At 38.5% G+C, this 60,948-nt stretch overlaps 4 protein-coding genes across 5 annotated transcripts; all 4 read left to right on the forward strand.

Moving 5' to 3' along the window:
• Positions 1-4,007: 4,007 nt before the first annotated feature.
• gapdhs (glyceraldehyde-3-phosphate dehydrogenase, spermatogenic) lies at positions 4,008-21,234 on the forward strand. Its single transcript, XM_084726196.1, has 11 exons — positions 4,008-4,135; positions 14,849-14,909; positions 15,352-15,448; positions 15,951-16,057; positions 17,298-17,388; positions 17,496-17,614; positions 18,246-18,327; positions 18,512-18,663; positions 19,358-19,520; positions 20,524-20,621; positions 20,740-21,234. Exons 2-11 carry the CDS (start codon positions 14,881-14,883, stop codon positions 20,807-20,809), a joined length of 1,008 nt encoding a protein of 335 aa, XP_084582322.1. The 5' UTR covers positions 4,008-4,135; positions 14,849-14,880; the 3' UTR covers positions 20,810-21,234.
• A 3,147-nt stretch (positions 21,235-24,381) lies between these two features.
• LOC146321158 (macrophage mannose receptor 1-like) lies at positions 24,382-28,802 on the forward strand. The gene is made up of 3 exons (XM_084725631.1): positions 24,382-25,379; positions 25,488-26,118; positions 27,946-28,802. The coding sequence occupies exons 1-3, from the start codon at positions 25,054-25,056 to the stop codon at positions 28,240-28,242; spliced, it is 1,254 nt and encodes a 417-aa protein (XP_084581757.1). The 5' UTR covers positions 24,382-25,053; the 3' UTR covers positions 28,243-28,802.
• A 978-nt stretch (positions 28,803-29,780) lies between these two features.
• tmem147 (transmembrane protein 147) lies at positions 29,781-34,485 on the forward strand. Its single transcript, XM_084726197.1, has 8 exons — positions 29,781-29,913; positions 30,985-31,086; positions 31,578-31,647; positions 31,817-31,882; positions 33,128-33,264; positions 33,375-33,459; positions 33,802-33,923; positions 34,290-34,485. Exons 2-8 carry the CDS (start codon positions 31,010-31,012, stop codon positions 34,408-34,410), a joined length of 678 nt encoding a protein of 225 aa, XP_084582323.1. The 5' UTR covers positions 29,781-29,913; positions 30,985-31,009; the 3' UTR covers positions 34,411-34,485.
• A 5,322-nt stretch (positions 34,486-39,807) lies between these two features.
• sult2st3 (sulfotransferase family 2, cytosolic sulfotransferase 3) lies at positions 39,808-45,264 on the forward strand. 2 transcript variants are annotated; one of them, XM_084726199.1, is made up of 6 exons: positions 39,808-40,213; positions 42,856-43,064; positions 43,234-43,360; positions 43,538-43,632; positions 44,438-44,618; positions 44,814-45,264. In XM_084726199.1, exons 1-6 carry the CDS (start codon positions 40,078-40,080, stop codon positions 44,927-44,929), a joined length of 864 nt encoding a protein of 287 aa, XP_084582325.1. In that variant the 5' UTR covers positions 39,808-40,077; the 3' UTR covers positions 44,930-45,264. The 2 variants fall into 2 exon arrangements, with proteins under 2 accessions (XP_084582325.1, XP_084582324.1); XM_084726198.1 differs by lacking the exon at positions 39,808-40,213 and adding an exon at positions 40,983-41,187.
• Positions 45,265-60,948: the final 15,684 nt, after the last annotated feature.

Here is a 60,948-nt window from a genome sequence, read left to right on the forward strand (position 1 = left end):
TAAAGTTTGTGTGAATTCATTTATTTATCAAAGTGTCATGACAAGCTGTTGACCCAGTTATTTAAGTCTGATGCAGTCGACGGGAGATGTAATCCACCTTAAAACACTTACTGTAAAAAAAAAAATCAAAATTACACACAATTACACAAAATTGTCACAGGGCAGAAAATCTACGTGCTCCTGTGCCTGTTGCAGCAGTCTGCTCTGCTCCACTCTGCAGCACTGCACATGTCACTTGCTAAATTAAAAAATTTATGCAGTTTCCATCCAGTGTACATGCAAAGATTTCCTATATTTTATACAATGACTCGAAATGATGAACCATGAATTTTACATTATTTTTAGATTATTACTTACTTTTATTCTCACTTTGTGCCTCTTACATGTAATAATAGTTTCAGAAATGAATCAGCTTTATACGGCTACAAGAAATGAAACTATCTGCGCTGTGTGTGTTTTGAATAATTCCACCACACATCACCTGTAACTCTACCAACACTAAGTAATTGCAGGCACTTTGCTGAAATGTAACTTTTGCAAGCTGGGACATTGCTGGAATGTGGCCTATATCATAGAAGCGACCTACCAAGCGAAATTCCAGACTGTCGTTGTCAGCACGTTATTTTAAACGTTACTGGTATGTTGTCCCAGCATCTCGATGACTTTTGGAAATGTTGTAACAATGTCACTTTATATAACTGGGATGTCAAATGCAATGACCCTACTAACACAGAGACATTGCAGGAATGTAGTTGCAACATAACATTTGAAGTGTAATGTTGCAGGTACATCACTGCAGCATGAAGTTTTAAATGTAATGTTGCAATAACATTGCTACATCGTAAATGAACAAATGTCACAATAACAACATTACAGCAACATACCATGTTGATAGGGAAGCCTTTGAATCACATCTTAACGTTAGGGGAACAATTTTAGATTTCTGGTAACACTGTATTTCCATAGAGTGTCACTGTAAGTGCATGAGTACCTGTTTTAGATCTTGATTTAAATTGAAATGTGCACAGACTGTACACAGACTGTCTATGAATAAAGTTTTACATTATGATTTTTGTGTATGTGTAATCTATCCCAGCCCATGTCTGCCACACTGTCTTTACCCTGGTCTCTGGCTTTATATGTTGTGGAGGTTTGGCTGCTAAAGACTGAATGGAGTCTGCAGAAACAGTGATGGTGTTTGGCTGCCATCTACTGGTTAAATCGAATATATTTCAAGTAAAAAAGTGATTTGCTGCACCATATGCTTTCTTTGCGTTTTTCTAGAGTGTGTTTACTCATTTTGGTTTAGCCGTTATTGTTTCACAGTGTTTAGTTTTACTTTAGTTTGCATTAGTTTCAGCACAAGATTGTTTTTTTTTTAATGCTATGAGGAATATTTTTCAGGGGCAGATTTAAGATGTTCAGAATAGGTATTCCAATGCAAGCACAACACTTTATGAAGGCGGCTGACTCACAGTCATGTAGACCACTGGCTCTCAAACTTTTTACAGTCCACACCACCTCATAAAATGTTGAGTTCTCAACCTTACTGTTTTGTGCTGTTTGGTGCCAGCAAGTGCTGTGGACACTTCACTGGCACTTCTTAAGTAACCACTAATACCATCAGTCAGTTATCTCCACTTACTACTTATGTCCACTTACTTTGCACTTTTTGTTTGTTTATAAATTAGTACATATTCAACAATGTTCCTTGGCTGTTACTTGGGAAGTTTAATGTTATCCTACATGCAATGAAAGAGCTTTAATATGCTTTTCGCCCTGTTCCTGATCATTAATCATAAATCAAACATTTGAGTGATTCCATCACCAAAGAGGTTCCAGCTATGTTTAATGTTATTAGTATGAGACAGATTTATCAGTTGGCCTGATATTGGCTTTGGACTCAAAAAAAAAAAAAAAAAAAAAACAGCACGCACATCCAAAACTGATGAGTACCGGGTGCTGGACAGGAGAACAGGTACAAAAATCAAAAAATGTGTGTCAATTTTCCTGACAATATTATCAACCAATTTGTGCCCTCAGGTGGATGAATTCCTTGATTTGCTGAGTAACCAAGACTAAAAGCTAACTTCTATGTAAATATCCCTTAAAGAGAACATTTTAAGAAAAAAAACAGATTACCATGTAGACTTTGATTATCTTTTAGTATATATTTAAAGGGATAGTTCAGATCATTTGAAGTGGGGTTGTACAAGGTACTTGTCCACATTCAGTGTATTACCTACAGTAGATGGCGATGAGCATGTCCCCCGTTTGGAGAAACAGAGACGAGTACCTGCACAGAAGCTGAGTAATGTTCAGTTTTGGACAGAGACAGCAGCCCTAGGGTAAAGCAGTGAAAATATTGTTAATATAGCCTACACTTAAACTGGTATTGATTTTTTTAGACTGGCTTTTTTTTTTTTGTGGCTAACACACCTCTTGCTGCTAGGTAAGTACCTCATACAGCCCCACCTCAAAAAGTGTGAACTGTCCCTTTAAACAGCAAAGCAAGCATGCAACAAGTAATGCAACTGAAATATTAACGGGATGTATATCAACTTTGTTCAGTAATAGTAGATCAAAAATTTAAATACAACAATAATAATACAAATTTTAATCACTCAATAAAAACATGAACAGATTGTTAAAATACAGCAATAGTCTAGTAACAGTTAAGAGTAACATACAGTAAACATACATTAAAACAACTGAATCAATATGTAAACTGAGTGGATATGTAAAATACCAAGATAGCTTAATAAAAGTTTTTTAAAAAATTTAAAACCCCTTTAGACCTATGACTAATATTAAAAACACAAGTAACAGAGAATTTTGCATCATATTCCTACATGCTTGATATTCCTTTATTTTATTTCTACAGCTCTTTTCTTCTCTGTCTTTGTTCTAATCTATTTTTGCTTCACAATGCGGAAATCAAACGATAGTCTGAAATGACGAAATGTAGGAGGGGATGCGCAGTATGTGTGTGTGCAAACCGCGTTGGTCAACGAGCGCTCCTTCCTTCTTGCACTGCAGGGATTTCCCATGTTACACCGCTGTACGCATCCTTCCTCACGTAGCCTTATTCTCAGTCTGACACGTGCCGTGACATGAGGAGAGGAGAGGAGTAGAGAAAAAGAGGGCAAAAAAGAGGGCAGGAGAGGAATAGAATGTGATAGAAAATAACAGACTAGAACAAATAAACTTAGATGTACTTTATATATGTTCTCATTTTTATTTATATGTACTTATTTATTTTGATTTGATTTAATTTTTTTTTCACATTGTGGCACATGCAAGCATCCAGTTCATTCAATCAGTTTTGCTGCAGAAAAGCTTATGCACATGGAAACGTGACATGTTTGTTTCATGACTTCTTACATAACAGTGCTGCATCTATCCTATAGGTGCACACAAACGCATACACACACACACACACACACACACACACACACACACACACACACACACACAGTACATCCATAGGCGATGCAGTCTGCAGTCCCTTACAGATCAATGCGCAGCGGAGGCCTTGTTATAAAACATTTGCCTGTCCAGAACATGCAGTCCAGCAAGACCCTGCCACATGCAGAGTGACCAGCCTGCCCAGTACATTGATAATGAGTTGTTTTGTCCAGCCAATTTCCTGTCTGCGGTCATTACATGTATCAAGCTACATCCCCATAGTATTATATTACATGCACGTGAGCACCTCTGTACATAGTGGTGGGCATGAAATAAAATGCTTCATCATTCCCCCATCATCCTCTCTACGCTGGTGGCTTGCTGCCAGTCTCCTTCTCTGTACCTCTTCTGTCTCACCTGTCTGTACCTGTCTTTCTCTCTGGTAAATATTATCTTTCGTCATCGACACAGCCTGAAAGCTTATGATATTCATTTAAAAAAAAGTGTGAAGAAGACATAAAACAGACCAGTGTTTCATCCATGTGGTTACTATGGCAGCCAAGGAGAGACCGTGACCAGCCCCTCGTTCCGAATGGATCCTAGCAGCAAAGGATGACGTGACGTCACGTCGCCAGGCGACCAGGCTCCCCGAGGCACATGTCTGGTATAAAAGCGGAAGGCGGCACTGTGGTGTGCGCACACAGACTCAAGAAGCATCAGCCGTGAGGTAAGCTGCCAGACACACTTACCCTACACCGTGTAGAGGCCTGTGTAACTGCTAGAGTACAATAGTTTGTCTGAATTATCTAAATTAAAAGCATTTCACACGGTTCAGCCTTCACCACAGATTCAAATGTTAGCTTATCTGTCGGTGCACGAATGCTTGCCATTCTCCAACGTGGTTAAATAGCCAACTTACTGCCGTTTTAAATGACAGTTTTTATTCTTTGCTGTCAAATTCATCGCATGTTTTCCTAAAACTGATAATACTAAAAGCCCTAAATGACTTGCGTATGCCAGTGGCCACTCTATAAGTTAGTATGTATGCTGATTTTATTACACCAGCTTTATTTTTACTCAGCTACATATCCGTTTAACGTGGCCCAAGTACAGAAGAGACAGACAAGAGGATGAAAGGGTGGAGGAGCTCAAAGCTCATTTAGTGGTAGCATGTTTAAAGCAGCCTCACTGTAAATGATCACCTACAGGAGTAAAGCGAGGCTTGGAGGGGATGCGGCTATGGCCTTGCAGTATGGAGAGAGAGAGAGGGAGGAAGGCTGATCTTAGGTTGTGTAATGGATTCTCCTCGAGTCGTTTCATTGCATCAGATAGCTTCTAACAAAATCTGCTGACGCAGGAAAGCACTAAAGTGAGAAGAAATCGTGCCTTAATGTGAAGAAAATCTGCATATATCAAGTATGGTCCGTTCATAATGTATAATCCATTCATCTGAAGCTCACTTAGCGGGTAACGTGACATTGGCAGCTCCCATTGCTGCATCTTTGCGGAAGTGGATTAGTCTCCATGTTATGTAACCTTTTACAAAAAAATAAATTACCGCGTTTATCACCACAGAAGACTTAGCAATAGCCTGTATCGTTAAATGACGGAATGAGAATGTGCTTACTGTAAAACCTGGCTGTAAAAATGCCGTTGCGCCAGTGCACTGAGCTGCAATGAAGTTGGGGTGAACGAGCGTACGTGAACGGAGGTGAAGCTACGTGCTTCCTCTGGTCCTCATGATGAAGGCTGCGGTCGTGGCGCAATTTCACAGATGAATTGTACTCTCGCAGTGACGGAAAGCAGAGGCCAGTGATGTAAGAACCGAAACGGGACAAATGAACAACCATCGCTTTATTTCACATCGAAAGCTGAGGGAGTCGTACTTAAAGCCTTCCCATGATGCTTCTGAAGGGCAGAGAGGCAGGAAGGTGTCGCATGATTCTGCCGCAGTTTGACTCCTCACTCGACAGACCTGTTGATGCAGTTTGTAAAGAGGCCTGCGTCTTTTAAAGCTACAGCATGACGTAGTTTAAGTTCAGCTCCATAATCAGTCATACATGTACAAGCGCAGCAAGGGTTTAATTATAAAACTTAAAATAGAATTTGTCGAGCTGGTACAGCAAAAAAGCAAAAGCAATATTATATTAAAGCCTCATAGCCCCATTGTGCAAAATGCTGTGCAGTGCTAACAACAGTAATAATGCAATAAGTATTCCTGTGTTGTTAACTGTAGCAGGCACTAGTTTCTTGCATTTATTATTATCCATCTCAGGAAGGTGTGGTACATGCAGATGCAGCCATGTCTGGCCTAGTCTCACTGTTGAAGGTCATCACTCCAGCTGAGGAAGGTCACAGCATACCCAGGGCTGCTGGAGTGATGCTGGCCTGCTGATAAATCCTTACTTTCAGGCTCCTTGTCAATTTGACAATGGTTGTTCACTCTGTGCTTGCGGATGGGGAGCCACACCTCTTAGCTCAGGCTTTGGTTGACTGAAGGTCACTAATAACAGGCCCAGTGCTGCCAGGGAGATGATAAGTAAAGTATGTGTGCACAGGTGTAATTGTTACCAAACTGCAGAGCATATGATGAGAAATTCCATGCATCAGCAGATACTAGTTTTGCAGTATTTTTAATTACCATGCCTTATGATTATAATATCCCTTTAGACATATTTCTTCAACAGAAATTTAAAACACATATATAACCTTCTTTACAGTAGACTTTTAAGACATTAGCCTGTTTTTAATATTATTGCTCTTTATTAGAAACACAAGGAGATTCTTTGCATATGAGGCACATAATTGACTTCATGTAGCTCATAATTACTTTGACATTATGTCTGCTCTTGTAGGCAGTGCAGATCAAGGTGTCAGCTGAGTGACTCAAATGGAAATGTCATGTTGCTCATGTGTGGCCAACATGTTGCCACTCTGCTAAGCCAGGAGTAAACTAGCCAATGAGATTAGTGAGAGCACACTATGCCTATATGACATGTTATTTCAGTCTAACCAGGACTACAGCCATGTTATTGTGAGATGAGATTTATTTTTGTGAAGATGTATTCAGTAAATTACCTTATTTTTCTCTGTTCGTTATTGAGTCTACATAATTTAATTAATGGTAAGAGCCTACAAAAGCTACTTGTGGTGTATGTAAGTGGGCCATACGGTGGGGCCTCTATGACCTAGGTCATAGATGTAGACTAGATTCTCAGGTACTTGCTGTACAGAGCATATAGGCTATTTTTCTTCATCAGATTAGCATCTGCATGCTACTCTGGTCACACTTTAGGGCAGGCTGCCTGGTTTCAAAATCAACACAGATTAGTTTGACTGTGTCCTGCTGTTAGTGAATAATCACTTATACTAAAAGTCAGTCTTGCCATGAGACTAATTTGAACCATTTGTTCTTAGTGAGTTGGTTATGACTTGTTCTTTCTACATTAACACAAGTTTTCCACACAAAGGTAGTGTGGTTGTTAATAGACTCGGGTTAGCTTGAGCATGCCCCTCAATCATGATCTGCAGCTGACTTATCAACCAGCCATCTTGTCCAGGATGTGTGTGAGCAAGAAGGAACTCCGGAGTGACTCAGCAGTCTGCACATAACCGTCACCAATTTAAGGAAATCAACCCCACAGCTGGGTGGGACATACACAGTTGCATCATAAAAGGTCCCTTTTTGGACAACAAAGCAGTTTGTCTTTTTTATATAGTCTATATACACTGCAGTTATTCAAAGGTGTGGTTGTTTGTTTAGTTAGCAGGGCATCAGAAAAGTAGCAAACGCAGTATAAAACTGTACTATTGTACTGTAGCTTGACAGAGCAGAGGAGGCAAATGCCTTAGGAAGGATGTCTGTCATCTACCTGCTGACACCAGTTCATACAGTAAGGCTATAGGAAGTGTGTGTGTGTCCCCATTACTTCTGCAGAGTAGTCACATGTCTCCCTGCTATTGAATCCCCTGCAGTTTGATACAGCACTCCCTTTACTAATTCATGATAGTTGCTGTGTGTGTGTGCACATTTGTGCTTGCGTGCATGAAGTGCACATAGCAGTATTGAGCTGCAAGATTAAGTTATTTATTTATTTTATTATTTATAAAACCACCATCTTTGTCTTCATGTCTGACAGAAACAGTGAACTTCTAATGTGCCTGTCCCTGTCAGCAGGACACCATGCCTGCTGAGTAGGACACACAGTCTAGAGTTGTTATTTGTGCATGACATGTGTCTGACAGGTGATGTGATGGTGTTGGACATTTAACTGACTAGTTTACAACAGCAAAGTGATGTTGCCTCTGTGATGAGCCTATAAAAAGCAGACATACTGCTGAAGAAAAGATGAGCGCAAGAAAAATGCACCAAGTTGAAGACAGCACAAAAAAATTGACTCCAGTTAGCTAGAGTGTGTGATAGAGCCCAACCAATACTGGATTTTTTGGGCCAACACCAATATTAGGGCGTAATGAAATTCTAATATCAATGTATATCGGCTGATATTTTTTATCTACATATATAAAATCCAAAATTATGTCAGGAAACTGAAAAAACTAAAGTAAACTTTCTCTGGTATTTTTAATAATTATATATTATAATTATAAATTTAAAAAACACAAGTAGAACAATCTGCGTAATTCTTTGCACATTCGGACAACATATGCATCGATACTGATATAGCTGTGCTAGGACAATATCGGGTCAGCAGTATTAGCTAACAGATTTACTTCTGGCTACTGTGTGCATGGGCCATGGTATGCCTAACTGACATTTATTGTTCAATCTCTGATGTATATGATTTATTTGATTCACAGACAGGCAGGCTTGAAGAGAAAACATTACCTAATTGGACAGTCTGCCTGGCTTCCAGCCAATCAGCGCACTGCAGTGGAAAAATACTGGGGAGAAAGAGGGTGTGTCAGGGGTTTAGAAAGCTGGAGGAGGGTTTGAACAGGCAAGAGACACTGGAAGAAGGACGGCTGAAGGAGGAAGCCTGGGGGGCGGTGGCATAGTGGGCAGGAACAGTAAGCGCAGAGTCAGTGAGTTCATTCACTCACTGACAAATTTTCAATGAAAGCAACCCAAAGACTGACTGGAAAAGCTTTTAGTCTAAACTTAGTATCTCCCTGCATGAATATAGGTAGTTTTTCAAGTTGTAGTTTTACACTTTAACTCTAACAGCTTTAGAAAACAGACACTTTATACCAAATAAGTAACTCAGTCATCACCTATCATAGAGAATTATGTAAATGGTTTATGTGTCCTCCTGTCTGTATGTGAACTGTGATCCTGTTGGGGAGATTTAAAGCAGTCTATCTTCGCTCCTCAAAACTCCATATAAGGGTTAGGAGCAAGTGACTGCACTCCACACACTGTTAAATGCTCAAAGTGTTGACATATTACAGAGAAAACAAGGATCAGTGTTTGCTTGGTGATGGGTTGGTGCTTGACATTAGAGGAATTGTGTTGGCAGAAGTGAAATGCTGTGTCATACCCTCTCCTCTCCATCGCTTTCCTATTCATGCAACGGATTTTGTCTCCGTTTTGAGATTTTATCACCTGATGCGGCCCGTTGTCTTTGTTCTTTTCTGGTCGACTGGTTATGAGTCATCTTTCGCCCAGCGGTCCCTCCGGTGCACATGCACACACGCTGGCATGGGGACGCTGTCTTGCACCTCCCCACTGCACACCCCCCAATTAAAATCTGTGCTTGTGTGGGGAAAATGGGTCGCAGCTCAGAGGGAGGGTAGGCTTGTGCTAAATGAGGGGAACCAGACAGACAAAGAGTGGTGAGGACAGACAAATGGGGAGACGAGGGGAGGGTGTTGAATTTTAATGATTAGTTTGGGTGGCTGGGAAAAGGGGAGAGGAGGTATGATGCCCCTGGAGCCAAAAAAAGTGAGGCAACTGAGAATGAACCAGGGGAGGAATTAAAGGGCAAAGAGAGCAAGTAAGCATGTTAATGACAAAAGAAGTCAAATAAGCAAAACAAACAAAAAAAAGTATCAGTATGGACAGACAGATGGATGACAAGACAGAAAGAGAAGCAAAAGAGAGTGATTGGTTGTACTAGTTCCTTTCGGCTAACCAATCATAAGAGGAGATGGTGGCACCACCCTTGGCGAGTGATTGGCTCATTACGATTCGGTCTGCTCTGTGGCTGGTGATAAAAGAGATGTGAAATTTATGGAGCAGGGAGGTGACACAGAAGTGAGGATGAAGGGAGGGAGGGTAAATGGAGAGATGGAAAAACTGGATGGATGCATTTCCCTTCTCTCTGATTGGTCTCAGCTTTCTGGCCAGCCAATCAGAAGAGGAGGTGGCTGCACTGCAGAAATGTGAATCATGTATTGGATTGTGCTCATGTCAGTGCAGATAGTACAGATAAATCAATTCTGATGCAGGTGCCAAAATAATATTCATAATGGTGGTCAGCTGGATGAGTTTTGGAAAGCCTCTGCCCAGTTGCTTTCCCAACAATAATCATGATAACAAGCTTATTATGGTTTTTCAGCTCTTGACTTTACAAGTTAGTCCTTTTCAGATGTTAATAGAACTCTTCCTTCTTAAACTAGTGAAACCTCAATATAGTAAATCTATAAGGGGTAATAAATAGTCAGAGAAACGTTGAACGAAACTTGCTGCACTTCACTTGTGTGGCTGCCTTGCTGCCGCCTCTTCTTTCTGCGTGTTGTTAATGAGTGTCAGCAGATTGCAGGCTGCATTTAACAACATGTAACTTCTTTGCTTTGCTCTACACAATACTGCCTCTGTGAGCTGGGACCAGAAGCGCTGAATACCAGATCAGGGCTGACTGGTCTACAGTCAAAAGAGGCAGGACTATGGACTAAGAAGAGCTGCTGCCTTTTTTCCAGTTGTGACATGGCAGTAGAAAACTTACCACGCATGGAAACCTTGATGTTAGTCGACATAGAATCAATGGATAATTTTACTGTACTAAAGCACAGATCTAACCAAAATGCCTTGTTATAAATGTTGCTATCAATTTATAATAGTATATAAGTATATATACTAAGTATATTACAACATGTTTTGCATATTTTCTGCTAAAATAGCATGGGAATGCATATATTACACTAAACCTGCAAGCAAAACAGTGGTGCTAGTAGATGGTGCAACATTAGCATGAGCAATGTCTTACGAAGTTTTGTTGCTGTAAAATAAGACCTTAAAAGAGGCGCTCATCATGAACAGCATGGGCCTCAGGATTAAACACTACACACTTTTACTGTACGTGACTTGCCACAGCAGGACAACGGCTCCACACAAGCACTGTGAGTTACCTGTCCTCATGCAGCAGGAGCAGAAGTATTGCCCCGTTTACTTTCTGTCAGCACCCAAACACGATATATTGTCAACACGTGGAACATTGATTCAATTAGTAGAAGTCACGTAGGGTCAGTGAGGGGTTTACAGTGATTAGTTATTAAATTAACATGCATCATAGCTCTTTTAGATCCAGTATTTTTCTGATCAGGTATTTGACATGGAGTCTATTAAATTAATTATACAAATGTAATTTATGCGTCTATTTTTCAGGATTATGATTTAATAAAATAATGTTTTGATATGTATTTTAGATAAATTGTTGTTGTTATATAATTGAATAATAAAAAATAATTGTTAGAATATTTAAGAAATTAATTGATAGATTAATATTTTAAAAAGTAATGGTTAGGTGCAGCCCTAGGTGAGAGTTCATGTCCATATGGATTGACTGCCCTGTGTAATCCCTCCCTCTTGTCTCATTGACTGGCCAAACCCATGAACAGTTACTAGGCAACCGTAATGGACATGGCAGGGGAGAGTGTCACCAAGTGCATACCGGTAGACTTGCACACACACACACGCACACACAATATATTTAAGTCTCTAATACTTGCCTAAGTAATTAAAATTTTCTATGCTCAGCAAAGTAGTCAACTTGGTAAATTCTCAACATATAGAGCCACATTGCTGGTAAGTGGCTCCACTGGTCTTTGTCCACTTTCAGTCAGCTTTAGTGAAGCATAATAATATTTTCTGTTTAAAAAGTGGTATCATTTGTCAGTAGAGCAGCCATTTTAAGTTGAAAACCCAGGGCAGCTGCTCTGTTTAGAGAAAATGGGGAGGTCACTATAGAGAGAGCTAAAGCCAACAAGTGAGACAAATTGTTAAAAAGCGCACGGGCAACGGGGGAAGGAAAGTTCAAAAGAGAGGAAAGACTTATGAATGCACAATGGGTAATGGTGAGAACCAGGTACAAAGGATAGGAACAACAAAGAAATGTGAGAACAGCAGCATGTCATACTGTATGTACCCTCTCCTCCTTTTCTCTTTACCTCTGCCTGTCCTTTGGTGACCTTGAATCATAAATGCTGGCAGCAGCAACACAAAATGGTTGCTCTGCCTGGATGACAGGTACCACAAGAAGAAAAAATGCCCCACATGAGTTTAAATCTGACAGTTGAAACTGTGGCAGATTGTTCAATAAATTGATTTTCACTGGCATCACAGAGGGTAAATTTCCACTGAGACAGAACATTGATTCTTATTTCATAACAAGTGAATGATTCTGGATTAAAACAGTTTCGAGTCGATCTACCATTGTTCATCTTCCATTGTGTGTGTGTGTGTGTGTGTGTGTGTGTGTGTGTGTGTGTGTGTGTGTGTGTGGGAGAGTGAGAACAGATCATTTATCCTAATCTGGTCGCTCCTTTAGTCTATTTAAAGTGCTCCCACAATGCATTTCACCAGATCAACCGCCTGTCCCACATGCTCCCCACTGAGACCCATAGACTCACATAGACAGAGACACACACACACACACACACACACACACACACACACACAAAACAGATTAGGAGATTACAGTAGTCTAAAATGACAACCAACCAGTTTCAAGGACAATCTGCATTGCCCTTACTCTACCTGCGCCTGTCACACACAGACACACACGTTAGCTGCTGGTCAGGGTAGCAACTGTGTATGTTGTCACAGACAGAAATCTTTAACGAATCCTGAATTAATTCAGGTTTCAGATTCTGAGACATCTCTTCAACCAGCTAATGGGTCTTCCATAATGATTAATTGCCAAAACAGAGCTCATTTTAAATCCTAAATGAACATATAAGCAACTTAGTCCACACACGCTTTCTTGGATAGTTTTTTGTGCCAAAAAGTAGACAACAATTATTAAATGTGCAAATTCTCTTGATTACAACTGCAAATGTGAATATTTTCAGGTTTCAATAATTCTCTATGACAGTAAATTCTTTGGGTTGTGGACAAAACAACATTTGAGGACATTTTATAGACCAAAAAACTAATCAATTAATCGAGAAAAAACTTGCAAGATTAATCAATAATGAAAATGATTATTATTTGCAGCCCAAGTCTAAAAACGAGGCACATGACTTGGTAGATAATGATACCGGAGTATGTATCCCTTCTGGCATAGACAAACTAAGGACAGCAAAGGAGAGGAAGAGGTGGAGTTAGTGAGAAGATGAAGGAGTGGATGCAATTGGTAGAAAAGATGTGGGTAGGAAAAGTAGGAGGAGAGAACAGAGGAGGTGTGTAGAGGCAGATGAGTGTACAGTGTGAAAAAGACAGGAAAGCAGAGGGGGAAGGAGGTCACATAGTTGAGTCAAGGCCAGGCTTCCTCTCTGTTCAATTGGCAGACAAGTCTCTGTTTGTTGCGTTACATACCTACTTACCACTTTCTCTCTCCCCTCTTATCCCATTGTATTTTACACAAGTCCTAGTATGATGCAGCACCTCCCTGCTCCTGCAGCAGATTCATGTCAAGACCTGCTATTTGACAGCCTGCATTTTTCTGCCACCGTCAACAAACAGAATCACGCCCTTGCACAGCTGCAGACTGTTATTCTAATATCAGCCCAAGTACCCAACTTGTCATACTATCTTCCCAAACACACCAACGTACTGTACCACCTTGGTGTTTTTTTCACCCTTTGGTACTAATGCGTCACACCGCCTGTCTACTGTGACCAGTCTCTCTCCCTGTTGTTTTAGCATTCCTGCACAGACCTTACAGCTGATACCACAAAAGAAAATAACATACAAAGCAGATGTTAAATGTTGTCCACAGAGCTTTTGCAAATGCATAATTTTACCTGAGAAGCTACATGAAGGCAGATGCTCTCTTGCTAGCAGATTACTGAACTTAAATATTAGTATTTAAAATAAAAGACGGTGAGAGAAGCTAGGCAGTGGAGGAGACACACAGGAGAGGATGGTGTAACAGCCAGTAATAGGGTTGAATAGTTTTAAAAGAGATATCTAGTTGATGATTATTTCGACTGATAATGCAATTGGGACATGTTGCCATATTTGAGGAAATGATCAGTTTTTCACCATTATTCTCATTTTCATTGAAAAACATTAAAATGTTTGTAGAATATAATGCGTGGGCCAGGACATTTCTGCAGCACACAGTATTTAATTTAAAATGGTGTTTTGAAAAACATTTCACCTTTAACAAACATTGTGCCTCCTGCAATCTGAAAACTGCAACAGAGACCTGCAGCTAAGGATTAATTTAATTGTTGGTTAATCTGTTGGTTATTTTCTCAATTAACCAATTAGTTGTTTAGTCTATATAATGTCAGAAAATTGTGAAAAATCAATCCAAAGATGACATCCTCAAATGTGTAGTTTTGTCCACAACCCAAAGATATTCAGTTTACTGTCGTACAGGAGTAAAGAAACCAGAAAATATTTAATTTTAACATTTTTAATTTAATTTTCTTTTTAAAAAATTACTCAAACCAATTTATCGATTATAAAAATAGTTGGTGATTCATTTAGTAGTCGATTCATTATCCATTAATTGTTGCAGCTCCAAATTTCCATAAATGTTGATTACTTGTTCAGCCTTATCCTCAGCAGGCTGTAACTCTAACAGGGTGAGGAACAAAGAAGGAGCTGACACAAGTATAAAAAAGTGAATTGTTATGTCACATACAAATAGATTTTTCAGTGGTTTGTGGAGCCTGAAGAACAGAGGGATTAAACTGGTGGACTGGACATGGTCACGCTACAGAAACACACACTCCTCGCCAACAACTTAACTAACCTGATTAAAGCCACCTCCCGCTGCCAGGGCAACAGTTTGTCTCAGTCCAAGCACTTGTGTATACTCGTGGTTATTGTGGTCAAGGCTACCACTGTCTGTTTGAACTCAGTGACAAAGAAGGGAGGGCATTTGCTGGCACATTGTTCAGATGCAGTGATTTCTGGCATTGATAAGAACAGAAGCATTATTGTCTAAGTCATCTGACTTCGCCAGCTAGAGGACATTACATGTGATTGGATAGCCTGTATTTTGTCATCTTTAAGAGCTGTAGTCCTCTTACTTATTAAGTACTTCTTACTAATGTCATTGTTTTCTCTGTTTGTCCCCCCCCCCAGGTAACTCAGTACCCCCCTAAGCAGCAGCAACCATGTCAGATCTCTGTGTTGGAATTAATGGGTGAGTCTGAAGCACAACAACACATTTTCTTGCATTTTCGGGATCATTCAGGATGTCAGTGAAGCATATTTTGGGGATGGCTGTTCGCTATTTCCTCAACTATTTCTTGTGCTTAGTAAATTGTTGTGAAGAGGGATGGTCATAGAAAAGCTTTTAATGTAAACTAGTAAGGAGAGTGTTTAGCTTACATTAATCATAGCTTGACAGCAGTTAGTGTTGGAGTGGAAGATCTCATGATTTAACTGAATTTCTGGGGGTCTTCTCTATGGTAATATACCACTGGGAGTTATGTTGGAATCTGTAATGACGTGATGTCACAGTTTGAGACTTTGTTGGAAGATTCATGTGAGGTCCCAGGAGTAGTTTGACATCCTGAGGAAGTTTCCCACCATTTTCCCAAAAGAACTATTATTAATCTTTCTCTCCCTCTTCCTCCTCACAGCTTTGGCCGTATTGGCCGTCTGGTCTTGAGGGCCTGCCTTCAGAAAGGCATCAAGGTTGTGGCCATCAATGACCCCTTCATTGACCTGCAGTACATGGTGAGAAAACGTACATGTGCTTACAATTTATCACCCGTTGTGTTAGATTTACAATTTCATAATTACTCAATTAAAATATGGGACAGATAAACAAGATTTAAGCCTCCATTGTATATTGTTGAAATGCAGGTTTGCAAAATAATAAAACACAACAAAACAAACGATTTGATGCATAGTTTATGCATTTTATCAACACCCAAACTGGACATGAAGGTTTTTTTTTTGTTGTTTGTTTGTTTGTTTGTTTGCTTGTTTGTTTTAAATTAATGATTATTTGTCATTGGTTGTAATTCTTAGCCAGACTTAGAGTCAAAGATCAACAGCGACTCCCAAAATCTCCCAGGAAATGAAAAGATTGTTGAGGCATTTCTGTTAAGAGTGCATGAAATAAAATAATAAAGTATTATAATGGAATTTTATGTGATGAAACAACCAGACACCACATGCAAGCCTCTTCAAACTTCTGGCCTTATAACCCTGTTATTTTCCTCCTGCCTCCTAGGTCTACATGTTCAAGTATGACTCCACCCACGGCCGTTACCGCGGTGAGGTCTCCCACTCGGACGGCAAGCTCATGGTCGATGGCCATGCCATCTCTGTCCACCAGTGGTAAATTGTGATGATGATTTTTAGTGGTTAGCTGCTGTTGGTGTACAGATATCAGCAGTGTTGATGAAGATGTTAACTGGTGGCAACAAGCTTAAGTCAGGCCAGCTGAGATGCCACTTCAGTACAATTAAAATTGTTTAATTGCATCAGAAAACTTTCTGATATAGAAGTAGTGTTCAGTTGGAATCACTACTTATTTTATTTTTCATTTAAGGTGAGGTATTTTATGCTAGTTTGCTAGAGTGAATTCCAGGCATTGGAATGAGGCTTTATGCTGCCCAGGGCCTCACACATATAGCTGCCCCTCCACACAGCTGTTGTTTTAGTCTATTGAGTAATGGGCCACACCACTCCAAATGGCAAAACCAACAAAAAGGAGGGTTAGACATTCCAGTTCTTCTTTGAACACTGAGTGTAAATTTGAGTCAGCCCTTCATTACTACATTATCTACTTTTTTGGCAAGGGTAACAACCTTTACATCCCAAAAAATGATCTTCGATTCATTACAAGCATGACATTATCCAAAGATGCTTGGTGCACTAATTTAGAAAGCAAAGGACGAACGGTTCTACTTGATTACTCCTCCATTTTCTTTCACTGAATCTAACTTGTTCATGTTCCCTTTTTTTTGTTACTACTTTCATAGTATTTTGGTGTTTATTGTGTTCAAGTTTAACATCACTAAACAATTGTGATTATGTTTTACATTAGCTGGCATACAGTATGTTTGCTTTTTTGTGTTATATCGTGTAGCTGTCCGGCAGATAAAAATATCAACAACCAAAATGTCCAGTGGAAAACATGTCAAATATATTATATAAAATGAAAAAAAAGATCAGACAGAGCACAGTTTTGCAGTAAGGGTTTGTTTTGATGATACATTGAGAGAGCATGTGCTCATATGGACACGTAATATTCTCAACATGATGGAACTATTCATAAAGTCTAAGTCTAATATCTGATCGTGTGGTCAGTTATAGTTGATTAAGGTATGTAAACTTGCTACTGGAGGAACAGTGGTTAAATTACCTGAAACAAGCCACAATTTAAGCGTGTGTGTGTGGATCCATACAGGTGTCATAGGTGTGCTCCTGTACTACTGCTATCATATGGCTGTTTATGGCTGTCCAGTAGTTGTTCCAGAATTCTGGCCATATTGGCCATAAAAAAGTCTATTTTAAGTTCTAGTACTGATAATCATTTCTTCTTCAACTAAGTCTTTTCTTTCTGTGACTCTAGCATGAAACCATCAGAAATTCCCTGGGGCGAAGCTGGAGCCCAGTACGTTGTTGAGTCTACTGGAGTCTTCCTCAGTGTGGAGAAGGCCTCTGTATGTGCACACATAAACACGCATGCACAAATACAAAAACAGAAATAAAGAATGCCAGATGGTCCAGTTTCTAACCTGTGTTCTCTTTCACTTTTGGCCAATCACAGTCTCACATCCAGGGTGGAGCTAAGCGTGTGGTTGTGTCTGCCCCCTCACCCGATGCTCCCATGTTTGTCATGGGAGTTAACGAGGACAAATATGACCCCTCCTCCATGAACATCGTCAGGTAACATACGTTTGGTCTTTAACATGTATTCACTGTACATTTTTGATTTTCACAGACATTGATTTAGGTAGAGCAATTCCATTAAGCACAGAGCCGTTTCCCCTGCAGTTATTTAGGCTGGCTCAATAGCAGTATGCAGTATTAGCACCATTCTTATGTTTGTTTTTGCAAATTATTTATGATAAATGAATTTATCATATGAATTTATTTGGTGTGTAATCTTATCTGTGGATCTCACTACACATGCCCCTTCACCTCACTGCCCATTGGGTAACTACTAGTCATAGTTATACAACATTGAAAATAAATTCCTGCAGTTTGACCATTTCTTTTTCACATGTAGCTAGATCATTAGTCTCAGGGCGTCTGTCTATGTCAGCATTCTAAAGTCTGTTAATTTTGATTATACAGCAGCTGATTCCAACCATGTGATTGGACGAGAGACATTCTATGTATGCTGATATAGAGTACAATATCACTGGGACTTTAACTACATGTATCACTCCGCTTTATACTGTTTTAATAACCATCTGCCTACATTGACATTACACTGACTAGTTAACTTATGTGAAGAGAGCTGAATCTAGTAGAGTCTGGTAGCTAATAGGCATCTCTGTCTTTCTGTTTATAGCAATGCCTCCTGCACCACCAACTGCCTGGCCCCCTTGGCCAAAGTCATCCATGATAACTTTGGAATTGAGGAGGCTCTCATGGTATGTCACAGTAAATATGAACACATGCATCATTTTGACTGCAGTTAGCAGTGTACAGATGTAATACTTAAAATCTTAACTACTGTTGTGATGTGGGCTGTTTCTTTATATTATTTTTAGCCTAAAAAGGATGCCAATCAATGAGTCACTGATGTTTAATGTGATATGACCCTCCTCTCTATAGACCACAGTCCATGCATACACAGCCACCCAGAAGACAGTGGACGGTCCCAGCGCCAAGGCCTGGCGTGATGGCCGCGGTGCCCACCAGAACATCATTCCCGCCTCCACTGGTGCTGCCAAGGCAGTGGGCAAAGTCATCCCCGAGCTCAACGGGTAAAGACAGAGACTTTTTTTTTAACCTGACAATCAGAGGCACCTGTAACACCCGTCAACGTAATAGCAGCTCACAAATGTGATAAGACACACGTCTTACATTTCTGCAGCTTTTAATGTTATAATCCCACAAACATAATAAATTTCCCACAAATGTAATAGCAGTTGCCCACTGCAAAGGTAATACATCATTTTAGAGATGCACCGATTTCAATTTTCTTGGCCGATTATGATTGACAATTTTTTTAAGGGTCTGACCTGCTGATTCCAATATTGTCCGGTTCCAATTTTTAGTCTTTTGAAGAACTGTAATTGACAGCATTCACAAACAAATTTGCACCTTTTTTTGTAAGAATTAAATTGGATGTTCATAATAAAACACTGACTATTAATGATTCATTAAACACTTTTACATTTTCTTCAAAGTCCTCCAGGTTACAACCAAGCTTTATTATTGTTTTATATTAAGTTTATGCCACAGAATCAGATATGTGACGTTGACCGGCTAATCACTAGTCAGGGCCAGTTATGCTGAAAAATGGCTGGTTCTGGTCTCTGGCCAGTTGATCGGTGCATCCCTACATCATTTCCTGCAAATGCAATAGCTATTTTACTTGCAGGAATTTGTTATGTTTGTGGGAAGGTAAAAAAACACAGGTTCAATATCTGTCTTTTGTCCATCATCTCTCTCCAGCAAGTTGACAGGCATGGCGTTCAGGGTGCCAGTTGCTGATGTGTCCGTGGTGGACCTGACATGCCGTCTGTCCAAGCCTGCATCTTACGCTGATATCAAGGAAGCCTGCAAGAAGGCCGCACATGGGCCCATGAAGGGAGTGCTGGGTTACACCGAGGACCAGGTAACACCCAAACTTATCTCACATACACTGCAAAATACACTGTAAAGCAAATACATGGCTAGTTATAATACCAGAATCAAAGTTGTAAGTGGGTGATGGATTTTTTTTTGGTTCATGAATTATGGTTCATTTTACATGAAAAATAAACATGAAAAAGAGATGACCTCTGTAACTGACTGTGATTGAATTTGTATTTTACAATTAGTGACAGGGTCTAAAAAACTCCAAGCAAGAGTTGAATTCAAATGCTTTGTTAAGATTTTTGCTAATACACATGAACAAATGTTCTTCGTCAACTCAACCACTTACTATCATTTTGCCATTTGAATTTTGAAATGTAATTATATGTATTTTCTCAGAAGATTACAACTATATTTTCACATTTGATTGGCCTTAAATTTAATTAAACCACAGCATTAATAACTCTTGAATAAAAGTACAGATTGACAAAAAGTCTTACATTTAAGTTGCAGATAGATAGAAACCCTGAGCAATGTATTGTCTAAGCTGTGCCTGGCTATGCCATAGCAGCTATTCTCCAACCAGTGGGATGCACCTTAGGGTGTCATCTATGGGCCACTGAATAGGGCTGAGTGGTAGAAATTAGGCAATACAGTTTCCACTGTAGGAGCAATTCTTGTGTAATCTTCCAGGATCTTGTGATTGCAGCTGCCTCACAAAGTAGTGTGATTTGTGCAGCAGGACTGCTACATTAGTTTTACTGCTACTCCTACCATTTTTTGTTTTTTTTTTAAACCATTTTAGATACTGAGCCAGAAGCACAGTGTGTTGAATGTGATAAAATTCTGTCACAGTCCAGTGTGTGTGTGTGTGTGTGTGTGTGTGTGTGTGTGTGTGTGTGTGTGTGTGTGTGTGTGTGTGTGTAATTTTGTTTGTTTATTTGGGAATTTAGCGTAAGTGGGCAGCCAGTTACAAAACGGTGAAAATGAAAATGCCCTGCACTCGAGTATATCTGACGTGAAGCATGGTTTGTGTTCTGCAGGTGGTGTCCTCTGACTTCATCGGTGACACCCACTCCTCCATCTTTGATGCTGGCGCTGGCATCTCCCTCAACGACAACTTTGTCAAGCTCATTTCCTGGTTAGTTTAAATGTTGTCATGTAAAACAGAAAGTTAGTGATAACCAAAAGGGGAATAAAGAAAGCAGTATCGTTTTTTCATAACTAAACAATTAATTTCTTTGTCCCTCTCTCTCCAGGTATGATAATGAGTTCGGCTACAGCCACCGTGTCGCTGACCTGCTGCTGTACATGCACTCCAAGGAGTAGACACTTCCTGTCCAAAAAGGAAGCCAGGAAAGGGACCACCCCAACCATCCTCCACCCCCTCCCTTCTCTTTTACACACAGGCCCCACCCATAGCCAAGTCATAGCATCACAGCCCTTAGCTCTACTACAGTAATACGTAGGCAGCAGCAAGTGTGTTTGAGTGTTCTGAGTTTATCTGTTTTTTCTTTAAATAACGAGACGATCGGTCGGTGACAGTATTTGTGTCCGTGTGCCCCCTCTCCACCTCCCACTGCCACTTTAGATGTGTCGTTATGGCTCAGTACTATGGTAACTACTGTATCCATCTCCCCGTTGGTGTGTTGTTAAAGGCTTAATCACCAGTGGAAAGAGGAAGCTGAGAGGCAGAGCTACTGTAACTCCGCTTAAGAGTAAAGAGACAAGAAATAAAATTTGAAAAACCTCAAGCTGTCAAGCTGTCCTGTTTCATTATTATCATCATCTGTTTACTGTGTCCTGTGTGGAACTGAGAAATTCTAGACAAAGGTTATACAAATGAAAAATATAATTTTAACCATTATGTTTTCAAAGTTAGATATATGCTTTAAGTTGAATATACTTCTTGAAATTGCTTGATTGACATAATCTGGTGTTTCATGAACACAATCACTAATGGGACTCAAACATCTTTTAATATTTCAAATTAAATGATCCCATCATTAGTTGCCATTCATAGCTAGATAAGTCATCTGTTGATCCCTTGCTTCGGAAATTAGCCAGCATAAAATAATCATGATGAAGACATACTATCAAACTAAATAAACAACTGGTAAGATAAACAGTGACCATATACATTGATGTCTGTGAGTATAAAGGATTTTGCAATTGGTAATCATCTGTTTTCCCCATGCAACATTTTCCTCACCACATTTCAACTTTTGCTCATTATACTCAATATATAAATCTATATTTCTTTTGACATTATTTCGAGTGCAGGTCAGTGGATGATTTTTGGGAGGTTGAAAGGGAAATGTCAATACCCTAATGTGGTGTGTATTGATAAATCCATAGTACTGTCCATGGTGATGGAATAGCAGATGTTGAGTCCCACCTTTTTGTCAGTTTCATCTATAATATTCTCTGAACTTCTTGTTCATGAGTTAGTTTGCTAGTCAGAGGTGAACAAAATGAACCAGCTCCATTCCCCCTGTTAAATTTTTTTTAAAAAGCCTATTGGCTGAAGTGAAAAAAATAGAAGAAGTGGTGACAGCACTAATCTGTCACTGATGATATTAACAGAACTGTTTAATAATCTATGTAAAGGCTGGCCATATTTAAATGTATGGAGCAAAATTGTGCATTGAAATAATGAAAAACTGGTCTTCTGGTAGTACAGACCATATAACTGCATGGTCCGCGTTTGGTTCATTCAGTCTGGTAGGGGACAGTGGTGGGAGATGGACAAAGCAGCCACAGGAGGAACCTTCAGAGCCACCTGCTGCCTCTTATAGGGTACTGCAGGAAGACTCAGCGCGCAGGCTGCATCCTAATATAGAAGAAACGTTTGCCTTCTGTTTTTTTCCTGCCTTGGCCAAGTTCTCCCTCTTAAAAGGAACTGACGTGAAAAGCTTTGAAAATGTTTAACATGGTTTTGCTGCAGTGCCACCTACTGTCTCACTGAACATACTGCAATAGGAACAACACATTTCAAGGAATAAATGTGAACTGGTTTTGGACAGGATTGCACATACTATTAATACCATTACTTTTTATTTGAAATATTTAGATGTATTTAAAGTCATGTTTCTCAGAATAGAGAAACCAGTATGTTGATAGTTTAGATAAAAATTACAAACTCACTGTCTCATAAAGAATAGCGACAGCCCTTTGTGAATCATTATTTAAAGAAAAGACAAAGTTTAATGCCACACCAAAAGAGGACAGATTTTTTTGTGTGTGACCAAGGTGAAATTAAGAATGAGGTTAGTTTTTGGTTTGCTGTCCTCTCTAAGAGGACCAAAGGATGTACTTTGTACTTGACTAAAATATCCTCTATTTGTGATGATTTCTTCTGGCTGGATAATTATGAAAAACTTGAGTCGTGCTTCAGGAAGAGAACTCTTTTTGTTGCCAAGCTTGGGACAGAATGGAGACTGAGCTGTAAAATAACCTGGAATTTTGTCATGAAAGGAAACGTAATTTCCTTTTGACCACTGCAACTGTATTTCAGGTGCCTTATAAACCCATGAAGATGCACTTTGTGAGCATGACATTAGAATAAAAGAATTAATCATGTTCAGGAAGAGTTAAAGAGGACATCTTCTGTGGACATCTTGCTTTTTAGACTACTGTCAGCTGCCCAGCCTTTGGACCAAACAACAGAGATGTTCAGTCTGAATGGAAGACATGCTGAAACTATTGTAAGAGTGGTGATACAAACAGAGTTCATCGCAAGGACATGATCATCAGCATCTCACATCTAAAAAGATTCAAATCCAGTCATTTGCCTTGCAGCCTGATTTCCCCATCCAAGCATGGAGACTGGACACTTTTGAATGAAGAAAATTTGAATTTAGCCTTAACATGCAGAGCAAGAGAGCCTTTCACTTCAATTCACATGACTGGATTTGGGTCCGCTTTGTTTTTTCTTACTCATTTTTCATCTTTTCCTTGACGTAAGAGTCAATAACATCCTTTCTGAATCCAGATCCACCAGCACAGGTGCCCCGCAGGTTTGTGCTAGTTCCCCAGTTCTTTTTACACTATACACAAATGAATGCACAAACAGCCAGCCAGGGAACTTTGTTTTTAAATTTTCAGACAACACAGCTATCCTTTGCTCACTGCACAAAGACACAAGCCCATCAGCCTATTTCTGTGAAATAAAAAACTCTGTGCAGTGATGTGATGTCAACTATCTCATTTTTAATGTCAACAAAACTAAGAAGATGGTTCTGGAGCCTAGATCAGTGGGGGGGTCATAGTCCTGTGGTCATACGTGATTCACACATCAATCTGTTCTGGTGATAAAAGTATCTCAGCGTGGACTTGGACAACACCTTCAGTTAGAAAGCTCATGCTGAATATTTGTGCTCTTCATCTGTACTATGTACTGACATGAAAAAGCAAACTGAAAACAAACCAGCATTTTTCATTGGGTTGATTTTTTGGGTTGATTTTATTTTAACTACTCCACCTTCTAAGTGTTTCTGCCCGCTTATAGTTGTGATTTTTTTAATCTTTAATTATGCTACTTGGTCTTGTCTTATTTGCATGAACATTTTGACAAGTAAAAAAAACTGAGATTTCACTTCAGGCTGAAGAAGGAAAAATAACCAAAAGCTGTTTAAATAAAAAGAGATGATGAGGGGTGTGAGGAGGAGAGGCATGACGGAAGAAAAACATTAGAAGGTTGGACATGCTGAACCTTTTAGAACTGATGGACGTGTTCTCTCTTTTCCCATATATAACCACAAACAAGAAATACAGAAAATACATTTAGAAGAAGCTGAGGTGGACACAACATTTGCATTTGCAAATTTGTGTGTATGCAGCTTTACTAGTCCTCTGTGCCAGTGTTTATAAGTTTGGGGTTTTTTTTCCAAATTTTCAAATACATTAATTGTCAAATGTCTTAATTTCAGTATTTGGAGTTAAAGCATAGGATCATGGAAGTTTTTTTATACATTGTCAAATAACCACCACAGCTGATGAGAATGTATCTGACATGACTCAGGCAGAAATTATGTTCATGGATGTGGTAATGTATTAAAGTTTTATTCATGTAACATTTAGTCTCATTCGCCATCCTGACTTTCTGATGTATCACAGAAGTTAAAGCAACTAGCTTTGGTCTAATAGAAATGTGTGGTGGTGTCTGTATCTGCAGAGACCCTGCACTCTGCCTTTATTTCTCATTACTTTTCTGTGCTCAGGACATTTTACCAACCCAAATTGTTGGTATTTGTCGACCTGGGAATGAGACACAACTATTTTTGTGGTGCATTTATGAACAGCTTGGATAAATCCTACTGATTCGACAATTGAGATAGACATCACCTGATGTGAGACAGCATTGTGAAAGTTTGGAAAAAAGCTTCTTCCAGCTAGTATCTAAAGAAAAGTTTAAATGACAGCAATAATACAATAATTTGCTAGCATGACTGACATCAAAATAACACTGGAGGGGTGTGGGGAGGTGATACTGAGCAGTTGGATCTGGTGAGGTGTGTCTACGTGGGAGCGGCCAGGTATGTAGTTGCTATAAGAGCAGAGTGACCAGGCTAATGAGGGCTCTGCAAACAGAAGTGAAGACAGGACCGGTCATGGGGAACAAGAAAATCCCTGCACTCACGCTCTCCTTCCTGCTAATGGCTGCTCTTTGCTTGGATGCATTCAAGATATACTGGAATTTAAAAACTTCATTTAAGAAGATGAGCTGGACAGAGGCGAGACTGTACTGCCAGAGGGTATACGTTGACATGGTGACTTTGGAGATGGTGGACAAACCCTGGGTGTCCCAGTGGTTGATGACAAATGATCTAAGTCAAGTCTGGATTGGTCTGGTCAGAGATCCTGAGAATGACTCAGTCTGGAAGAGGATAAATCTAAAGTGAGTAACCTGCTTGAAATGATCTATATGCTGATTTCAATATCTTGAAATATAAACATGATAAATAAAGTTAGCAATCTCCAGATGTTATTTATTGGTTTGTTTCAGGACTGGAGAAGGCATCTCAGGAGACGACGTCTCACAGAACATCAGATGGGCCACTGGAGAGCAGAGCCGAGAGTGTGCAGTTGTGTCTCAAGAGGATCTGATATGGGAAGAGTGTTCAAGAGAATATGGGTTCTACTGCTCTGAGGGGGACAGTCTTCAATATTATGAAATTGACGCTAACTGGTACAACGCCTCTCTCTACTGTAAGCATCATTTTGGTAAAATAGCCACCATCACTGAAACAAACAAAGATGAATTCGACAAACAAGGCTGGATTGGGCTATACAGAGAGGCTGGTGGTACCTGGACGTGGACTGGAGACTTGCCATCTGAGTACAGAAACTTCTCATCAGATGAGACACCCACCTGTGCCACTTATAATTCTGTCACTGAAAAGTGCCAAAGCCATTCATGCTCCAGAGAGTTTCCGCCTGTCTGTTTTGATGACAACCTGTTGGTGGTGAAAGAGAACAAGACTTGGGAGGATGCCCTGAAACACTGCTTGGACATGGAAACCCCCTGTGTTTACTCAGGGGGGCCGTGCAAGTACCGCCACGACCTCCTGAGCCTGACCTACCTGTCTGACTATGAATATGTCAGAGACAGGATCTACAGAGCCACGACTGACGAGGTTTGAAAATGGGGGGGAGGGTTTACACTAAACACTGTCTTGAAATGGATGAAGTTACTAGAAAGATTTGGTTGATATTGTGCTAATGTGTATGTGACCATTTTTGTTGCATGTTGCAAGCAGGTCAACAAACAAGCGATGTTGCCTTCTCTCATAGTTTATTTCTGAGGTATGCAGAAATAAAACTATAAAGTGTTTCTCAATTTAAAAAAAAACAATGGGCCTCATTGTCCAATATATTTGTAGGGTTTTTTCTTTAAGTTGTTCTTAAGAAAGTCTGAGTTTTACTCAGATTCATGAAGGTAATTAAACCACAGAATTGTTCATATCTGTGTTCTTATAACGATGAATGCCATTGCCTTTGTAAGTGCCAGTTCTTTCTAATTTGCACAGGAAAACACCCCACCATTGTCCAAATAAGAGTATTAGACTGCAGGGATGTGCCAACACACAGAACTCACACAGACACACACAGTAGACAAGAATCCCAAATGAAAATCTAAAGATGGTGGAGCTCTCTCAGAAGTTTTACATTTGATCTAAAAGCTGCAAAACCATGAAACCGACACATTTAAACGTCAGTGTGTAAAACCTGGAATCAGGTGACCATTTTAGTGAAGAAATATCAACATGTCCATTTGTTTAAAAAGTGTTACTTCAGTGCTTAGTTTCTACATAAAATGCAAACATTTTTTGCTTATAGACCAATATAGTTTCTGTCTTCTGATCAATTGTACGTATTATTTACATTATACATATATTATATACACATATACAAATCACACAGTAAATAATACTTTGTAAAATATTGAAAATAATTATTACAAATATTACAAATGTTAAAAATATTTTTGGAATTTAAATTCTATGATTAAGTGTAAGTATATCAGGACTCAAATATGCATAAGTGTGCTTTTGAGTGTTCATAGATTCTGTTCTTAGCTAAGAACAAATCTGACAAAAGAAAACATTGGTGAATGCCAGAATCTTCGTGAAAACCGCGTAAATGGATTTAAAGAAGAAATTCCTTCTTGAGAGCAGTCAGTTAATGAGGCCCAATAAGATTAGAAGAAAAAAAAAAATAAAAACAGATATTGTTTTAATCTTATTTCTTATCTTGTTAATCTCAAATATCTGTAATTTTACATTATAAGTAACTGCCTTTTTTACTTTGAGTCTCAGTGCACTGGGTATGAAGAAATTGTTGCACATTTCTTTTAATCTGTTTATGATAAATGCATGCCTTATTTGAATTTTAGAGCAAGTATATTGAAAAAGGTATCCTTTCAAGTAATCTATTTTTAAAGACAACTATTTCAGAATGCCACCCATTTTAAGTTTAAGTTTAACATTTTGTATATTAAATACTATATTCTGTTATTCTCCAACCCTGTAAACGTGCCATTCAAATTTGGTCCTTCCAGCCTGGCTGAACAAATGAGAGGGGGCTCATAACAGGAAGCAGAGGAGAGAGATGGAGAGAGCGACGTGACCATTAGTTGCTTTGGACATTTTTATTGAGTCCTCACACTCTGTGTGCTGTTATTGGCCGGGGGCTACACACCACTGCCCCTAAAGGCTGACAACCCAAAAACATCCCAAATACAGAAAAATAGAGAGAAAATAAGTAAATGTGTGCAGGGTCTCTGGAGATACAGACACCACCACACACTTCTAGTTGGTCATAAGAGATGACTGAGAGAGAAGAGAATGAAGGTCACTCTCAAAGCTTCATCAGACTATAGCTGCCTCATTTAGGTGAGCATAAGGAGAATGGCAGAGAGAATTCAGACATAAAACACTCAAAGTTTGCCTTGTGATTCTCAGGTTTGGATGGGCCTGCGCTTCCTCGGGGGGGCGTGGCACTGGGTGACTGGACAGAGACTGAAAGATGAGGGGATGCTGCCAAACTGTCCGCCCCAGTGGAAACACTGTGGGACCCTGTCCAAGTACGACACCAACAACTGGATCATCAGGGACTGCTCAGAAAGAAGAAACTTCATCTGCTACAGAACTAGAATATTGCTAGCATTAGCTAATAACACAGAGACAGAGACAGACCAAAACACAGACAGACCGGAAGACAAAGATAAAAGCGTACCGAAAAAATATGGGCAAGCATAAATTTTAAATCTTTTCAAGCCTCTATTATTGAAGCATGCTTTGTCTGTAGATTGGCAGACTGAGCTCTATCTATTATACAGCATTATATTCTATATTAACAATGCGTTGTAATATTTTTGTTTAAGATTTTCTGAATATAGAAGATTAAATTTTCTGAAACGTACTGTCTATTTCTTGGCCGATTTTACCAAAAACAATGAGAAAGAATATAAAGAATATAAATATAGGAATATAAGAATATAAATATGACTGGAGTGAGGATGTCATTTGACTCTCATCAGAAAGAAATGTTTTGTGGTTAAAAAAAAACTTTTTCTTTGTGTTCTTTGTGACATTTCACATATTATTATGCTTGTGTGGTCTGAACTGTAGTAATTTAAATAGGCAAGACATGCAACAGAAAGAACAGACTCTTAGTTCACTTAAGTTGGGTTAAACTGGGTGCTTTTTGTTGTTCTTTGTATTTTTTAAATTCATTGTTTATTGTTGTGCACCAAAACACCAAAGCTAATTCCTTGTATGTGAAAACTTACTAAGCAGTAAACGTGATTCTGATTCTGCTCATGTATTATTGAACATTCGAGTTCTTTTTTCTGTTCTAAATGTGCATACAATTTAAATAAATTGATACTGCAGAAATTATGGCAACAAAAATGAGATGAATGCAAACTGTCACATCTTACTGTGACCATTAAGGACTGGCTATCATTCATATGTGTTTTTGAAGCGCGGGTGAATAATAGCCAGTTTTTGTTTTGGTTTGTCACTATTCCTACTTTATGACTGTCAGAGTTATAAAGCTTATCATCAGACATTTGAGACATTTCAGTTTGGCAACCACCTGAAAGTAATTCAGTTTAAAGAGACATTTCACCCATCCACATTGAATTTTCTTTCTACCTGTAGTCCTATTTATCTATCTAGATTTTTTGGCATGAGTTGCTGAGTTTTGGACATATTGGCCATGGAGATGTTTGTCTTCTCTATAATGGAACTAGATGGAACTCAGTTTGTGTGTTTGTGTTCCAAAAATAAATAAATAAATACATCTGACAGCTGCCCAGCTTTTGGACCAAACAACAGAGACGTTCAGTCTGAATGGAAGACATGCTGAAACTAGTGTAAGAGTGGTGACACAAACAGAGGTCATCGCAAGAACATGATCATCATTTCACGACTAAAAAGATTCAATCTAAATGGAATGGGACCTTAATTAGTGTCATTAGTAACACCTGTGTTTACTCTACTGTTTCATATCTATATATCATATCAAAGCTCTATTCTTTAATGTCCATGTTTGGCTTCTTGTTTTTGGGGGTTTTCTGACAACATACTATGAAGCTTGGATGTCGGAGCACCCTGAATGCACCACAGACGGTGGTTTTAAAAATGGTATCCAGTGTAATGCTAATAATTCTGTGACACTTAATCCAACACACGGTGCTTATCACGCGTCCACGAAGACAAAGTTATGAAGTAAATAATTAAAATAATTCAATTAAGTTCGTTACTGTGTTATTTGACACAGCTGAGAGATTCCTGTGGAACACATAGTAAAGTTCCCACTGGTGACATTGTCGGAGGTATTTAGATGTTGAACCAAGCTGACTTCCGTTTGTCATTCAACGAGAAAAAACCGACAGCCTACCGCTTCTCAGCTCTTCAAACACAGTAAGTGTAGGGACTGAAAGGCTCTGTTTTACTGGTTCTACCATGTTGTTTAAAGTCTAACTCAAGGAACGGTAACTTTATGATAAAACTCGACAAAGATTTAATTATCCTCAAGTCGTGTTAGCCAGATGACAGCAGCGTGTCTACACCAGTGACGGGATTGTAGCTTAGCAGGCTAATGTACACATCATTCATTTCCTTAATGACATTACGTTATAGCTCTGTAAGTGGATTGACAACGACAAGTGCTAGACATTTTACTTGAAAATCCTGTTAATCAGACTGTTAGCTGGTTACATTGGTTTACATTAGAGCTGCACAATTAATCACAATATTATCGAAATCGTAGTATGGCCAAGAGCAGTATCCAAAGCTCAGGAAAAGGAACAAAGTGTACGAAAACATCATTATTATGAGGTACTGTTGTGCTGCAGAGATGTCCTGCCCTGATAATCTTGTGTCCAGATGAAAGAAAACATGTTTGTTGATTGAGACCCCAACAAATATCACATCATCATTTTTTTTCAGTAAAAACGAGAATTGCAATGCAAAAATGATCATGCCCTGTAATTATATCCTAATCGTAATTTCAGTAAAAAATGGTACATGGGGCGATGTAACATTATCCAAAACTTTTAATGACTATCCAATAAAGTACAGTTGTTACTGAGGAGACATTGACATATAAAATCAAGAATTAAACGAGTAATGAATATATTAGCATACAAAATAAGTGTCATACACGTTCTTAAAAAAATTAAGCAATCACAGAAAATCAACCAGAATGAACAATTTAACTTAAGGAAAGTTTAATGCATTTTCTGTTTTTAGCATCTCAAGTGTGCAGGTTTTCTGCTTTTCTTTTTTAAATCATTGTAAGTTGAATATTTTCGGTTTTGGGGGACGTTGATGGACATAAGATGTTTCAGGGAGTCATCTTGACCTCTGAAGACTTGACAGGGACATTTTTGTGAGACAAAATGGGTTGGTATTAAAAATGAGCTTAAAATGTGGCCTTTTGCTTTAGTAGTATTTGAAGTGTCGTCTGCTTTATCTCTCTTTCTCACCAAGGAGCTGAATTCTGTGACCAGACATCATGACGCTGTTTCACTTTGGGAACTGCTTTGCCCTGGCATATTTCCCCTATTTTATAACCTATAAGTGCAGTGGCCTGTAAGTGTCTGTCTGAATCGGGGATCTGTAACGTGGGCGGGGAATGCTGCATGTCTAGATAATCTACGATATCAGTCCAGTCATGGTCAATGTAGTGTAGATGGTGTAAATGATTCAAAGTAAAATATTGTTTTTACCACATTTGGAAATTACCATCATGGCTATTTTATATCATTATTACAGGGTTTTGTGTGTATTCCTGTGCTGTAGCAACATATGCTCAGAGAATAAGGAGTCTGTTAATAAGCTGCTTAGTAATGTCAGAGGTTTGGGAAGGGGTCCACATAATCTTCTTAGACCAGTGTAGTGTGCTTTTGAATTTGGCTATACTTTTGCTCAACAACACTTTTTTTTTTTTTTTTGTCACTGTTATGCTCAAGTCTTAAATTGGTGCGTCCCAAATTGCCAGATTATTATTGCACTACCTCATCATATTTTGCACTCTTATTTTACAGTCCTACCATTTTACTCTGTTTATGTTCAATCTTTAGTTCAGAGTACAATGCCTTCTGGAGATGTGTCCAGGCTGGAGCAACCTACCTATTTGTCCAACTCTGCAAGGTGGGTGAACTTATAAAATTATATTTCATCAGTGCCTGAAATTATAAAGTAAAAAAAAAACAAAACAAAACAAGAGATATTGCAGGAAAAGGCACAAGCTATGATGTCATGACCATTGTTGTGTTTCAGATGTGTGTAAACAGGCTTTGGTTATCTTTTGGTGTTTCAGATGCTGTTCCTCGCTACGTTTTTCCCCACATGGGAAGGAGGAGCTGGAGTTTATGACTTTGTAGGGGTGAGTGTTGAAAGTCCATCATAGTACCATCATCTGGAAAGACTTGTCAGCTTTTGTTTACTATTACTCAAGTGCATAAAGACACTTTAACTTTACTTTAACTTTTAATTATGTTGTAAATTTTGATTGCAAAGTGAAAATAATCTGTGTTTATATTGGTTTCCTATGAGCCTCGCTTTCACCATGCAAATCTGTGTGCCACTAGGCACGATTTTCCCCAGAAAATTGTCTCCATTATAAACTAAATTAATTAACAAATTCATGCTTTTTCTCCTTATGTTTTCTTTTAACAAGTCTCCCCCTCCACCTCAATCAACCACTGTTGGTGTGATGTAAAAACCTTACTCATATTGTATTTTAGTGGTGCACATCATTACAAAAGTTTATGCCTGTTCCCAAATTCAGTCCAAAGTTGTATCAATTTCAGGGTACTTCTTGGCGAACATGTTTCTTCCTCTCTTACCTCCAAAGTGGTGTTGATCATTTCGTCACAGAGCCAGGCTCTGATTCTGAGGAAGCAGTAAGTGATTCAGTGTTGTATCAAAGAGTGTTGCCTTGTAAGACGGTGTTTCCTGTAGCAGCGCCCTCTGTCGCTGAGGTTCAGGTTACCGTTAGGTGTATCAGAGTAAGGTAGATTTCAACACAACTGTTCAGTTGTCTTTTTAGCAGCAACACAACAATAATGCCATTTGAAAAAGCTAAGGGGCTGAAAAGTTGTCTGTTTTCACTTTAATACCAGTTTGCCCAGGAGGCTGTAATTAGAGATGCACCGATTTCAATTCTCTTATCCAGTTCCGATTTCTGATTTTTTTTTTTTTTTTTTTTTTTAAGGTGGACCTGCCGATTCTGATTTTGGCTGATTCCGATTTTCAGTCTTTCTAAGAACTGTAGTTGACAGCATTCACAAACATTTTTTCAACTTTTCTAGTAAACAATTAAATTGGATGATCATAATAAGACATTGGCAATTAAATATCCATTAAATACGATTTAAATTTTCTCCCAAGTTCTCCAGGTTACAGCCAGGCCTTATTATAGTTTTATATTAAGATTACAAATAGGGGGAACACAATCTCGTGAAATCATGAAATCTTGCAGGATTTCACGGGACACGATTTCACATGATCTCCTGTGGAAGCAGATGTAAACTGTAAGACTGACACGGTACAACAGTTTGCTGTAGTAAAACTTTGCCTTGAGACAAACGGTGCATCCCTTGCTATAATGTGTGTGTTTGTTTTCCAGGAATTTATGAAGGCAACAGTGGACCTGGCAGATCTGTTGGGACTCCATCTTGTGATGTCTCGCAATGCTGGCAAAGGAGAGTACAAGATCATGGTGGCCGCCATGGGCTGGGCAACGGCAGAACTTGTGATGTCCAGGTAAGTAGTAACACTGTTCCTTCAGAAGAAACAACAGCTTTACTTTGTCGAGTTATTGTACATATGTAAACACTGAACCTGACTGTTTGTGTCCTGTTGTGGCTCTCCAGATGTCTTCCTCTGTGGGTGGGAGCCAGAGGGATTGAGTTTGACTGGAAATACATCCAGATGAGCTTCGACTCCAACATCAGTTTGGTGAGTAGCTATTGTCTTACGCAACTATTCTACTCTGTCTGCTGCGATCTGACTGACATCATCTGTTGTCTTTTCTCTCATTCACCCATCTCACTTCCTTCCACTGTATTTTCATTGTATTTCAGTTTCAAATTTTGAAATGACACACCCACCCACATCGCTGACAGCAAAAATCTAAACAAGAAAAGATTACAATCAAATAATAGGTTCTTGTCTGTGTTTGGATAAACATTTTTTTCATGTTTCATTCTCAGTGTACTTTCTGTCTGTAGATCTAGTATATTGCCATTGTGAGTGTGTAAAGAAAAGAAAACTCAAACCAGTAATTATTTTTGTTTATAGGTGCATTATATTGCCATGGCAGCAGTGGTGTGGATGTTCACACGATATGACCTTCCTAAGAGCTTCAGGCTTCCTGTTACTGTGCTGCTGGCTCTCTGTGTCTATAAGGCCTTCTTAATGGAGTAAGTCTGACTTTACACACACTCATATCCTCAACACAAAGGTACTGCGTAGACAGCTTTAGACATATTACACGTGATATACAGAAAGACTGAATAAACTAGTTTCTGTCTTCAGGCATATGACATTTGCTATTATTGTTGAAAGAAGACGGTGTTAATTAGTGAGCTGTAGAGGTGTTGCAGGACAGCATTTGTTAAATCTCAGCAGAGACACGTTTTCTGCCTCTTTTCAGTCTGAATGCTAAACTATCCCAACCAATGAATTTTCTTGCATAAACTTACTTCTTATCTGTGGCTCTGACGGATGGTTTCAGCAGTGTCTATGCACTGTAACTAACGTTGTGTTTCTCTCTGTTGCATCTTCAGGTTGTTCGTCCACGTCTTCCTGTTGGGCAGTTGGACAGTGCTGTTGGTAAAAGCTGTGCTGACTGGTGCCATCTCCCTCTGCTCACTGTTTCTCTTTGTCACTCTGGTCCACAGCAACTAAGTCAAACTCAGCACCCTGGGATAAGCCTTCAGCAGCCTTCAGCAGCCTTCAGCTGTCTTTCTGGTCCAGATTGGATCGGGAGGCTTCGCACCAAAGACTACTGAAAAATGCTTGTTGATATTGGGTAGTTGGACTGATCTGATGTACAAAACAGGCTAACATACAAGCTACAATCTGGTAATCTAACCAGTTCTTCTAGTTTGTTTTGATTGTCTTGAACCATCAATGAAGAACATGCACTCAGGGTGAATCTGTTTGTGTTCACTCCACCAGTTAAACCTGCAGGATGAGTTGTGACATCAGGGAGCGTCTGTATAAGATTGGCTTGTGTTGGTTTTGTTAAAGGGTGAATTTTGTATCAGTACGACCACAAATTAATTGTGACTTTATTCATAACATAATTCTTTTTTATGTGTTGCTTAATGAGCCAGCGTAAATAGTACAGTGAATTTGTAACAGAAGAATGACAGTGGTAGTTCCTCGGATAGTTCATTATGTTGCCACATATCAGTATATTTATATACAAGTAAATATTACACTTAGTTAAAACATAACTGTAGCAAGATTTTTTCTAATTATTGGAGAAATTGTATTAAAGATTTAACTGAAAAAGAACTGAATGCAGCCCACAGTATGAAAACACTGAGGTCCCCTCAGCATTATGACTACATTGTGTTGATTTGTAACAATCTGTGACTTTGACATTAAAGTGATATGTCTTTTTGTCTTATTCAGGGTTCCTGTGGATCCTTAAAAACTCTTAAAAGGTCTTAAAATAAATTCAAGGTCATAAATTGTCTTTTATTACTCTAGGTTTGATGTAAGTATTTGTAGATGTTGGTTTTAAGGCTGATAGTAATTTTTTTACACACAGTAGCCCACCATAAAACTTCCAGCAGCCTGTATTTGTTTGATTCGCTTGTTATAAGACATTGAGACGGCACCATTAATAGAGGTTTTATTTTACTTTAGCTAGCCACAGATTTTGGCCTGAGTATCTTCCTTTATCCTTTATGGTTGCTAGGTAACAAGGGAAGATTAAAGTTTAATCACAGACGGTTTGTCACCAACAGAAAACTGAATAAGGTGTAAATTGTTACACAAGACTTTTATGTGCGTCACCATGGGGGTGACAGCCGTTGATTCTCACGAGATTTAAAAAACACCAGCAGTACACAGAGACAGCTTGTGGGGTTAGTCTAACACCTGGTTTGTTTGCACGTAGCACATCTTCAATTTCCATCTGAAACAAGGTCTGTGGATTATCCTGAATAACCGAGTCATGATTTCTAGAAAGAGACATTGCTGTTGAGTTTTTCAAATGTATCTTTTTGGCACTTTGTGCACCATAAGCCGAGTGCCTACTTGCATTATATTGGAAAGAAAGCAGACATCTCAATCGCTGATATCTCCAAAACTCAGCAGCTTACACTGAAGCCATCTAGATGAATGGACAGCAGTACAGGTAAGAAGAAAAATATATATTTCTGGCTTTGATGTGAACTGTCCCTTTAAACTATATTTTTTGAGACATGAAAAAAGTATTCAGAAGCACTATATTTGACCTTAGAAATTGTGCAAGAATGATGTCATCTTGTTTGGTTGCCATGAATTCACATATTCACAGTCATATTTAAGAAAAATTTAACTTCTCTTAAAATCTTAAAGGCTAATTTAAAGCTGATTTTCTGTTTCTTACAGCAATGAGAGTTCAATAATCTAATCTCAGGTCAGCTAAAGGCAGGAATCAGGAATATCCTGTTTTTTGTTTTTGTCTACACATCTGCACTTTGTAATGGAAATTCTTAATAGCAGAGAAGAATTTCACAAAGACAGCTGTCTTTTTAACAGTTCATTGCAATATTGTGTGTTTAATTTTGCAAATGGACCTCTGCTTGTCAGGTGGAGAGATGACCCTGTTCATGGAAGTTCAAAGTTAGCAGTTGTTAAATTGATATACAGTTGTTAGGCCTCCATATGCTCCATATATGAGTAAGAGCACAAGGTTGAGTCTCATACAGCTTCTGTCTTGATAACATTAATAAATTACCAAGTTTCTCCAATATTCCCACAAAACAACCTCTCCCTTTAGAGGCACCATTGTTTCTAATGTTTCACTCTTACTTACAGCGATAGTTCACCGAAAAATGAAATTTCACTCAATATCTACTCACCCCTGTGCTGATGTGAGGATGGGTGAAGATCTCCAGTTCACAAAACAAAAAAGTGTTGCATTGCTTTAATGATCTAGACAAATGTAATACTTCTATTGCAATAATCATACTCTAAACAGATTTTCAACTATTATGCACATCTCATGATCCCTTTTGTTACATTTATGATACCCTGGTAAGCAATAAAGTGCACTCGAGTAGAAGTTACACGTACTGACTTCACATGAGGTGGGGTCTTTTGGCCTTTGGTGTTGTCAGTTTTTTGAGGGTATAACTAGAAAATGCCAAGGCAACAAAGCCATCAAATACAACAGTGATTTTAATAATGAATTGAACTTACAGAATAAAGATGATTTTCATTTTATTCATTCATTTAGTCATTTTGTTCTATATACTATTATTTACTATCTCGAAATAATGTTGGTACTTCAAAATATTCAGTTAGTATCTCAGTCATTATTTTGAAAAGGTTTCATATTTCGAGAGTCCTTATTTCTGAGATACTAACCAATTTTTGAGAAAGTTTCTCATTTTAAGAGTGCACGCAGAGAGATATTATGCAGATCTGTCTGTCACTGTTAACACAGACTTGTCGAGTAGCATCAGGCTTCATGATCAAAGAAAGTTTATATCAAGTCAGCAGTTCTGTCTTTATTTGCACCTTTCTTGAGCTCAACCATATGAGCATTTTGTCTCTTGCTCTCTCTGCCACAAATCTGCATCACATTAAAAAAAAAACAGTTTTCCAGTAGTTCAGAGGAGCAACTTACACAGAAAGTCATTCAAATTGCATGGCTCCCCATAACAACTGTGGCCCGGTCTTGAGTTAATTTCTCATTTCTTTAGTTCTCATTCTTTTCCCACACTTCTATGATTACACTGTTACAAAGAGACACTGAAACCTTGAGACACACAGAAAGAAGAGGAGAAGCACCTGAACACACCGGACTGGTCTCCTGAGACAAAGGGAGGGAATGAAAACACTTAATAGGAGGGAAAAGACAAGACTTTGGTTTCAACAGTGCCTTTGTCGTCTGATGTGTGATAAGTGAGTATGACAGAGACAAAGTGAACAGGGTAAAAAGTGCAGGAACAGCCAACAGTACAAGTACAAGTAATTTCCATTGATCATCACAATGAGATGGAAATGTGATTTTTGCAAAAAAAATAAAAAATAAAAAATTTGCCTCTTGCATTCAAGCAGAAATGCTTGATGACATTAAACTAGACATTTTAGTATGGTTTCTCATTCCACAAAATGTCTACAAGAAAGAGAGATTACAATTTAAGACTGAGATTGAGTCAAATTCCTAACAGAGGGGAGTGCTGCCAAATACTTTATTTGAGAAGGAATTTAAATTAAATTCAAGTCATATGTAGTGAATAAAACTAGTTACATTCCAGAGGTTTTGAACCAAACACAGGGCTACTTTTATCAGCTTAGTAGGGCTGCTGATTTGGATTTGACTGTTCAATATGAATATTTGACCATTTGTTCCCATTTTCATATAAACTATCAAGCAGTGCTTTATTGAACCAAACTGATCAGAAAAAATAACACTTGAACATTTATCAGCATTGCTAGAAGTACCTAAACATTTGATGTTTTATTTTGGCCTCTCTATCCTCTCTATTAAAATGGAGGGGGCTGGGTGTATGACTTATACTACATGCTCTCATGTTGTCCATTTCTTTTATATGTCAACACTCCAGACAGCTGCCTACTACAACGCGTCCTTGGTGTCTGCTCCTGTCTGTGTATGCGTCCATCTGGGAGTATAATCCAGGCTTCACTCAGACCCACCCTGGGCACAGCTGGGTCCACAGCTGCCTGTATCAGCTGTCGCAGACACCTTCACTGAGCGGACAGGACGACTTGACGTAACTTGGTGGAATGATTTTACCCTAGAGAGCAGCATGCAAGTGAGAAGTCACTCTGTAGCTACTTACACAGACGTACACTACACACTGTCTGATTTAAAAAAAAAATCTGACTGTTCAATTTGTGGAATTTCAGTCGACTAAAGGATCTCTGACTGATGATTAAAATCTTCAACTGTCGGAGGGCTGCTCTAAAAGCTTTTGAATCATCTCAGAAATTTTATCGCTCATTCTTGAGACTTGTATTCTGAGGGGGTTTTGTGTTTTTCTCTTCAAATATGCTTTAATCATTTTGTAGGATTGAACTCTTGGCTATTAAACCTTGTAACAGGTCAACCTCCTAGTGAGACCATCTTTTACGAAATGTAGATCAGTAGATTGGATTTTCCATCTGAAGGAGCTTACATCTTATAGTGTTGACATGTTATGGTTGAGACACATCTAATAGCGATATTATTCAATGCATTTCTTAAATAATAGAGAGCTAATCAGTGCTTAAATAGTATTCCTGCCTTTGTTAAACCAGGAAGTGTGACAGGAGAGCTTAAGGTACAGCTAAACTTTTGTATGCCTGATTAAATCATGTTTTTGTACACATCTGATGGAAGTGACCTGGGAAACTCGGGACACTAAACTAACTAACTCTAAAGGGCCAACATGTTCATTAAAAAAAAATAAATTATAAAACAAAGATGATTATATTTGCACATTTTGACACTTATGGTTATCAGTGAATATTGTTAGTTTTATATTTTGAAGGGAACACATTTTTTAATAGTTTAGTTAAACAAACATTTCATGAATTATATATGTTTCATGCGTATATAAGTCCTTAAGGAATAAATATTAAGCAGAAAATTGGAATTAGAGTGTTGGTATTAATAATTTGTAAAGGTGTTTCTATATGACATAATTTGTCCCAGTTCTCAAGAATGGGAGACATTAATACCACACCAGTTTGTGAGAATTTCCTCTATCAGATGGGGACAAAAAGGGCCATCAAAATGAAAACTATTCATAAATTAAATGATTTGTATGTGCTGGGGGTCTGCTCTGCTGATTTATTCTTCCATCTCTTCACACAACACTTCTCCTCTGTTATTTGACGTTGTGTTTCCCTCCGTCGCGTTAGTTTAGCTCACTCTGCCTGCATTTTCTGCTTCTCTTTTGCTCCTCGCTCGGCTGGGGCCTCTGGACTCCAACAAAGCTCTCATTATTGGAATGCTACAGTGGGCTTTGCTGTTACCTAATTCACATACACACTTATGCACTGTTGCCACTTGCATGTTGTTGCTGAAGAAAAGTGCACTTGCTTGTTAAAGACAGAGAGGGCTGCAGTAGTGACACACTGACATGACATTGTGACTTCCAGTGACAATTGGATGGGTGTGTTTTTTAGGATGAGGGTGGTAAAAACCATGGCCCAGGCAGGTTAATGCACACTTACAGCACTGTAGGCTTGAATACCACCCCTTTCTGCTAGAGTGGCATGAGCTCAAGTAAAAGGGACTGTATAACAGGAGAAACTCAAGGCAGCACCTCAGAAGAAGAGAGAGACAGAGAGGGACTACAGTCTCCAGAGCTTTAAGCCCCTGAACCAGGCACAATCATCATGGTCTCCTGCGAGTTCATTCAGTACCGTGGCATCAACCTGCCCCCTGTGGCTCACACCATGGAGAGCCTGGAGTATGCCCAAAACTTCTCTGTGGAAGACACCGATGTGTTTGCTGTGACTTACCCCAAGTCAGGTACAATTTATTAATTCTCATATCTGTTATTGTCTCTTTTTAGCTATACCAATAGTGCCTCAGGGATAAAGCATGTTATATGTGTATCTGTCCACATTGTTTCCACATACAGGCAGCATTTGTTGTAAATTCCCTTTCCTAAATAATAAACAGCATCAGTGGCAATGTTTTTGTGCCTTAAACAGATGCTGTTAATCAGGTGCATAGAGTACCAAAAACATGCGTTTTTTAGCATTAACATACAACATAACATATTAGGGGACTGTGTAGCCTGCCTGTATATTTGGTATTGTGATGTCATTCTTTTATTTTGGGTGGAACTTATCGATGTGTACTAAACAAACAGGTTCTAGTTTTAGGTGTGTGTCAGTTACCAAATGCCGATATCATTACTGATCAAGAGCAAGTAGTGTGCTACTTTCAGGATACTCTCCGAAATTTGGAATTACAAAAATCGTATTGTTTGATTTAAAATGATTATTAAGCAGACAGTTCGTTTGGCTCAGATATAATCAAAACGAAACGGACGCCTACTAATTAGCCATTCATTAAAGAAATGCGGCAAAACTTGAGTATCTGTGTTTCAGTAGCAAACAAGTCTTATTTAGTATTTTGTAGAAGCCTACAAAAGCACCGAAATAACGCAAAACGATAAAATATAATAATATGTGAGATCATTTTGAAAACACAATATTGGGGCACGCGAATATTAGTATTTTATTTGGTCTTTTCTGCACGCTTAAGTGTTTATCTCATTTTTCCTACATGACTTGAACGCAGCAGTGGAGACACGTCTCGCCGTGATTTGACGACGCTCTGAAATCCTCGCATTATGTTGTTTTGTGAAGAGATGTACTTAATGTATGAAGGACTTATGCTTCCCAGAGAGACTCACTCGTTAGAGAGCTTAAAATTTGTGCAGGAATTCACGTTTAAAGACGACGACGTCGTAGCTGTCACTTATCCGAAGTCAGGTCAGTGTTTTCTGTCAGGAAACCATATACGTATATATGTGGGCAGGACACAACTTGTTTAGTTTAACTTACCGAATTATCAAGATAAGAAATGCCACAATTAAGATTATTTTTGGCATCATTTGCGGAAGGCATTTTGTTATTGTTACAGTACATTTAGACATTTTGAAACAGTAAACATTATTGACACAGCAGCAGTGGCGGACTCAGGTTGTGTGAGGTTCAAGGGCAAAAAATAAAAAACAGGACAGTGGGGCAACAGTGCACAGGAAGTTGTGATGCATTTGTGGTGAAACAGCTCCAAACCCTGGTTAAGAAAAAGAAAAAAAAAGTTTTAGTGGCTCACATTGAAAGTTTGTGTAAAGGAATTTTTCTTATAAACACATTAGACAAGATAGAACATAGTGGCTGAAAACATGTGAAAACACTGAGAACCATGTAGAACTGAACTCTGTCTAAGTGACTGTAGACTGTTGTTTACAATTTCTGTGTTAAGGATTTTTTGAGTGGGCCTGAGAACAGAACAGTATGAATATAAATAAAGCTTTTTCCCCTATTGCAAAATGATCAAGTGTGCAGCCAGACCTCTCCCCAGTACTTAAAACACAGCTGCTCCACAATGACCATCCTCCCTCTTGCTTGGCAAATGTATAGCATGTGCCCTAAGTAAATTTAAGTAAAGCAGGGTAAAAGAAGGGTTTTGGTTTTCAACTTTAATCTCCCCTGATCAGTATTTCTAATACTGAAGCAAGTTACACCTGAGTATTGGGGAGGGTATGTTTTCCAGACTTCCTCATAATGTTCCAAGCTCTGAGATAGGGTATGACAAGTCAAAATGTTGTTAAACTGGATTAGACTGTAATGCATCAGGCCTGGGGGACCCAGTGTGTGTGTGTATGTGTGTGGTGGTGGGGGGGGGGGAATTTGGCTTCAAGAAGGCACAACCATATTTTGACATAATTCTAGTAGTTTTGGAAATACATTCAGACTTATACAGATTTGCACATAAAAACTGGACTATTGGCCTTGGTGGGGCTCTGTGTTCCCAGAGACCTCTTCTAGTTTCCAAATGGCTTAAGGATATTTTTTGAACAAAGTATCATCTTACTGTTGTGTTGATTTTGCCAGACTGCAACTGTGGTTTAGTTTGTGTGTTTGCTCAGAGCAGAAACATCCACATATTACAATCAGCTCAGACAGAAAAACTAAAGACTTAGAACTGTTTCCATGGGGTATAACCTTGTTAGGGAAACACTAGCACATAGTGTTGTGTGGCCCATGAGCGTGATGTCTGCTCGAAATGGAATGTGCTCTTTTGTTCATTCATTGATTTACTTTCCATACCTCCTTATTCCCATTCAGGGCCATGGTGACTGTGGTTCTGCAGTGTTTTGGAGACTATGTAGCCTGAGGAGAAAAGCCATCCTGCCATTTCAATATTTTGGGCAGTACATATAACCCTCGATTTCCAAAAGACTGGGAAGCCATGAAAAATGGAAATGAAAGGAACAGAATTAATTTCAGTTCAATTCAACTGCAAATCCTTTTCTCTGGATTCTCTGAATCTTTAAATGATTCCGGATGACATCAATATCTTTGAATCATCGTATCATAGAATAACGGCATGTCATGTCATGTCATATTATTTGTTACTGTTCTTTTCTGCAGGTACAATCTGGATGCAGGAAATCCTTCCACTGGTGCTGAATGGTGGAGACCTGACACCAATCCAAACCATTCCTAACTGGGATAGGGTCCCCTGGCTGGAGGAGAGCAGACTAGCACTGGTTGTGGATCAGTTGACTTCTCCGCGGGCGCTGGTCACTCATTTTCCTTACCACATTATGCCCCCCTCCTTCCACGCCTCCAAAGCCAAGGTAAACAGCTTGTGAGATATTCCTGTGTGAATGTCTCTTTTGTGCAGCTATTTCATCAGCAGCCAGGGGCTTTTTTTATTTTGGCAATATCTGTGGTTGAGGAGCACTTGATTTTGTGACAACCAAATTGGATTTTCTATTGATGATTATTTGCCTGTAACTACCATAGGTAATCTATGTCATGAGGAACCCTCTGGATGTCATGGTGTCTTCATACTACTTCCACCAGATGGCTGGATTCCTCCAGGATCCAGGAACATTTGATGAGTTCCTGGACAAATTCCTGGAGGGCAAAGGTCAGAGATCTCATCCCACATAGAGTTTACTCTGAGAAATGTATGGAATTCAGCAGCAGATGGTTCACCATTTTGGTGTGTTACTATGTGAACAGGTTTTGGATGTTGATAGCTTGTGAAAGACATAGTCATCTTTCTAATATAGCTGTGGTCCAATGTCCAATGTGTTGTCTGCAGTGCTGTTTGGTAAATGGACGGACCACGTGAAGAGCTGGAGACACACAGAGCTGGGAGATAGAATAATGTACATCACTTACGAAGAAATGGTTCAGGTAAAACCCCTTAATCCAGGAATACTCAATTTACTTTTTCTGGGAGCCCCCTTTGCACAATGCCAGAAAACCAGGATCGGGTAAAAAACAAACATTAATGTCACACATCAAAGTCTTTATTGTCGAATTAACTGGCATATGAACTAAATTACAGACAGATGAATCAGATATTTTACTTCATTTAATACCTGCTTTGGTTAAGAGTTTATACAACATTAAACATCGCTGAAAACTATCATTATACGAACACTTAAATGTTGGAATGATTCATAAAAATAAACTGCTCTACCAGGGAAAGATTAAATAGCATATTTAAGCTTTTTTAATATAAAATACACATTTATGGGATCAGAATTATCCTCTTTTCATCACTTTAAGAGTTTGCTGACGCTATCATGAGGGGCTGAACTGTTTGAGAACCATTGCCATAGACCAAACCGCTGTCTGGAAATTGCTCTTTTGTCTATGCAGCAAACCCAAAATCCAACAGTGTTCAGGTTGTAAAATGTAAAACAGCCCAGTGCACAACTGTTGTAGTTAGAGGCACTGAACAGAAGAAAATAGACCTGAGGAATTGCTACCTATCGCATGTCTAAAAGTGTGACGAATGAAAACCACAGCATAAACACCTCCTGTGCAGTTGAGTTGTAAATAATCCACTGTAATGCAATGCCACTTAAATGTGACACCATCAAGAGTTTCACAATGGGCCTTCATCATAGTAATCACGTACAAAGTTCTACATTTGACAATGTCCATCATGAAATAAAGGCACACACCATATGTCCGTGTACCCCTCTTTCAGGACCTTCCTGCAGCTCTCAGGAACATGTCAGTTTTCCTGGGCACTAATCTGAGTCAGGAAGTCATCCAGAAGATAGCAGAGCACTGCTCCTTTAAGACCATGAAGGTCAACAACATGTCCAACTTCAGCCTTGTCCCTAAGGTACTGATGGACAGTGACAAATCTCCATTTCTCAGGAAAGGTGAGGCTCCGTGTGTCCAGTATCAGTTTCTCTGCTTGTGACAGTTTGATGTGAATTGCATTGGAAAGGTCAAATGGCTGAAGTCGATCAAGTCAGTTTCGTATTGACTGGGTTATTGTGAGGGAAATGTAATGAGATATCACATTAGAGATTTGTTGTAGTCATGTGACCATCTTAATGTGTGTTTTTTCGTAGGTGTTTCGGGAGACTGGAAAAACCATTTCAGCTCAGAGCAGCTGGCCAAGTTCATGTCAGTCATTCGCAAAGAGCTGGAGAACGAGAGCTTCCCTCTGCCTTGGAACATGGATTGAACAACAGCTGGAGAAGAGAACAAAGACAGAGAAGGAAAGAGCTGTAGAAATAAAGGAATATCAAGCATGTAGGAATATGATGCAAAATTCTCTGTTACTTGTGTTTTTAATATTAGTCATAAGTTTAAAGGCTTTTCAGTGACTAAAATGTGGGGTTTTAAAGTTTTTTTTTTAACTTTTATTAAGCTATCTTGGTGTTTTACATATCCACTCAGTTTACATATTGATTCAGTTGTTTTAATGTATGTTTGTACTCTTAACTTTTACTAGACTATTGCTGTATTTTAACAATCTGTTCATGTTTTTATTGAGTGATTAAAATTTTTATTATTATTGTTGTGTTTCAATTTTTGATCTACTATTACTGAACAAAGTTGATATACATTCCTTCAATATTTCAGTTGCATTACTTGTTGCATACTTGCTTTGCTGTTTAAAGGGACAGTCAACACTTTTTGAGGTAGGGTTGTGTGAAGTACTTACATAGCAGCAAGAGGTGTGTTAGCCACACAAAAAAGGCCAGCCTAAAGAAATCAAGTGTAGGCTATATTAACAATATTTTCACCGCTTTACCCTACAGCTGCTGTCTCTGTCCACAACTGAACATTACTCAGCTTCTGGTGTCTGTTTCTCTAAATGGGGGACATGCTCATCGCCATCTACTGTAGGTAATACAGTGACTATGGATAAGTACCTCATACAACCCCACTTCAAATGATCTGAACTATCCCTTTAAATATATACTAAAAGATAACCAAAGTCTACATGGTAATCTGTTTTTTTTCTTAAAATGTTCTCTTTAAGGGATATTTACATAGAAGTTAGCTTTTATTCTTGGTCACTCAACAAATCAAGGAATTCATCGACCTGAGGGCACAAATTGGTGAACTGAATCAGTGAGTTAATTTCTCACAACTCATACAAATTGTGCAACCATAGGCATCTGTTTTCCGCAGACAAGCTCAGACCAGTTGAGCGCGTGTAACTTGCCTACATGAAGTGGCAAAGATCTGATATAAGGGAGTGGTAGATTTGAAAAAAAAAAAAAGATCAAGCTTCTAGCAAATCCAGAACTTTATCAACAAAATCAGAGCTAAAAGCCTATAGACACAACTCCATTTCATGATACTCTGTTCAGATAGTTGTTTGCAAATGCATTCACTGTAAAAACATAATTAAATTAAGGTTTCATTATATAGCAGCTTTCTAAAGCAGACATTACAGTACAAAGTGTTTTTATGTGCTTGTGCTTTTAAACCAACTAATACCAATCAGTCTTTATGGAAGATTCAGTAAGAAACTAACACCACTTTGGATATTATTTCTAAAATTCATGGATATTATCATATTCATCAATATTGTGTTCCTATAGATTTGTATGTTTATGACTTTAAAACTGCATGGTTTGTCCAGTGCAGTGGCTCACAAGCTACATGTTAACCTACCAGTCCGGAGATTTCCAACAGTGGCAAAACAGCCGAGCAGTTGCTTACAATGTTTTGCCGTGTTTGTCTTACTGCACATGCTGGGAGATGGAAGGCAACCATGTTCAAACTTGTCTCAGTTCTGCAGACAATAACAGAGGACACAAAGAGCCTGAGATATACATCGTCCCTGGCATCTCTCACATGGCTGGATGCTCACACACCAAGGCTGGGACTGTGACTGTCACCTGATAAATAAAAACTAACTTTTTAGAAAAGTACACAAAGTAGCTGAAACAATATTCAGTACATACAAAACTAACAAAACTAAAAACAATAGGAAATGTCTTTAGTTTTGCTTTATGTCTATTCAGTCAAATTTGTCAACACAGCAAGTATGAGGAGGCATTGGTGCATATGTTGATTAAGATGATCTGTCTATGTCCTGGATTCTCAAACTGTGGTGTATGTGCCATTGGTGGTATATGATCTCCCTCTATGGCAGGGATGCTCAACCTGCTTTGCCAAGGGGCCAAAAACAGAACAAAGAGGGAAAAAAAGGCCAATTACTCATCTTTCTTTGAAAATCAATGTTTTCAAATTAACTGTTTTATTTATTGGTCAGATAAATCTTAAATATTACTCTGGATTTTATAAAGAAAAGAATGAAATATACAGAAAATCCTGCCAATAAAACAACAACCAAAAAAAGTAAAACAAAGAGGAATCTGCATTATTTTCCGTAACAAAAAAAACAGACAACATATAACAGACGACATATACTGACGCTGTTAAGGACCCTTCTACAGTATCTCACAAAAGTGAATACACCTCTCACATTTCTGCAAATATTTAATTACATCTTTTCATGGGACAACACTGAAGAAATGACACTTTGATACAATGTAAAGTAGTCAGTGTACAGCTTGTATAATAGTAAATTTACTGTCCCCTCAAAATAACTCAACACACAGCCATTAATGTCTAAACCGCTGGCAACAAAAGTGAGTACACCCCGAGGTGAAAATGTCCAAATTGGGCCCAGTTAGCCATTTTTCCTCCCCAGTGTCCTGTGACTCGTTAGTGTTACAAGGTCTCAGGTGTGAATGGGGAGCAGGTGTGTTAAATTTGGTGTTATCGCTCTCACACTTTCTCATACTGGTCACTTGAAGTTCAGCATGGCACCTCATGGCAAAGATCTTCTCTGAGGATCTGAAAAAATGAATTGTTGCTCATAAAGATGGCCTAGGCTGTAAGAAGACACTTGGAAACAATAACGGCTAAACCAAAACACACTCTAGAAAAACGCAAAGAAAGCATAATTTCTCTGCAACTGCAGTCAAACAAATGGTGCAGCAGATCACTTTTTTACTTGAAATATATTTGATTTAACCAGTAGATGGCAGCCAAACACCATCACTGTTTCTGCAGACTCCGTTCAGTCTTTAGCAGCCAAACCTACACAACATACAAAGCCAGAGACCAGGGTAAAGACAGTGTGGCAGACATGGGCTGGGACAGATTACACATACACAAAAATCATAATGTAAAACTTTATTCATAGACAGTCTGTGTACAATCTGTGCACATTTCAATTTAAATCAAGATCTAAAAAAGGTACTCATGCACTCACAGTGACATTCTATGGAAATACAGTGTTACCAGAAATCTAAAATTGTTCCCCTAATGTTCAGATGTGATTCAAAGGCTTCCCTATCAACATGGTATGTTGCTGTAATGTTGTTATTGTGACATTTGTTCATTTACGATGTAGCAATGTTATTGCAACATTACATTTAAAACTTCATGCTGCAGTGATGTACCTGCAACATTACACTTCAAATGTTATGTTGCAACTACGTTTCTGCAGTGTCTCTGTGTTAGTAGGGTCATTGCATTTGACATCCCAGTGATATAAAGTGACATTGTTACAACATTTCCAAAAGTCATCGAGATGCTGGGACAACATACCAGTAACGTTTAAAATAACATGCTGGTGACAACACTCTGGAATTTCGCTTGGTAGGTCGCTTCTATGATATAGGCCACATTCCAGCAATGTCCCAGCTTGCAAAAGTTAAATTTCAGCAAAGTGCCTGCAATTACTTAGTGTTGGTAGAGTTACAGGTGATGTGTGGTGGAATTATTCAAAACGCTGGCAAATGTGTCAGTGATCGCATCCCACAGCGCAGATAGGTTCATTTCTTGTAGCCATATAAAGCTGATTCATTTCTGAAACTATTATTACATGTAAGAGGCACAAAGTGAGAATAAAAGTAAGTAATAATCTAAAAATAATGCAAAATTCATGGTTCATCATTTCGAGTCATTGTATAAAATATAGGAAATCTTTGCTTGTACACTGGATGGAAATTGCATAAATTTTTTAATTTAGCAAGTGACATGTGCAGTGCTGCAGAGTGGAGCAGAGCAGACTGCTGCAACAGGCACAGGAGCACGTAGATTTTCTGCCCTGTGACAATTTTGTGTAATTGTGTGTAATTTTGAACTTTTTTTTACAGTAAGTGTTTTAAGGTGGATTACATCTCCCGTCGACTGCGTCAGAGTGAAATAACTGCGTCAGCAGCTTGTCATGACACTTTGATAAATAAATGAATTCACACAAACTTTAAATTGCTCTGTAAATACATTCTTGACCATTCACAGTGGAAAATTAATCATTCTTGTTTCTTATCTTCTTCCATCTCCAGCTCTGTCTTTTCAGTGAAAAAGTTATTTTTTAAAACTTAACTGAGTGAAGAAAATATTAGTCTAGTATAATATCCATAAAACAGTTTCTTAACAAATTATCTCTTTAAAATATAAAAAATTATACATGCTGCAAACACATTTTGTCAAATTCCATATCCATGCATTACATAAAATATTTGTGTGATGAGTCAAGCAACTGAAAACTTGTACTACAAATATAAATCAACAGATTTTAACTTCCACATACTGTATATATGTAATAAACAACTTTATCAATGCACAATGCGACAGCCTCTTCTTCCCTCACAGAGTAAACTTTGGTATAGATGACAAAAGACTTAAAAAAAAATATATTCACAATCATAACACAACGTGTATATTCATATTCATATTCATATTCATATTCATATGTGTTACACAATCAAGTTATTTACCACAGACATTAATGCTACAAAGTATCATTTATCTATTGTCTAATGCTGTTTCCTTTGTACATAAATAACATCATTATTTCAAATCAATACTTCAGTGTCCACTTTCTTTTGCTGATGACACAGTTCTACATGTCCCAGGTGCCACTCCAACCCAGGCAGTGACCCGTCTTCAGTCTGCCTTTGATGTCTTCCCATTATCACTACTTAAACACAGACTAGTTTTAAATATAGAAAAGATAAAGTACAGTATATGTTATTCTCCACTTCCACCACCAATGTTATTCATATTGCTCTGGTTGAGTCTTACAAACATGTAGGAATTTGGCTTGATGGCAAACTATTGGTAAATTTTCATATCCGACATTTGACCCAAACATTTAAAATCAGACTGTGCTTCTTGTACACGTCTTTCTCCATTAAACCGCAGAACTGTTGTGCAGTCAACGTTCATGTCTGTCCTAGCCTATAGAGATATTCTGTATTGCCCTATCAACACTCCAGCAGTTGAACGTTGTGTATCACAGCACGTTATCTTTCATCACAAATGCCAAAATTTGTACCCATCATTGTTCTCCGTATCATATGGTTGGATGGACGTCTTTACAGTCCAGGAGAAACAGCCATCAAATGATATTAATTTACAAAACTCTGCTGTTGAAGTTTCCAAATGACCTCACATCTCTTCTCTCAGTAAAACTGCAGTACATGATCCAGTAATTATCTTAGACACCCCTCACGTACGCACTAATGATGGCAGAACTGGTTACAGGTATAATGCACCTTTTAAATGGAATGAACTGCAAGCTGCCCACAAACTAGTCTCACACTGTAACTGATTTTAAAGCTTTATTATCTGACATTTTTCATGATTCTTGTAGTTATAATGCCTTGTTACTGTGAGTGTTTTTTTGTTCTCAAGCCTCTCTTGGAAACAGATCTTAATCTAAATGATACTGCCTCACAAAATGAAAATTAAATTTAAAAAATCATCACATGCGGGGAGCACTTTATTTAATTTCAATTGTTGTGTTTAATATAACAACACAATGAGCAGGGGCGTTTTAAGAGAGGGGGCCAGGAGGCACTGGTCACACCTGTAATCTGACTGGCTGCACCAGGTGCCACCCGATTATCCTCAAGTATGATTGGCTATTTTTAATGTTCATTGTTTCTCATTGTTGTTTTGTTTGACGCTTACTTTGATTTTTTTTTTTTTCCATAATTTACTTTTGTCATCAGAGTTCCCTTTAAGATGATCATGAAAAAACAAAAACATATACAGCAAATGGGTAAATAAACTATTATAATTAAATAAATAATCAATCATAAAAATAAATGTATTCTTCATGGCAAAGTGCTGAGGATGAAATTAAGAGTATCACAACCTCAGGAAAGAGGAACAACATAGGTATAATTTCCATTTGAAGACTTAAAGAAAACAGTCTGGAAACTGGCACTTTGTTGTGTTGTATTTGGTAAAACTATTTATGTACACACACAGGAATGTAAGAAACTGCAAAAAACTGTAATGTTAGCCATAAAAAAGTAAAAGTTAAATTGCTTTTCATCTTTACACTTTACATCTATTCAGTACGGTCTGAATGATGCTGACAAAACTGCAGCAGAGATGTTCTGTTTTCATATCTTACTGACTCATAAGATTTATGCATTTTAGACAAACTGTTTTCTGACGATTGGTTTTCTATATGCCAATAGAGTGTTACTGAAAAAGTCAAATATATACATTTCAATTATCATTAATGTAAGTAAAACACTGAAAAGTGTTGATCCACTCTCCCAAGTCATTGCTTTTGTCCTTAATTTTATTTTTAAGTTGTTGTTGTTTATTTAAGTTAAATGGGTTGATCCTGTAGAATAGCTGCTCTAAATGTGTGTGTTTGTGTTTGTGTGTCCCTCCCATCTCTCCGTCCCCTGAGTTCTGACACTACTTCAATTACATGGTGGCCTTTTGTGCCCGGGAGGGGGATTGAGTGTGTGTGTGCATATGTGTGTATATCTGTTGAGGCAGACGGTGTGGTGCCTGCTCCAGGACACCCACTTCGCTGCCGCCTTGTGCCCACTGGTCCTGCCCTGGGCTGCCCACAGGATGCTCGCCTGCTTTGATGCCCTCTTCTAATCAACGTACTGTAGACACACACACACACACACACACACACACACACACACACACAAGATAGCCAATAACTTCTCAGAAGATCCTGTAATCTTTGTAAAGTCTTTAACATTCAGTCAGCCAAGTCTTCTCAAGTCCGCTGATTTCCTCCGCCCGGAGCAGTGCTCACATTTATCCGATGAAGCTCCAGTCGAGGACAAACAAAAGTTTTTGATCAGCTGCAATGTTTGGAATAGGCCACTTGAAACTCACTCTCTGAAGTCGTCTGTCACATGAATCTCAATCCCAAACTGAGAGTCAAACAATGTCCCTGTAAATCTATTTCCCAGCTAGCCTATCCACTAACCTGCGAAAAAAAAGTTTGAGGAAGTTGCTTTGAAAAATGTTATGCTGTGTTCCTTTTCAGATTTAAAGACAAAATAATGGCAAAAACGTCCACCCAGTGAAAGCATTTTTTAACTGGCAATTGTAAGATTATAGCTACAGTCTCACTCAAGACAGGAGTGGTGCTGTGAGATATTGTAAAGACTGAACACTGCACATGGTACTAGAGCTGGGTGATATAAAGACATTATAAGGATATCATGATATGAGACTACATATCGTCTGAGATTTTGGACATCGTCATATTGTGTTATAGCAGAAGTGTTGTCTTTTCCTGGTTTAAAAGGCTGTATTACAATAAAGTGATGTAATTTTTGAACTCACCAGTCTGTTCTACCTGTTCTGTTATTTTCCTTTACCCACTTACTAATTATATCCATATTACTGATGATTATTTAGCAAAAATGTCATTGTGTTAATGTTTTGTGAAAACACCAATTGTTATCACCATAATATTGTCACAATATCAGTAATTATCAATATTGAGGCATTTGATCAAAATCATTGTGATACCGAATTTCGTCTATGTTGCCCAGGCCTAGTACAACATCACCATATGTTTGCAGCATTTGAGAACTCAAAAAACAAATGTTATATACAGCAATTATATACAGTAGATTGATCACAAACATCAGAATAAAACTAACTATTTTGCATGGTGGAGTGCTGAGGAAGAAGCTGTTCTGTAGTAACACCCTGAAGGCCTGAAAATCAGCTATAGACCTTTAAAGGTCAGGTAAAGGTACACTCCCTGAAGCTGACTATTTTCTGCATTATGTATATGCATAGCTAAATTGTCCATGCTTGATGTCCTGGTTAGATACAGGCTGCCACCCTCCCCAGGGTCATATAGCAGCTGTAGACACATCCTCAGATTCTGGGGATAGACCAGTGATAACATACAGAGCAACATCTAAACATCCTCTCCTCCCTTTTTGCATGACACAGGAAAGTCATCAGGAGCACTGATGCACCATCGCCCCTCTATGACCTCTTATTATTCACAGTACATGACATTATGGTACATAACACTGGATCTGTGTTTCTCCTCAATAGTCTTTTTAATAGATGCCCCAACAACATATATAGTTCTTTTATATTTACTTAACAGTTTGTCCTAAATTCCATTTTTTTAAAAATAAAATTTAATATACATCTGTGCAGTGGTGGACAGTAGTGAAGTACATTTACTTGAGTACTGTACTTAAGTAAATTTTTTGAGTATCTGTACTTTACTTGAGTATTTGTTTTTTTGGAAACTTATGACTTTCACTCCACTACATTTCAAAGACAAATATTGTACTTTTGACTCCACTACATTTCTAGGAAGGTTGTTGTTACTTTTCGACTGAGCTTTGAAGTCAGCTGTTGCTGTTTTTTCTTTTCTAAAATGCAATTGGTCACATGCTGTGTTCCTCACAGAAAGAAACCAATCACAGTAGATCCTCTCAAATGGGACTGATGTAAAAGCAGAAATACGTCCAGGCGCGCTCTGTAACAATAACAAGCAAACTCTCCCTCTTTCATTCAAACAAAAAGCAGTAATGGTGACGGCAGGAGAAAGACAAAATTAAATCTCAAGATGTTATTATAATTATTAATTATTCCAGGTAGCTTTTAAAGTTGAATTGTTTTTATAAGGGTGAAAAATACAGCATAATTCATGTATATACTGCCTCTGAAGACAGAAAGAAATCTCAGTTATTTAAATTTTTGATTGTATTTCTATGCTGAAGTTTTTATAGGTGTTTCTATAGGCTTTGTGTAGCAGAGTGGTTCTACAAGCAGGTCAGTGCATCATTAGATGGTTTCAGAGAATTACAAGCTTCTGTAAATGCATCATGAAAACAATACAGCATGTATTGATATTAGAAAATGTACTTTGTAATTTGTACTTTTGAATACTTAAGTATTTTTAAAAATATGTACTTGTGAATACTTAAGTATTTTTAAAAGCAAGTACTCTAATACTTTAACTTGAGTAAAGTTTTGACTGAGCAACTTTCACTTGTAGTTGAGTAATATTTGACCAGGAGTATCTGTACTTTGACTCAAGTACTGGGGTTGAGTACTTTGTCCAGCACTGCATCTGTGTGACATCTGTCTCTATAATGTTTACATATTCTTTAGATTTAAGAAACCAGATCTTCTCTAGAATACAACCAACTTTGAAATAATTTAACTTACGTCATCAGTTTCGATTATGGACCCTCCCTCTTCTGCTTTATGATGGACATACATAGACAACATATACGCAATCTGTCTGGCTACATACTGTCACTCCCATCCATCCCTCCGCTGTCTGCATATCCCACATCCTCTCTTCCACTTACTGTGACTGCACCTATAATACTGACACACCAACCATGCATCTCCAGGACAGGGGATATATGCAGTCATAAATTCTGACATGTAAACGGGTAGGTAACATTTACGGACATGTGAATAACTTACATTTGTCAAACACACACACAGACGCACACTCCTCAGTCACGCCCCACCCAGGGTGTCTGCACAGTTCCGGGCCGTGGGGCAATTAGCCGTAATGGCAGGAAGCTAGTTAGTGTTATCTGCTGCCATGGCGGCCTCCACTGGCACTGACCGACCCTGGACCAGTCACGTAGAGACGCAGACAAAGAGTCAGGCAAAGAGCCTCGGAGGAGGGAAGAGGAAAGAGGCCCCCAGGCGAATGGCCTGAGAGGACATCCATATTATTCTTCTGCTGGGCTTCATATTAAATTTCTAAGATTTCTGTCTGGTAAAAGAAAGTAGTTCCAGTAGATTCTACTGTAGAAAGAAAGTAGTTCCAGAGGTAAAATATGTATTTTTGATTTTGGGGTGAACTGTCCCTTTAAATGTTCTCTTTTTTGTTTCTATATTCATTTTTTTTCTATTTTTATTTATTTATTAGAAATTCCACAGGGATTCATCAGTGCCACTGTTGTACAAGCAAAAACATTAATATGCATATTAAATAAGCTTATTAATCAGTAATTAATAAACCAGCAAAAAAGATTCCTCAAATTTAAAGTTTAATTTCATGTATTTTGGGTAACAAAAATGACATAGTGTCTCATCTGTGTGCCAATCTGTACTTCGCTTGCAGGCTGCAGTCACGTCTCTCTATTGTTTCAGCCGCACGTCTCTCTTCCTGTATTCATGACACGACATGCATGCCCGGGAGTGCGTTTGTTGGTGGGGGGGGGCGACGGGGATGACGGTAAGAGTAGCGCTGTACAGTGCAATAGGATGTGGTCAGGGAGGCCCAAAAAAGACTAAACAAAATAAACAGAAGAAATCTCTGAATGAGGCTCCAACACAACAGGCACGTACAAGTCACATCATTAGACTTGCAGGCACATATTGTGATACTGTGATTGTACTAAATTACATACGTTTGAGGATTCAGTTTCCAGCCTACAAGCTGTGAGGCAGGAGGTGTGCCACAGACAAAGATTAAGGTACAAACTTACAGGATTGGTTCACATGTTGTTTTTTTTCTTTTTCCTAGAGGCTGCCATGCAAGGTGTTTTTGTTCTGAACCTATCTCATGCATGTGCTGAAGGCTACGTGAGCAAAGTGGGGTTCAGTGTCTTGCCCATAGATACGCTGACATGACTGAATGACATGAATAAGTGGACCACCTGCTCTACCCACTGAGCCACAGCCACCATATGTATTACACAGTCTATGCAAAAATACATTTCAGAGTTCAACCAGTTAATAGGTGACTTCAGTGGTTTGAGTTACTGAAATAAAGTGGATATATTCCAAAGGTTCTGTGTTCTTAGCACAAATTTCCTCTTTGTGTTACTGTTGATGTGCTGCTCATCAAGCAAACACTGTCCAGAAAAACACAACAAGGGAATTTTGTATTAGAAGGAGCTATATGTAAGAACTGGCCACGTGTCGAATTCATACCCCAAACAAACTTCTTCATCCTTTCATGGTAGACCAGCCCGCTCTCATTTCCAAGCTGTGAATAACCAACATTTTGTTCCTCTCCTCGTGAGTCATGCAGATGCACAGGGCACCCGCTAGCAGATGACTTCAATATAAACCCATCTGTGGCTGTGTGAGACACACTGTGCTTTGGACGTTGTATAAGGGACAAGGTAAGGTGGATGGATGACACAGTACACAGGACATAACTCTGCATACATCACAAGACTTTTTGTCTTATGACGGTATTTTCCTAAACCAACCAAAGAGGTTTTGGTGCCTAACCTACACAAACTGCTATCATTTCACAATATTAGCATGCTAACTTCAGTAGATATCTCTAAAATAACATAAAAAACTGTTAGATTGGAAAATACCCACTTGATTTGACTGAGAAGCTGGAACTTCTAAAGTTTTTTTTTTTTTTTGACAAAAATTGTGGTCTGTCTTTTTTCTTTTTTTTTTTTTCCCATTTCTGCTTTTGACTTTTGAAGTACAGCCAGTGAAGACTTGATTACACTGAACAACAGCTCTTTCAGTATTGTTATCATGGACCAGATTTGGCCCATGGGTTGGTTATTTATTTTCTATTTATGAGAGTCAAAGACAAAGAGAGAGGGGGTTTACTGTATGTGCTTGTGTATGAAATCTTCCCTTTTCCCCTCATCAGCTCCCCAAGGAAACAGCTAAACAAAAGAAAAGGTTTCCGTCAACGCTAAGATAAGATCCACTAACAAATAACTTACAGTAATGCAGCATGGAGAAGTTACGTGCCATTTTGCCCAACACTGTGTCACTGAACATGCTGGACTTCTTAAATGTGAATCCTGTACTCACCAGCTCCCTAAGAGATAAACGTTCATTCATGAAATACACTTTGTTTTTCCTTTTTCTCTCAACATTAGACAACTGACTGAGCACAGCCGCAGTTTTGATGATGTCTGCTAAATGAGAGGACGAATGTGTTTGGAAGAAAACATCCTTAACGGAAGTTCTAGTAAAATATCAGCTGCTGGCACTCTGCTGACAGCCTCCAGTTGTGTTTGTGCATGAATTCATTCACTCATGTGATGGCATGCAAAATAAACTATACAGCAAGTCAAATAAACATGACTCCATTCTGGTAAAATATTGTTTGTGTTGCTAAGCTTGGATGGGGTCAACAACTTCCCGTTAGTTCAAAATGTCAATGGAAACTTTAACTGAAGTGCCCCATTGTATCAGAAATGATCTATTTGTGTAATATTTTAGTAAATCAACTGATGGAAGAGAAATCTACTATGAATTCTGCCAGAGCAAGTTTATGGGTCTGATTTCATTTAATCCACATATAAGTAGAGAAAGTTTGTCACCATCTGAATGATTTTTTAGGGTCAAACTGAAGAGCAGAAATGCAGAAGCAGCTTGTAGGTACTCTGTCTCATTAGGTACACTGCTTTGTTTTTCTAAAACAGACAGTGATTAGTCTAAGCACTCATGTAAAGATGTTTAGTTTCTAGACAAGCTGACTGCACACCAGCCTCCCATCTGTCTTCCTTCTATTGTTGTTGCTGATTGTATTTTGAATTTCAGTGATGTACCGTAACATTGACAGAGGCAGAGTGGCTTCAGACGACAGATTGATAATGGACTGAATGAGTGTGAAGACTTATGAGTATTTCTTCACTAACAGCGATGGATTGGCCATCTGGAAATTGAGCAAATCCCAGAATGGCCGCTTGGCCTGCTTATGGTTCATCATTGCATTGATAAAACAAATTTTAAATTCTGTCTTTGATGATTTTGATTCAAAATGTAATGTAATAAATATTTATATTTAATACATTTAAAAAAAAACAGTAAGAAAAACGTCCAATATAACCCCCTTGATATAGGTATTGGAAGGGTCAAAGGAGGGTGACATTTGAAATTGAGCAGATATGAACTTTATACCAACATCACTACAGTTTCATGTTTTAAGTGTGCATGTTAGTGATGTATGCATGTGCATGTACATAAGTACGCATAAATCATCCACCTGCCACCCCATCCAAAACAAATGATTTTCTCTGATTTAGAGACCTGCATTCACACCTTTACCTGTCCCTGTAGACTATACTACCTTTTAAATCATGTCAAGCAGCATAGTCTTTCCAGATGATTTCTTTACTGTCTGTTGTATTGATGTATTAGTGCTTTCAATTTTCACATCCATGCATGTCGTAAGGCAAATATTTTGGGACATACAAGCAGTAAAATTCAAAACTGTATATATAAATTTATATATATATATAACTTAAATATATAACTTATATATAAACAGAGAAGCTCTTCAGAGGAAACAGCATCAAATAATCAGTGAAACTGCACTGCTGTAACTTTTGCATAAATGTGTTTCTTTTACTGGGGAGACGCACCGTATTTCCCGCCTGCAACTCATCTGCTATTAATCAGAATTTTTATGACCCAGTCTGCCCATTACACTTATTAACCCATGGTTGGAAATACAATCTGCATATCAATAGTGCCTGCGCATACATATGCACAGTGTAGGTGTACTGTGGTACTTGAAAAAATAGCGCTACAACCATAGGTATGTCTATGTATTTGTGCTGAATGTGCCTTCAGTGGAGCATATCATGTCACAGCATAGTGCTCTGCCACTCTCAAGTTGTGCTAAATCTATAATTAGCAATTCATTTGAAGCAACTGTGTGACGTATGTGATGTTTGATTGTGTTCTGTGTTGTAAATTTCTGCATTCTAGTTATTCTGTATAGTCTCATATCAAGGTTTATATGTTAACATTGGGGTGTAGGTGTGGTTAGTGTTGGGTTTGTTCTGTACCAAATGCCACAAATGTTTGTTTGAGCCCAGTCTGCCACTGTTCCTTCATTTTAGCAGATTTCTTTCCCTCTTTTCAATCAGACAACAGACAATCAGAAAACATTGAAAATGAGATCTTATTGGCAAACAGCTCTAGATTTACACAGTGTGCTTTTACAGCTGTCTCAGTAACCTTTCCTTCAGTTATTGGACTTGATACATGATATGAAATATAAAATGATGTAATCCTTTAAGTGTGCTCTGTAATGCTCACTGCTTACAATCTGATAGTTGCATTTTAATCAGAGCAATGGAACATCAAGAGAACATCTGCAGCTGCATCTGCCAGAATGGCTTTAGATGTTCTCGATGTTCAGAGGAAAGATCTGATGAGACTTAATGGCGACATTCAGGATTGTTTAGACTGCACAGCTGTTTGATGAGGGACATGGCTAGCACCAAAATAGTACCATGCTTCGTAACCGCCACAGTGTCTTGTGACAATCACAGATGTGCAGAGAAAACCAAGAAGACAGACAGATGTTCGAAGACCATGTTTATCACCTGTCTGTGTCCTCGTAATTCTTTTCCACTATTAGTTTCCTGTATAGCACAAGAGTTACGGAAATGCAGAGCACAGAGCAGGAAATGGCCCGGTCAATCCCATTATCAGCTGAAAAAACATGGAGGTTCAGGGTCTGGCTAAACACCGAGCCGGTCCAGAATAGCCATGACACGGTGAAAGCACACCAAGTGCACGCACATACGGTGTACAGGAGAAGAACACACTGCTTTGTTTGTCTATTAGTTATTTATGTGACAACAATGGTTGGCGTAAACAGAGGTTTTGATGACCTCAAGTCTTGTCCTTTAGTGTCCTCCCTGTGTATAAATATAAACTGGATAAATATAGCGAGCAGCAATCACTTTCATACTGATAACACAAGAGAGAATAGGGGACAACAGAAGTATTTCTTTTGTTTAGAGGCCAGTCTGCTTCTATTTTAGTAACAGTGATGATGTTACAGACGTGAGCACAACCCATGGCTCTGCATGCAAGGAGTAAGCAAGACTTGGATTACTGTGATGGAAATAATAACAACTGCACTGCTGCAGCATTATCCTGGCAGTAAATGTTTATCTTCTTAATCCAGTAACATGCTAACAGTAACAGGAAATTAAAAGTTTTAAAAGTCTTTTCTTTATTTGTGACTGAAACTAATATAAGTTCTGCTATCTGTCTTGCATTTTTCAAATGGGTCATGTTATACTGTAATGTGTTTATGAACCATGCTGTTTTGGTCATTTGGGTTTATGTGGATGTGGAAAAATCTTTTACTGGGATATTACACAAACCATTGTGGTCTCCGGTTGGTTAAATATAGTTCAATATAAAATGTAATATCTTATTAAGATAAAGTTAGATATGTCTCTTTTTTACTTTCTTGAAATTTCTTTTTTGCAGTGTAGATTGTAATATAAGCTCAAAATCAGATCTTTCCTGAATTTCTTGGCTGATTTCTGTGTAAAGGACAGTTTTTTCTGGGCAAATCCAAAGGATGTGTGTGTTTATGTGTGTTCTTTTCAGCTCACCTTTTACACCAACAGTGTGCAACACAAGTTAACATTAGCTTAGAAATCCACTAGTAGTCCACTAACATCCACAGACAACTTGCACCAACCATAACACAAGCCTAACTTTTCTTACCTCATCTGTCAACATGATGCTGATGACAGTCTCATTCAGTCTTGTGTATTATTGTGCAATATAATTTTGTGCGCCCCAAACAACTGCCAAACAAACAAGGAAGTGGGATTTGCCAAGTCTCTGTCAGTCCAAGATTCTGAGTTTGACTTTTTGAGGATCAAATCAGCATTTCTTATTTCCCGTATTTAAAGAACATCATTACTTCACTTTGGAGGTCCCTGCAGCTTGACTGAAGGATTTGAAAATAAATGACTCCCCCCTGTCTTGGTGTCTGCGCATTATCTGATTCTGCTGCACTGTCACACCAACAGATCATTTTACCCACTTCTTCTCACACTGACATTGCTGGCTAGCTCATATGCTGTGTGATATAGTGATTAAATCCTTTATCATTTAAATGTTTGCCAATAATATTTAGAGAAAAGACACTGATTAAAGCCAGAGCTATCACTCAATACTTTCTTCAGAAATTGTTTT

The sequence above is a fragment of the Lutjanus erythropterus genome, chromosome 9 (genome assembly GCF_056507025.1).
Source record: "Lutjanus erythropterus isolate fLutEry1 chromosome 9, fLutEry1.hap2, whole genome shotgun sequence".
Taxonomy (NCBI): Eukaryota; Metazoa; Chordata; class Actinopteri; order Lutjaniformes; family Lutjanidae; genus Lutjanus; species Lutjanus erythropterus.

Excerpts from the sequence above, each read along its gene's own strand:
- tmem147 (XM_084726197.1), top strand. The coding sequence starts at position 31,010 with ATGACGCTGTTTCACTTTGGGAACTGCTTTGCCCTGGCATATTTCCCC. Across the intron at positions 31,087-31,577 it reads ACCTATAAGTGCAGTGGCCT|TTCAGAGTACAATGCCTTCT; the intron begins GTAAGTGTCTGT and ends TTCAATCTTTAG. Across the intron at positions 33,265-33,374 it reads GCAGAACTTGTGATGTCCAG|ATGTCTTCCTCTGTGGGTGG; the intron begins GTAAGTAGTAAC and ends GTGGCTCTCCAG.
- gapdhs (XM_084726196.1), top strand. The coding sequence starts at position 14,881 with ATGTCAGATCTCTGTGTTGGAATTAATGG. Across the intron at positions 14,910-15,351 it reads CTCTGTGTTGGAATTAATGG|CTTTGGCCGTATTGGCCGTC; the intron begins GTGAGTCTGAAG and ends TCCTCCTCACAG. Across the intron at positions 16,058-17,297 it reads GCCATCTCTGTCCACCAGTG|CATGAAACCATCAGAAATTC; the intron begins GTAAATTGTGAT and ends CTGTGACTCTAG.
- LOC146321158 (XM_084725631.1), top strand. The coding sequence starts at position 25,054 with ATGAGGGCTCTGCAAACAGAAGTGAAGACAGGACCGGTCATGGGGAAC. Across the intron at positions 25,380-25,487 it reads TGGAAGAGGATAAATCTAAA|GACTGGAGAAGGCATCTCAG; the intron begins GTGAGTAACCTG and ends GGTTTGTTTCAG. Across the intron at positions 26,119-27,945 it reads ACAGAGCCACGACTGACGAG|GTTTGGATGGGCCTGCGCTT; the intron begins GTTTGAAAATGG and ends TGTGATTCTCAG.
- sult2st3 (XM_084726198.1), top strand. The coding sequence starts at position 41,046 with ATGTTGTTTTGTGAAGAGATGTACTTAATGTATGAAGGACTTATGCTT. Across the intron at positions 43,065-43,233 it reads TCCACGCCTCCAAAGCCAAG|GTAATCTATGTCATGAGGAA; the intron begins GTAAACAGCTTG and ends TAACTACCATAG. Across the intron at positions 43,361-43,537 it reads CAAATTCCTGGAGGGCAAAG|TGCTGTTTGGTAAATGGACG; the intron begins GTCAGAGATCTC and ends TGTTGTCTGCAG.